The following is a 59,527-nucleotide window of genomic DNA, read 5'->3' as shown; positions in this document are numbered from 1 at the left end:
CCAGGAAGTTCTGCGAATGAACAGGGAGCTCTCGGACCAGGCAAGATGGAGGGAAGTTAAACACTGTTCATTTGCATACTACTGATTTGATTTTGTAATGATACAAAGCTGGTTGAAAATCAGCAAAGTAGCCCTTTAAGGTTAGGGTTATGGTTTGGGTCGGGGTTAAACCAGATAATATAGTATAATATATCATATAGATTGGTTATATGGACATACAAACTTCACCAGTGTTTCGACTTTTGACTGACACGAGGGAGACAACATTCTCATTTTGGGGTGAAATATTCCTTTGAGTTTGTAAGGTAGTTTGCTAATTCAATCCTTAATCATAACCTTGTCTCTCTCAGTCTGACTCAGCTCTGTCATCAAAGTCTTCATTTAGTTTCTCATTTTAGATTGTGGCTCTCTGGTGACAGTGTTTTCCTGGTGTGTGTGTGTGTGTGTGTGTGTGTGTGTGTGTGTGTGTGTGTGTGTGTGTGTGTGTGTGTGTGTGTGTGTGTGTGTGTGTGTGTGTGTGTGTGTGTGTGTGTGTGTGTGTGTGTGTGTGTGTGTGTGTGTGTGTGTGTGTGTGTGTGTGTGTGTGTGTGTGTGTGTGTGTGTGTGTGTGTGTGTGTGTGTGTGTGTGTGTGTGTGTGTGTGTGTGTGTGTGTGTGTGTGTGTGTGTGTGTGTGTGTGTGTGTGTGTGTGTGTGTGTGTGTGTGTGTGTGTGTGTGTGTGTGTGTGTGTGTGTGTGTGTGTGTGTGTGTGTGTGTGTGTGTGTGTGTTTTTTTCTGGTGACAGTGTTTTCCAAGCTACAGAATCATCAATTCTAATCATAGTTGTTCTTTACTAGCTCTCCTCCCACTGCCTGGAGGGCTGACCTTCCACCCACCATGCAGGCCTACCACGTGCCAGAATTGATGGGGATGGTCTCTCTGAAAAAGGGAGGGCCATATATTCACTGACCTTGTCCTCCAAAATTGGCATGGATGTCAAAGCGAAATACAATCCATATTTTCATGCCCTCAGTGAGAAGGAGAGTGAGTGAAAAAAATAATCCCCAAAATCCCCTCACTGGACACCCAACGGCTTGTTTTGGAGGATTGCGGTACTCACAAAATTCCTTTGGTAACAGAAACCCATAGTGAATGATGGACATTGTCTATTATTAGCAACAGCAGAATCTTCCCAACCTTTGCTGCTACAAATATCACATTGCTGATGTATTCCATAATAAATGACTACGTTTTAACTGAGCGGGGGCATAGAGTGTCTGTTATCACAACCATAATGTGGAAGATTAGCACACACATCATGGCCACCTGTTGCCCAGCTCTGTTTTATGAAGGACACAGCTGTGATACTGAAACCAGTCTTTTTAAAGGCTCTTGAACGCTCACCGGGGTCGGTGACATTCAAGAGCCTTTCAAGAGGAAAACGGAGCTGATGATTAAGCTTTAAATCCAATTGCAATGCAAGTTATGCAACAATTTAACGAACCCCCCACAGAATACTGAAACTACCCAACTGCTGCAACTGTGTTTTTCCAACCTTAAAGGAACACTCCGCTGATTTTCAACCAGCTTTGTATCATTACAACATCAGTAGTATATCAGAAAACTGTAAACCGTTTTGATGTCATACATTTAGTTTGACAGTTATTGAGAGTTGATTCGATTTAAGGTGTGGACCAGTGATGTTTGTGCATGAATGACATCACTGGTCCACAATTGAACTAAAATCAACTCTATAACTGTCAAACTAAATGAATGACTGCAAAACTGTTTAGTTTTCCGATACTACTGATGTGGTAATGATACAAGCTGGTTGAAAATTGGCGGAGTGTTCCTTAAGTAAACTTCAGTGATAGTTAACCTAGCTAGCTGGACTCTACACAGTTATGTTGGCATTAGCTAAAGCTAAATTAGTGTTTGCAAAGTGCAGGGTGATGTTTTGCTCCTGGTTTTCAAGGCACTCCGTTAAAGCCACTTCAAGAGGAAAATCATCATTTTCATACATGGGAATGACTCTTATCCCGTTTTTATAGTTATGTATTCACATAACAATGAGTCACACGAGGCTGGTGCCAGAGGTCCAATGCTTTTTACAGCTCTTTACAGTCAGACGCTGACTGTCGGTTCTGTGTTCCAGCCGTCGTCGCGCAGCAGAAACACCATGTTGGACCGTTCCCGCTTATTGTCGGCCAATCTGCCGGGCTTTTTCCCCTGAAAGAAAACGATCCCATTTCCCCTCAGACTCGCGTCAAATTAAGCTAATTTACAGCTCGCCACTTAAGGACGTCTCCGTTTGCCAAGAAAGCAGCAGCAGCAGCGCGCGGGCCTCACCGCTCACTCGCCAGTGAGTGCTGCTGCAACTGTGGCCATTCAAGTGGAAGGAGAATGACTCTGGCTTGTGAGAGAGCATCGGGCTATTAGATTTTTTTTGCTCCGAGCGCTCTCCTTTTGGAAAAGACTTATAGAGTGATGAAACACTCCCCCCCACTCCACTCTGGAGACCTCTGCTCCCATTTTTAAGCAAACTACTTGAAGGGTAATGGCCGCGTGGCCACGTGCCAGGCGGGCTCAACCGCTCGACGCGCTCGTTTCTGGTTGCCGTCCCGCGCTACTAGTTGTTTGTTCTGTTGGCAAAGTGGTGTTTAACACTGCGAATGAGTAATCTAGGGCGATGGGCAAACTTCAGGCAAAGTCAAACAAATAGAGAACACAATGTTTGGTATTTCTCGGTAAACATTTATGTAACGGCGTTGACAGGCGGCTCGTTTTTCAAAAGCTGTTTAAAGGGTCTCCACGCTAATCTTTCCGTTGGATTCTGTTTGTGTTTGTGCGACGACAACAGTGTGTTTACCAAATAAAATCTCTCCCGTGCAACATAACACCGCCCCACACACACACACACCCCCCTTTGGAAATATGTTCACTTCAAATGGAGCCAGCGAATCCATGCAACTCAACACAAGGAGCAGGTGACATTCTGAACATAGAGCGTTATTATAACATTTTAGTTATGTTGAAAAGCTTCTTCCCCCATCTCCATATAAAAAGCGCCAAGTGTTAAGTGCCCAGTGTTTTGTCCCTTCCTACGGGACCCTTCCTCCCAGTGCATTAAAATAATTAACATGCTTTCCAGGGAACAGTAACGTTCATATTCATAGACTGCTGAAGTATTTCATGCGTCTCATGGAGAGCTGTTGTATTGATTGACCTACTGTATGACACATCACTAATGATAAAATACCACTAAATGTCATATGGTGTATTATTATGATCATGTTTCCTTACTCTTTGCCCACCCACTATGTTTAGCAGGTTGGTATAAGGAAACATATTTAAATACAGGGGATTCATTTAGAGTATTTAAAAAAAAAATCTATGTGGTACATAGACAGCCTGCAGCTACGAAAGACTTATCAGCGTCTTCAGGGACCTTAGCTCAACTTTTGCTCTGTTTGAACTAGCCAGGATTTTATCCAGTTATTCTGGTTTTTGAGGTGAATAACACACCGTTGTTTGTTTTTATGAGCAGAATGTTCCAGCAAAAGTGTGAGAAAGAATGTTTTGTTATCTTTGCCTCAACAGAAAAAAAGAAAAAAGAAAAGAAATCTGTTGAAAGGCAAAGATTTTGAGATCCACCTCCCTCCAAAGAATGTAAGGTGTGTTTACGGAAAAAAGCAGAGAAAATGTGACCCAGCCGGATACATACACAGGTGTGGCACCGCAGAAAGGAAGAATAATCTGATTCAAAAGCAGGGAGCGTGGAGTGGTTAGGGAGCGTGGAGTGGTCGGGGAGCGTATAGTGGTTCCCTGCCTCGTGAAGCATAGAATCCTTAAAAGATAATTACACATTAATGGGTGAAATCATAGAGGCGGGTGAAGTCAATATCCGTTGACCAGCGGTTGCTATGTTGAAAAGCTGAAAAACATCCTCGTTCTCTTGGTGTGGTTACATTTAAATGTGGAAAATATAAAAGGGCTGGAAATGTCTTTTTTCTGCTGATCTTTGTAGAGCAGCTTTTGTGTTTGAAGTTTGAAATTATCTCATCTTGCGAGTCCTCAGACTTTCCTATGGATGAATTTAATAGTGATTCTTCCATGGACGCAGAAATTCATGTAGCTATTCGGGTTGCTGTTAAGTACATAAAGTACCCCCCCCCCCAGTTTATTCTTAACAGGTTAAATTATGACATTTTCATGTAGTTGGAGAACCTCATACAATTCCCTATTTGAATAATAACAGTTTTTTTATTTTGTGAAATGACTATCCTGAGCACCTTGCCTGGAACTGTATAAGACTTGGGATCTTCCACTGAACATTGCACTCTCACCTCCGATCACAAATGCCGAGACGACCACAAACCCCGATGTTGAAGAAGAAGAATAGCAGCATAAACAGCAGCACATGAGGCAAAGCTGCATGCTCCTATGGCCCTGCATCCAATAAGGGCTTGTTAATGGTAAATTGGCTGAATGTGTGTCCAATTCTCCATTTCCTCAGGGGTGTCTCAGCAGCAACAGCTGCTACCAATGGCAAAGCAGCCTTTTTCACACAGCCCCCTTTTCTGCCGTGTGACGAGGGTCTTTCCAAAATAAGCCCATACGCATGCAGAAATAGATAAATGAACGTCTATTGCAAAGGGCAATGGATTTAAAGAGAGGTCTAACGGGGGGGGGGGGGGGGGGGGGAGTGCTGAAAGAGAAGAGGGAAGTATCTCATCCAAAAATGTGAACCATAAATGGGCCATCGGAGCGCTAGAATGACTGGTGCGGCTAGCTGGTGACTGGTGCGTACATGATCTATGAAATATGCCTGGGGTGCATATTAACAACAAGCTGGACTGGTTCGACAGCACTGAGATTATGGTTCAAGAGGGGACAGGGTAGACTGTCTCTTCAGGGGTCAACCAGGTCATTCAGTGTATGGCAACAGGCTACTTCTTTCAATCAGTGCATTCTTTTTTCTGGTGATGATCTGGGCGTCCTGAATTATTTAAAAAGTCATTAACATTTATAATTTTTATTTATATTTAGATTAGACCAGAGTTCCTTCTTTGCATTCAGCTTTGCCCGTTAGCTAACTTGCACTCAATCCGCCTCGTGTCGTGTGCAACTCTGCCTCCAAGAAGTGTTTATATCTCTAAAGCTCCCAATCCACGCGTGGCGGGCAGGAGGCAGCAGCAGCACAGCAGGGAGACAGGCTGAGCCTGGAGTGGAGTGGACACACTGGAGGAGGAGCAGAGGGGAGGATCAGGACTCAACTCAACTCCATTTGAGACAACCACTCCCACCCCATCTATGGTGAGCTGATACAGCTACAGTGCCTCCAGCCCCTGTCCCACTCCCATCTCCCCCCCAAAGGTACAGCCAGGGCACTTCTGTGCTCTTCTGTGTCACAATGCCTCCTTGTGTGTGTGTGTGTGTGTGTGTCCCATTATTATATCACTGATTACATCATCAGTGTGTGTGTGTGTGTGTGCCCCCCTATGACATCACTGATCAGTCTTGTCACAATGCCTCCTTGTGTGTGTGACATCACTGATCAGTCTTGTCACAATGCCTCCTTGTGTGTGTGTGTGTGTGTGTGTGCGCGCGTGCGCACGCGTGCCCTTATGACATCACTTTTGACATCATTGTTGATGACATCATCACTGATGACATCACATCATTAGTTTATTAGCCTAATTAGAAAATCCAGTGCCACACAGGTACACACCCTGAAGGTTTCAGCCCGATCGCACGTATAACGACATAGCTGTGGCCGGACACAGAACTTGAAACAAACACACTCCACATACTCAATTTTATATATATATATTTTTTTTTAGTAAATATATTTTGAAGGTCTTTAGTTTTTCCACAATGCACATACACGTGTGGCCCTCTGTAGAGTAGACCCAGTAATGTGAATAAGTATATTTTTGGAGATATTCTTTATAATTTTCAAATATATTTTCTTCCTATTCTCATATTTCTCTCTATTTGTTGTTGGTTTTTGTCATTTTCACTTATTGCATGTCACATTTTTTTGTCTCACTCAGTTCTACTGCTGCCATTTTGCACACCGTCTTCATGCTATGTGATCCATACTTGTTTCCCACGGCGCTGGGCCAGCAGGCCCTGCCGGGGTCAGATGATGGCAAAGTCAGGACATTCAGCCACTGACGATTAGTGAGGCTATAGGGGCCATAGCTAGAGATAGGAAGGTTGTAGAGACTTGGGATTGGAGGGGTGGCTAGGGGGAGTTGGGTGGTGGTGGTGGTACTAGGGACAAGGGAACGTAGTTAAGGTTAGGAAGGTGATAGTGGGGATTTGAGGGATGAGAAGCTGAATGACCACACTGTGCCATGGGCTTAAAGGTTTGCACTTATCATTATTTCATCCATACTTTTCAAGTAAAAATCTTGATATTGTCAGTTGAGTATATTCACAAAACCCCCATTCTTATTACAATATTTGTTCCTGTGTATCCTTTTACTATATGCAGTTGCAGTGGCCCAATTTTCCCACAGCGATGATAATCTCATCTTATTATGATCAGTGTCTCTGCCTATCTTTCATGGCCGGAACATTTTTCTCCGTGAGCTTTTCCAGTACTCCTCTCTATGGCTGCATTACTGCAGGATTCAGGGAACAGGCAGGGGGGGCGGCGAGTCCGGGCCAGGCAAATCTCCATAAATCCTTCCACAGTGGCGACCCTCTTCAGACTCCAGCGTACAATATCTATCTTCATCTCCGAGTGCACAGACCCAGCCACCTGCTTCTCCTCCTCTGTTCAGCCCCCCACCCCCCCCTCCACCTGCTTCTGCTCTCCTCTGCTCAGCCCCCCCCCCTCCCTCCACCTGCTTCTGCTCAGCCCCCTCCCTCCACCTGCTTCTGCTCAGCCCCCTCCCTCCACGCTTTGTGAACTTAATAAAAGCTGCCATTAAGCAGCGCTTCATCTGTTTGGGGCCTAATCTGCCTTATAGGCATCATGTGACCACATATGCAGTGCACACCTGTCGTGTGTTCCTAGACCTGATTGTTCCCTCTCTCTGCACTGCCCCCCCCCCCCAACTCAACCTGTTCTTGGCACATCAACCCAGCACACGTCAGAGGTGGCCAGCATGCGTTGCATATCCATCACACACACACACACACACACACACGCACAGTTGGTGCACATATCGTAGCCTACTTGATGGTGTGAGAAGATAGAGAGGTGTACGTGTACTTGTGTGTGCTGAAAGATGACTCACACTCTTCTCGATATTTACGAGACATCAACACTGACGCAGTGAAGCAGCAGGCCTACATTTTGTTCAGTATATTTTTATTTCATTGAGTGAAAAGCTCAATCTTTGCATAAGACATGCAGAAACAAAAGGAATAACATAAATATATAATAGCACAATGAGGATGAACAGCACTGTATGTATCCGAGTGGAAATCAGCATTATGAAGAGTATGAACAGCAGTGCTGAGGGCAGCAAATTCAAGTAGTAGAGAGACTTTCTTTCCAATTGCTTCATTGTCGACTTCTCATATAAAACGTCTCATTTGCCTACCGGTAATGGTTATGAATCTAGCCAAATTGACTGCGAACTGGAGATGGCTTTTAGTCCAAAAGTGCAATATATCTTACAAAGGCTAAAATGTTGCTCTGTAGCCACTACGCTGCAGTAGTAGACGGCGTTCATATTACACTTTTCCAGCAGAGGAGATATATCTCCGTTTATTTCCCCTCTACTTTTTTATACCATCTTTTTTCCCTCCGTTAATTAAAACAGTAAAACGATCTGTCGTTTCGGCAGCAGCCTATGCAGGATTTGGAGGTCGTTTCCGTCTGGTTTTTGTGTAATATAATTTTCATGTTTATTCTTTTTTTTTTCTGGTAGATTATATACAGGATGCCAGCTGGCTGACAGATGGTGATGCCTTTACCCGTTTTTTTTATTTAAAAAAAAACATCACAAGGAAGAGAGAAGGAGGAAGGACAGGAACAGCTGTAGACGGGGGACAGACAGAACCAGCACACTGGCCACTGAGTGACACTGAAGGAGTGGGAGGAGAACCCAGCACATAGCTCAAGGCAAAAAGAGAGAGAGAAAAAAAAGAAGAAAAAACTAAAAAAATGTGCCCCGTTACCATTGAACAAGACACAGAGAGCCATCTTGTTAGCAGTAGCAGGCCTCTAAATCTGCCTAATGGTCCCGGCTCTCATCTTGTTCTCACCAGAACGTCAAGCTCGAACAAACGGGCGACCCCATCAACAAATATTGTTGATTCCTCTACCTGCAAAAATGCAGATGTTTTTGATTTTCCAAATTCTGGGACACACTTTCCTCAATTCAATGTCTAGTGGAACAAACGCAGGGGAAGATGAATAAGAAAATTCATGAAATATGAATGGAAGCTTCAGGACAGTTCCACAGGTCTGTGTTCCTGCTGTGTGTCGTTCTCGGGGGAAGAGAACCAGACTCACACACACACACACACACCGTTCAGTAGTATAACAGAGAGAGAGGCCACCGCTGTGACCTCTTGCCCTGCAGCTACTCTGGGTTAGTCAGTACAAACCCCCTGAGGCCCTCGGGGGCCCCGGGGTCGTCCAGCAGCACCTTTCCCCTCCGCACGTCACCCCAAATGTCCTCAGGCTAAAGCACTATCAAGCAGTACATAATGTATTGTCATCATAATTATACTTTCTTTATTTTCAACTTTTTACAAATCCTGCTATTTTACACACGCACGCACACACACACACACGCACACACACACATAAACTGTATTTCAAGTGCACAATGTCTCCCAGCCCGATAGCTATCTCTCAACATGATCAGAAAACAAAAACATGGTGACGCACTGCCTTGCTATTGAGTCCAGGGAGACAATTCAATCTGTGAACGAGGCATGCCCACAGCAAAGTCAATATAATAAACCAAGAATTTCAATTAATGGAGAGGAAGAAAAAAAACACACAAAAATGACAATGGATAAATCAAGTTAAATAAAACAGACAAATCCATGAATAAATTCAAATCAGTGTATTTTAGTATGAGCTTTTGACATTGTTTTGGGGGGGAAAAGGAGAAAAGAAATCCTGCAAAAGTGATGCAAAAATATCAAAGTAAAAAACGGAATCTCCATTGCCGTCAATGAACGTATGAACAGAACAGTGCCCTAACGTGTGAACTTTTTCCATAAATCTAGAGCGAAGGTAGAATTATGATTTAAAAAAAGATCACGCACACAAGCAAACTATGGTGAGGCTATTTGAATTTTTTTTTACTTTTTATTAACCATTTCTCCTTTTTACGGTTTTCTTTTTAAAGGAAGCTGTTCATCAAAGAGCATTTTTGTTCATATATAGTTATTTTTACAGAGGAAAATACTGTACAACCTTTTTTCTTCTCAAAACAATATCTGGAGGAATATCATCTACACACATTATTCCCTATATTATGATCATTTCTTTCCAATGCCAAGCTCAGGAGAAAATTCCCGATCACAATATCCACTCCTCGGTCTTACACATTCGGTCAATACAAACCAGTGTGGCTTTGACAGGTTTGTAATTTAGTACTACAGTAAGTGAGCATCGTCATGATCTTCTTAAGAATTAATTTAAATCACAGTTCGTATTAGTGTTTCTTATAGGGCGCCATATTTCTGGCACGCCCATTTTCAATTTTCTTAAACCGTCCAATCACAGAAGCAAATAAAACCAGTCTTTAAATAAATCACAGAACAACAGTTCTTTGTCACACTAACATCTATTTGTGCATCAAAGCAAAGTGAACTAAAACATCTTAAAGCAAATTCCCTGTTAAAAGATATATATACTTTTTTTTTTCAGACGGTAAAAATGAACCTAAAAAGTGCAATAACACCCTAAAAATGTCTCATTGGAAGGTCACATAAATATTAAATAAAAACCGTTACAACAGGAGCTCAACCACAGCCATAGTGAATGGAAAACAAAATGGCGTCGAAACGTCATTTTCTGTCTGTACATTTTCAAACATAAAACACTCCCTGACGCCGCCTCCGAGTGACTCGTCGTCTCCGCCGGTCAGCCTGACCTCCGGCTAGCCACCGTGACCCCCGCCTGCCTACATATCGATATGCTTCTGTCTAACAACACAACATAGAACGAAATCGTAATGCAATGACGCAAATGGTAACAAAAATATTTTTAAATATATGTTCATGAGTATCTATCATCGTCATCGTCATCGTCAGCTAATATAAAAGTGCACTATCCACACACACAAACTTGATTCCTCAACAGGAGCGGGAGGGGAGGGGAGGGGGAGGGGTTAAAATTACAAGGGCGGAGCTTGGTTTCGGTGCTAGTTGAGCGACTAGCAGAATGTCAGAGAGAACTGTTTTGACGGACAGCTGGCAAGTCTGCAGCTGAGACTGACCATGCAGTCACTGGTCTATTCCACAAGTCATAGAGAACAAAAGAGAACACCTTGCAACTGGTGGAGAGAGCTGGGCACAAGTCAAAGCAATATGTCAGCCCTCGCGCTCAATGTAGAATAATACCGAAAAAAAAGGATCAAATGTTTTGAACACATTCTGTTTCAGAATTCCCCCTTAGTGATTCACTTCCCTTTTTATACGTAATCCAGGGCCCTGCAGTTCATGTCGACTGTGGCAGCCATTTCCTTTGTATATCAACGTTCACACACACTTGACATATATAGTTATTATATAGAGAGATTTGTTTTTGTTTTTCTTATATTTTTCCACACACAAAAAAGTGAAAACAAAACAAAAAATAAATTAAAGTCAAACATGCACGCACACACAAAAAGACTGATGTGTAGTAAAATGCTTTACATTGCCGCCCCGTGTGGTAAAAGAGGGCCTAAATTCTGTGTGTCTCCGTTCATTTTTTTAATGCATAATTGAATTAATAACGTTGGTCATCTTGTAAACATCATAATAAATCATTTTGGGCCGTCATTTCTGCATGTTGTTGTTTTTTTTTGTCATCTGAAGTGTCTCTAAACATGATAAATGAGGCCACTTTAATTTGCGTTTTGTTCATAGTACACAGGGTTTTTCTTCAGTTCCTACAGTCGTCCTTTTTCATGGGCCAGCCTCTTGGTTTTCCAGTTGGGAAGTGTCAGTGTGGTTAACGGAAGCATTGAAACTCTCGCCATTGTCCTTTTCGCCCTCAGGCTCTGGCATAGAATCTTCATAAGAGTCAGTGTTGAGATCCTCCTCGTCTTCCTCCTCCTCCTCCTCCTCTGCGTTGGGCCCCTCCTCCGCGGACAGGTCGTCTTCGGCCTCTCCGGATGTCCCCGTGGTGTCGTCCTGAGGTGCTGGTAGACCGAGCGGGAGGGGCGCTGGCTCGGGCGCGGGCGCCATCGCCGCCGCCACCGAGTTGTGGTGCATCTTCTTGCTGAGGTCCAGCGAGTCGTTCAGGCCCAGCCCGGCGGCGTTCTTCAGGAAGAACAGCGAGCTGCTGGCGTCTGTGCCCAGGTTGAGGGAGCTATCCAGGCTGATGGAGGAAGGCGGGTACGGGTGGTGGGTGTACTCCATCATGCTGCCTGACGCGTACAGCATGGACGGGGCACTGCTGTTGTGGTGGTGGTGGTGGTGGTGGTGGGACATGGAGTGGAGGCCGCCGGGCGAGGGCGAGGGAAGACGAATCGAAGTTGGCGGGACCGTGGACACGCCTCCGACGAGATGGTGCGCCCCCTCCCGTTTGGGCGACACGGACGGCAGCTCGCCCCGCTCCTGCTTCTCGTGCTTCCGCTTGTGGGAGTCCATCTGGGACATGCCCACCACGGTGTGCTTGCACTCGGGGAAGGTGCAGTGGAAGTGCGAGCACTTGAGCTTGTACTTGCAGTCGGCGACCTCGCAGTCGACGCTGGAGCTGAACTGGCAGAACCCGGCGGCGGTGATCACGTCTTGCTTGCCGTGGTGCTTGCGGTGGGCCGTCACCTTGGTGCTGTCGGTGCAGCGGAAGCCGCAGCGCAGACAGTGGAAGTGGGTGCTGTTGCCGGAGAACTGGCAGTCGGGGAAGTTGCAGCTGAGCGACGACTTGAAGCGCTTGAAGTCGTCCAGCACCAGGTTGTCCACGCGGTCGTGGTGCTGCGCGTGCTTGTACATGTGGGTGCGGCCGCAGAACTTGTAGCCGCAGTTCTCGCGCGTGCAGTGGTAGTGGGTCACCTTCAGGGAGAACTGGCAGCCCAGGTCCTTGCAGTTCTCGTACAGGTCGTAGCGACGGAAGCCCTCCAGCATCATCCCCTCGTCCAGCATCTTGCGCGACGAGGCCGTCTTGCGCCGCTTGCCGAAGGGCGACATGTCCTCGATGATCCAGAAGCGCTTCTTGGCGCCGGTGGCCGTGGGGATGGAGATGGTGTTGCCTAAAGTCGCAAACAAGGAGGGAAGAGATCTCATTAAAGCATCGTCAGTCAGTCGATGCACAATGCAAAACCCACCCGCAACAAGCAATTCACATGGCGAGATCAACTTGGTTGAAACTCTTAATAGGCCTCCTTACTCAGCCAGAAGAGCTTCACAGCTGAGTAAGCAAACAGAGCCCCAGTTTGTTTTATTCTTAATTCCCTCCATGATTAAAGGAGGGGGGGGGGGGGGGGGAGATGATAGATTGACTTTGCTGCTAAAAGGAACATGACACTTTTACAGGGTGTCCACAGCCTCCAAACAGAGGCGGAGTTGTGGGTCTTAAGCGCGCCTCTCTTATCTGCGTGTTGTTTTACGAGGGGTGCCCACCTTGCGCAGCACCCCGGGGTCACTGCTAATGATGTGATCCCTGTTCGGCGACACGGCGAGCGCCGCGCCGCGCCTCGATAAAACTCGCGGGCTGTGATTAAAATAAGAGGCCGCCGATGCAGAGTCGTGTTAATGGAGGCTAAACAAGGCAAAGGCTTCGCACTCCAGGTGCCAAATTTACTGCTCCTCCGCTAAATCCTAGTAAACACCAAAGTGGAGCTACTACAGTGCAACGTGCACCCAACGTTTAAAGGTGTAAATGATGTCATCAAATACATTTAGTGTGTGCGAGATGTTCTGCGTCACTGAATTAAGACCCAGGCCTAGGGCCCGGGCAATATAGCGATATTATATCGAGATCGTGATATGAGACTAGATATCGTCTTAGACTTTTGGAGATCGTAATATCGTGATATGGTATAAATGTTGTCTTAAAGTTGTCAAAAAGCGAGACCATATCACGCCTGTCCTGGCCTCTCTCCACTGGCTCCCCGTCCGTCAATGCATTGATTTTAAATAGCTGCTGATTGTTTTTAAAGCACTAAACGGGCTAGCCCCTTCTTATCTTGCCGAGCTCCTGGTCCACCACGCCCCATCCAGAGCCCTAAGGTCCGCTGACCAACTGCTGCTGGAGGTGCCCAGGACAAAGTTAAAGTCCAGAGGAGACAGAGGCTTCACAGCTGCTGCCCCTAGGCTCTAGAACAGCCTCCCCTTCGCTATCCGATCAGCCCAGAGTCTAGCTTCTTTTAAGTCCCTGCTAAAGACCCACCTCTTCTCCCTGGCTTTTAACTCCAGTTGAGCTGTTTTTTCCCCTGCGCTTTTCCTTTATTCATTTTATTATTTTTATTATTTTTATTGTCTCTCAACTTTTATCCATCTTTATTACTTGTTTTATTGCACTTTGTACTGCACCTTGCTTCTGATTAGTGCATTTGTACCTGCTTTATGTTTGTGTTTTTACCTGTAAAGCACTTTGATCGGCCTGTGTCGTTGTAAATGTGCTCTATAAATAAAGTTGACTTGACTTGACTTGACTTAAAGGCTGCATTACAGTGAAGTGATGTAATTTTCTGAGCTTACCAGAATGTTCTAGCTGTTCTATTATTTGCCTTTACACATTGAGTCATTGTATCCACATTAAAAGTGCTTGTGATATCTCACATGTAGCTTTGACTTACAACTGAACATTTAGTTCACTTTGTACGAAATACCAAGATAATTATGTATCACCATTCAGCCTAAAAATACAGAGATATGATTTTTGGTGCATATCACTCGGCCTTAATTGTACTGTTCAGCAACTTGCAAAATAGTCTTTAACCAATATGATTTATTTTAAATTTTTGCCTATATGGCCCACCCCTAGCTCAGGACCCATCCCTCTCTCCTGCGCCCTCCTCTCCCCTGACTCACAGAACAGACAGACGGGTCAACACAAGCATGCACTTTTCATAGCTTCTATGGAAATTCTCACTTTTTTGCATGCTGGGAAAAGCCCTTTTTATTGGACTCTTGCCACAACAATACTGCAGCGTAACTCTGGATCAGATCACACAGTGTAAACGCTGCAGCGTAACTCTGGATCAGATCACACAGTGTAAACGCTGCGGCGTAACTCTGGATCAGATCACACAGTGTAAACGCTGCAGCGTAACTCTGGATCAGATCACACAGTGTAAACGCTGCAGCGTAACTCTGGATCAGATCACACAGTGTAAACGCTGCGGCGTAACTCTGGATCAGATCACACAGTGTAAATGCTGCAGCGTAACTCTGGATCAGATCACACAGTGTAAACGCTGCAGCGTAACTCTGGATCAGATCACACAGTGTAAACACTGCAGCGTAACTCTGGATCAGATCACACAGTGTAAACGCTGCAGCGTAACTCTGGATCAGATCACACAGTGTAAACGCTGCAGCGTAACTCTGGATCAGATCACACAGTGCAAATGCTGCACACGACTCAAGTGAGAGTGACAGCTGCAGTGTTGGTTTGCTTTGCGGGGATAAGTACCTGCAGCATCCTGCACTATAGGGACGTCATTTTTAACCGGAGACGGAGTGGCAATGATGGGGCTGAAAGCTGGTGTGTTGGTTGGCATGACAACACTCCGAGTGGCTCCCAGAGAGGCGCTGAGCAGAGAGTATGACAGACAGGATGGAGAGAGGAGGTATGGGAGTGAGGGGAGAGGAGGGCGGAGGAGAGCGGGAGAGAGGGACGGGGCGTGGAGGCCGGGCTGAGGAGGGGGAGGTGGTGGAGGAGGAGTGGGAGGTGCGTGGTGGTGGTGGTGAGGAGCGCTAGTGTCAGCGGGGGTGGGAGGAGCAGAAGTGGTGGCGTGGTAGCCTTGTCCTGGAGAGACAGGTTGACCAGAGAAGGTGGAGAGGACAGACACGGAGGGAGAGACAGACAGACGGGTCAACACAAAAAAACAAGAAGCCAATCACACACACACACACACACACACACACACACACACACACACACACACACACACACACACACACACACACACACACACACACACACACACACACACACACACACACACACACACAGGGATGGGAGGTAAAAAGGGAAAGATAAGAGAATGATACAAAAATGAGGCCCGTTCAAGACAAGTAACCCAAACACCAGCCAAAGCAACAATGATGAGTCGTGGATCATATTGGCAACAAATGGAGAAAATGTGAAAATCATACAAATGAAGGCAAGCTCAGATTTTGAAAAAAAAAAAAAGCACAGGAGAACGTGTTTCTTCAGTACGTTTCTGGGAAAAGAGGCTTTTAGCTCTTTAGTTTTTCTACTACAATTCAACAAGCTAAAGTGCTTAAGTCGACATAAAGCTGGAATTGCCACAGCGATGACTCTCAGGTCAAAGGAAAATGTAATATGCTTCATATAGTGCAGTAACTCAAACTGCTGATGTACAAAATGAATGTTTTATGAGGATGACCAAGCAAATCTGAAAGGATCTTGTAATTTCTAGACGGAGAACATAAGAAAATGGCATTGTCATGTTCCTCATATATGATTGATGCCTCCTTACGCTATTGATTGTCCGTTTGTACGTCAATTAACGACTAAATCAAGAAATACATGAGTGAAGAATATATGAAATGAAAAACGGATGATTTTCTGGGCCATGGTAGACAATTGCTGCGTACTCTATGAAGTATGATGCAGAGTACAAAATCAGTACTGTACTATTTATTCCAGCTGCTGTTACTCAGACACATGTAAATTACAGGTGCGTATGGTAATCCATACTGGTGCCCAATCTGTCTTGGTGAACTCACCTGCCGGGGAGCCTTCGTTGCCCACGGGGGTGCTGGTGCAGCTCCGGTCCTGGTTGGAGGACTCGGAGGACAGGCCCAAGGGGCTGCACCCTCCTCCGTAAGAGCTGCCCCCGCCTCCCATGTAGTCCATGTAGTCGTCCGTCTCGTCCATCATGCTGGAGAAGCCGTGCCCCGACATGTGGTGCATCTCATCTGATCTCTGGCCAAGAGGCATCGCCTGGGAGACATGGCACACAACGCAGGCCATGTAATACCATACATCTGCCTATGTCTTCACCGTGATCGGATATTTCTAGGGAAGCACCATATATCAGCAATCATATCAGTATTGGCCGATATTAGCCGGAGGCGGAGCTTGCCATCTTCGGCTGTTCTGAATCTTCTGTGCTCCTCCCTACGGCTGTGCAGCAATCTCTGACACAGACTGTTGCAAAGAGACTTATTCTGAAGGAGTGGAAGTCCCACTCTCCACCTTCTTTTCAACTGTGGCTGGTGGACATGATTTTGGTTGTTTGTATGGAGAGACTCAGGGTCCTGAGGACCAACTCACTTAGGAAGTTCTCAACTATTTGGGACCCGTTCCTGGCCTAATTTGACGAGGTTAGATATGACGAATAACTGGCCCAGCTGATTTCTCATGGACTCCTTGCACGGGATTTTATGTACAGCATTTCTTACAAGCATTTAAGCACCTTATGCGGCTGGTAGCACCATATTGTAATGTTGGTATGTTTTTTTGTTTTAGTTTTTTGTGTGTCTGAGTTTGTTTTGCTTTTGTTCTGAAAATTGAAAATAAAATATTGAAAGTATTGGCCGATATTAGTAATTTTTTAATATATCAGTATGAGACTGATGAGCAAAATAACAGCAATGTTAATATTGGTTATGGGCCAAATTTTCATATTCAGAGGAAACAATGTGGTAGTTCTATGATTTATGGGCTTTTCCGCATGTTTTGGAAATAAAGAAAGACTTTACTTTTTACTCAAATTCACAGTTTACATGTGTTTTTCAGTATGTACACAATTTGATTATCATACAGTAGAAACTAGTTTTTATAGAACTCCTATTATAAATCATATCGACATTGGTAAGTATTGGCCATAACAGCAATGTTAATATCGGTTGTCGTCGGTATCGTACAAAACGTTCATCCCTAGATATTTCAAACAAACATGCAATTAAAATAATTTAGGTGTTGCCACCTGGCGCACGGCCAACATTTCTCACGACAAAAGAGCACAAACATTTCCCGGGGATTTCACCTCAGACTGAGATCATGTCTTCTTTGAGAGCTGGAATGTGGAAAAAAAAACAAGAATAGAACGAGAATTTCCACATGCATACTGTACTTCTACATACTCTACTTCTACATAGTGTACTCCTACATACTGTACTTCTACATAGTGTACATACCGCACAGGTTAAGTCGAGACGTTGAGTAAACACTCCAGCATCCAAAATTTACTCAAAGGAATTTCATGTGTCATTCGTCATCGATTGGTATGACAGGATATGTGTGGTATTGTCGTTTTACAAAACAACAGCCAAGGCCTTCATCACTCTTTTCCATGCAAGCGACTCACAGAACAGGAAGCCGGGTCAGAAATGACAAAACCCGAAACTACATGGCAAGCCGGCATGGCTAAATAAGTAGGTCACGATGTGTCTAATGTGCACAGAGAAAAGGATCCGATTATCTGAATCAATATAATGTACTTAGGCGTGACTGCGTTTTCCTATTTAATCAAGCATTGTTGTAGCATTTCTCAAAAGGGCGTGTGAGGACTTTGTGTGGCTTTGTTTGAGTATCTGACTGAAATATTACTAATCAGATCCATTAAGGTTGCACTGAAGTTTCCAACTCATATTATTAGGTCACTGCCCCTTTAAGAACAACATAATGCCACACTGTATGAAGCAAGGTGGCGGCAGTACCTGGGACTGTATGAAGCAAGGTGGTGGCAGTACCTGGGATGTATACTGTATGAAGCAAGGTGGTGGCAGTACCTGGGACTGTATGAAGCAAGGTGGTGGCAGTACCTGGGACTGTATGAAGCAAGGTGGTGGCAGTACCTGGGACTGTATGAAGCAAGGTGGTGGCAGTACCTGGGATGGGACTCTGTCAAAGTTCTTCCCCAGCATCCGTCTCATGTGCTTGCGTGCATGTGATGTCATCTGGTGCTTGAGCAGGAAGGAGAACTGGCAACCGTCGCGGATGCAGTGGAAGTGGCTGTTCACCTGGTTATACTTGCAACCTGAAAAAACACACCAGACACAATAGTAAACTCTCATGGGCGGTAGATTCCCTGCCTACCAACAGGAGGGTTCGCAGGTTCGAACCCCCGTGTTTCCTCTGGCTTGGTCGGGGCATCCATCCATACAGGCCCAATTGGCCGTGTCTGCGGGTGGGAAGCCAGATTAAGGGTATGTGTCCTGGTCACTGCGCTAAGCGCCTCCTCTGGTCGGTTGGAGCGACTGTTTGCGGGGGGGTGGGGAACTTGTCGGAATATTGTGATCATCCCACATGCTACGTCCTGCCGGTGGTACTCCTCGCTGTCAGGTGGAAAGAAGCATCTGGCATGTATCGGTGGAAGCATGTGCTAGTTTCTACAACTCTCCCCAGATCAGCAGAGGGGGTGGAGCAACGACCGGGACAGCATGGGGAATTGGCCAAGTACAATTGGGGAGAAAACGCTTTAAAAAAAAGATGATATACTGTAGTCATTTAACATCTGAAAACAGCTACTGTGCTAAATGATCATGAGATCAAATCCAAAGTGAAATGCTTTGAGATCTTTCTTTTTGATTCGGCGTGGATCACTTGGACTTGTTGACATGGCCGGAACAAAAGAGCGATGGTGTTTCAAAGTGTTTCAGAGTGTACATGTAGGAGGAATATTAGATCAGTGCAGTGTCACACTGAGCAAGTCGAGGCTTCTGTGGACTAAACCTGTGGAGCTCTTTTATTACACTGACATGCTTTATTCAATTAGGAATTTACATAAATAAATTCTCATTTTCCGTGAGCCAATAATGCACACACCCCTGCAACCCAAAGTAAATATACAATTATTCCCATATTAAATTCATTTTTCAAAACATCTCCATTGTCATCTTTCCTTTTGTTCCGTAGTGAAGTGCTGTCTGCTTCATGTTCTTCTGCTCTTTTCTCCTGTTTTAACCGCTCTGCCTCTAATTGCTTTATGATTTCAAATTAAATGAATGTTCCTTTTGGTGCCCGTTAATCAAATACCATGATATAAAAGCAGGCGGAAATAATTGAAAGAGTAACATGCTGGGCAGGTGCTAGCATGTCAGTAACCATGGCAGCCGGGGTAAGGGCACAACATGTCTGTGTCATCAAATAGCTTTTGTACACACACACACTGTTTGAAACACACGCAAAGTTGAGCAAATAACAGTAACCCCCGCGACACGGAGGGCCTTTTGTGCGAGACGGGAGGCCAGGTAACATCATCGACGGTGTTCAGTTTAATGTTGCTGCCATGGATACTGGCAACCCATCAATTCTTTATGACTGTGCTCGCCGAGGTAATCCTTTCTGTTTTCCACCCAGCACAAACAATACAGCTGGCAGATCAGGCCGGGGACAAAAAACAGCTGTTTCGGGGGCCGTTTTTGTTTGCTTTGTGTGCGTGTTCTGAAAAGCCTGTGTGGAAAAAAACACACAGATCACTTTTAATTCATTTCTATGCGATGATGGTGGCGGTGGCTGTGAGGCGCAGCTTCACAACACAAACAGGCTCAACCAGACAAGCCGGATAATTAACAAACACAACGCTAATTGCTCAATACTGACAGGGGCAAAAGGAAGAAGAAAACAACGCGGGGATATGATTGCCCTCCTTTTGCGTTATTGCTCACATAGTGCAGGCAGGAGTACCCCGGGGACCGGAGGTGCCATGGTGCGTATGCAAAACACCACAACAAAAGCGAGGAGCCACACTTGTTTCATGCTACTTGAACTGCTCTGATAGCGTGACACGCTGTTTGCCAACAAGCGCTCTCTCTCCCTTCGTAAACAAGCCGGAGAAGATCCTCTCGCAGCCGCCAAAAATCAATCGACATCTCTCTTGATTTCACACCCCCCCGAACCCGTATGTCTCCCCCCCCCCTGTATGTCTCCCCCCCCCCCCCCCTGTATGTCTCCCCCCCCCCGTATGTCTCCTCCCCCCCCTGGCAGAATATGATCAAAAGCTGGAGAGAGGAGAATGTGGGGGGGGGTGATGCAGTGGAGAGATTAAGAGGAGAGTGGGGTGGAGACACACTAGAGGTAGTCAGAGAGGTAACTCACCCATCCTCCCACACTCCTCCCTCTTGGTGAAGTATTTGAAGCCGTTGGCGGCGCGGCGCTCGGCCTTCTCGTGCTTCTTGACGTGCCACGGCAGCTTGGTGGTGATGTTGGTGACGAAGAAGCAGCCGGGCCGCAGACAGTGGTAGTGCCCCCTCATCCTGAACTCGCAGTGCTGCGGAGCGGAGGAGGAGGAGGAGGAGAGGAGGAGAGGAGGAGAGGAGGAGGAGAGGAGGAGAGGAGGAGGAGAGGAGGAGGAGAGGAGGAGGAGAGGAGGAGAGGAGGAGAGGAGGAGGAGAGGAGGAGAGGAGGAGGAGAGGAGGAGGAGGAGGAGGAGGAGGAGAGGAGGAGGAGGAGGAGAGGAGGAGGAGGAGGAGAGGAGGAGGAGAGGAGGAGGAGGAGGAGGAGGAGGAGGAGGAGGAGAGGAGGAGGAGAGGAGGAGGAGGAGAGGAGGAGAGGAGAGGAGGAGGAAGAGGAGGAGAGGAGAGGAGGAGGAGAGGAGAGGAGGAGGAGGAGGAGGAGGAGGAGAGGAGTCATTTCCAAGTCAAATGTGTTGTTGAATGCTTGATAACAAAGTGGAGTTGAGGAATATGATGATCTTTCTCTGTGTTACATTTTTGAAAATGAAATGCGACACTCGGGTCTCCTCCAAACAGGCCGACTCTTTTTTTTGTGGGTCCAGACTCGGTTCTTTTTCCCAGCCACCCCCCCCTCCCCCCGCCTCTCTAACATGTCTGTACACCACCATCTGTCTGTGAGCCCCACATCCCCAAAGGACCGAGCCAAATAAGATCTGCTCGGTTCAGGAGACGGAGGAGGAGGCGAGGGCGGAGGAGAGAGAGGGGAGGAGGGGGCGGGTACTTTTGGTGAGAGGGGTGATTTTCAACACATTAATGAATTCATTTAAACCGTTTTCCAAACACGGGCTGGTGAGAGCAGGCAGGGGGCTGCCATTTAGCTTTCATTTGCCAAGCATTCCCCTGATTTTTGCCCTATTCCAGACAGCCTTGTTTACTGTGCGAGTGACAATGATTTATTGGGTAATATCAGCTAAATTGGCCTTTTCTGAGCGGAGAATGCGGCAGTCAAAATGACATCATTGACATATAAACAGGCATTACTGGGGTGAGTCGACTGTCTCTCTCGGCAGAGACGGAAGACGGCGAGGAGCGATTGTGAAAGCCTTGAGTCAAATAACCTCAAATACAGGTCTAATAGATAGCATACTTCATGCTTAGAAAACTCTGGGATATGACAGTTGGCGATTCAGCTCCGGGGCCCGGTTATCAAAGCTGCAGCACCCACCTGGTTGGGACACAGACACTGGAGAGAGTAGTAGGCGAACTGGTCGCGGACGTTCAGCAGGTTGTTGCTCGGGTTGATGTGGTCCAAACAGTGGGACTCGGCCTTGCCGGAGGTCTTGCACACGTACTTGCAGTTCCCAAACAAACAGTGGAAGTGGAACTTGTTGGAGTATTTGCAGTCAGTCGCCAGACAGGGATCACTGGGTAGACAACAATGGAAGACGTGGTTTAGTCAACGTATAGAGGAGCAACAGCAACGGTCAACGCCATGCAATCGAACATGGATGCCTTGGCATACTTTTCCTGGAACTGCAGGAAGCCAGGTTTGACTTGTGGCTTGGCGTTCTCCAGAGAGGTGGTGGCCAGGGGCGAGTTGACCGGCAGGTTGGGCATGGAGGCGGGCATCTGAGGGATGCTGCCCGTCAGCTGTTTCCAGGCCAGCAGGGCGGGAGGAGGCGAGCCGTACCCGCCAGAGGAGCTGAGGTTGGCCACGTCCATGGAGGGGTTGTTGGCCATGGAGACGGCGGCGGCGGGCTGCAGAGAGACTCCTTCACTTGACTCCTTGGCCTCGTGGAAAGGAGGCTCAGACTTCACTTTCAGGCTCGCTCGCAGGTGGAAGCTGAGACGACAACGAGGCGTTCAGCTCAACTTTCATTGTGACTAATAAAGCCAAAACTGCCATATAAGGCTATATATATGATATGATATATGATATATATAAGGTTCTAGTTAGCGTTTGCTGGTGATGAACGTATAAGACACTCACTTTGCATGCTTGATGGCTCCATCCATGGTGCTGAAGAGAGCCCCACAGTCCTCCACCACACAATGGAAGTGCACTTTCTGTAGGAAGTCACACTGAGACTCACAGAAGTCATCTGTGTCAAACCTGAACACAGACACAACAAAACATGGACATCCTTTCAATATATGACTTTCTCAAAGAAATAATATTGAATTAATATTGAGAGAACAACTGGTTGAAATAAGTACAGGTCACTAGCAACTCCTGCAGCACAAGGCCAGGTTCTTCTCCGTTCCAGGGCGATTTCAGTGATATGTGATGTGAGTGGTCTTCACTGAGAAAGACCTTCTCTCGAGCTGTTCAGTTACCTGCGGAGATAGGTCCTCCAGAGCTCAGTGGGCTTGTCTGGCTGGGGCCTCTTCATGATTCTGCTCAGATACTGTGCAGCCTCCGAGGTGTCTGCTCCATGGCCCGTCTCCAGCTCCGTCTTCAGGTTCATGGCGCTGAAGAGGGCAGGGTTCACCTGTGACATCTGCAAAACACACAGCGCATAAACCCGGGTTAACCAAGCGGTGGTAAGCTAGAGCTCGCACGCACACACACACACACACACACACACACACACACACACACACACACACACACACACACACACACAGACAGACACAAACGATTTGGCAAAGCAGAGCCAGATTTACACACATGCGGGCGTTTGCTTGAGTGCAGGCCAAGCGTGTGTGCCAGGCATCCTCTGGGAGCGATTGGTTGGGCCCTTTTATGTGATGTGGTGGCTTGGAACAAACCCACCAAAAGGCTGACATGACGCGAGGAGCTGTAGGACAACGGTCTCTTCAAGCTCCTCTGCTGTCAGGGTTCAACGACTGCTTTGTGGAGAGCAAGTCATGAATTTAACTTCTCCCAGGCAAAGGGGGGGAGGGGGGGGGGTTTGGCCAGTTAGCCAGACGGGGGGATGGAGGCTGATCTGTCATTAAATCATCAACGTAATGGAACCCACCCGGCACATTTGTATGTATGATTAAAACAATGTCGACTTTAATCTTCCAAAAAAACACACACACACACACACACACACACCTTTAAATATCCTTACGCTAACATTCAGCCTTGGTATATATAAAAAGAAAATGAGGGTGATGGCTTCTCCATTTTTTTCCTCCCCGGACTTTTTAATCAAATAATTCACAAACTCCATAAATAAATACAGAGCGAGGGGAGAGGAGGGGAAAGAAAAAGTGTGACGGAGGAGGGGGAAAATGGACGGCGAGTTCAAAACAGCTCATCAAAAAACAAACATGTCTATATATCTGGCATGGCAGCCAGCTACTGCTTCATTATATTAATTTGTGAGAGGTGCGGTGAAAATTACACCGTATGAAAAATGGCTGGAAAATTTAAATGATACAAAGTCATCTTATTAGCGGTGAAACATTAAAAAACAAACAGGCCCCTCCGTGTCCCGCTAATTTGTCTTGGTATGAAAAGCGTTTGATGGATGGATCTTACCTTATTCATAAGCGAGGATAAAAGAGATGTATTCCCCGGTACAGGGTGTCCGTTTGATTCATTACTGGAACAAGGAAAATGAACAATGTTTAGTCAGGATTTGCATGAGAACAGTAAATATTACTATTTATCACGCAAGGTGTGCATGTATAATGAAGGAGGAAAATGCTGGCTTCTCCACAAATGAGATCTACTGTAAGTTGGAGGCAGAATTGGAGTTGAAGGTTTATGTAAACATCCTCCCTCCCCACAAAAATGGAGAAATATGTTAAGGATTATAAATTGGTATGCAAATGTAGATAGGTGTAATATTTTTGATAAATCAATGCTGATATAAGCCCAGCTGCCAAAAATGTTTTTTAATCTAGACATCATCTATCAATCCAAGGGTTCTTAATGCCTTTCTTGTTATACTTTGTTGAGTAGATTAGGTGCACGTACGACAAAAAATATACACACATTTTCCATTTGGCAGCTAAGCCAAATTCCCTATGTGGTTTTTCACCTGTGGTCTTTCTTGCTCAGGTCCAGGCTGTGCTCCTGCATGGAGTCTGTGGAGGCCCCGGAGGTGGGATCTACTGGCTCCTGCTTCACTTGGACCAGATTGAAGCGGCTCGCCGAAGCGTGGTGGTGGTGGTGGCCGCTCCCTGAAGACCACGCCACAGACGCAGAGGAGAGGAGAGGAGAGGAGAGGAGAGAAGAGGAGAGGAGTAGAGGAGAGGAGAGGAGAGACAAGACAACAAAGTTATTGTTGGTCAGCATTATTAGCCCATGACGAGATCCAATCTGACTTGTGTCCTGGCCTGAAAAGAATACTCGGAGTGATCATCATTGCAAAATGATGTCGGGGCCGTCGAAGGCTTTTAAATGGTGATTGAGAGGAGGGAGATATGAGGGGAAAAGACTCCTTTTTCTGCAGCACTTGTCACAACTCATTTGCCCGGCCGCCTCTTAACTGGTCATTAAGTGAGATGCTAATGCTGAGGGAAAGTGGCAGTCTCAGATTGGCCACCCCTCCCCCCCCCCCCCGTCCCTTCCCACCTTCCCAGGCTCCTCGTTGGCCTGACAACGCACCGCAGCCAATGTACCCACGAGGAACAGGGGGGGGGGGGGGGGGGTTTATGTCGGTCAGATTGGAGCTGACAGCCAATCAGATCGGTTCAAATAGCGTGACCTCTCGATCACATTCTCCTCCAAATAGGTATTCCGTGGACGCTGTGAGCGAGGACAGGAGCACTGCAATGAAATAAATAAAGTAGGGGGGGGGGGGGGGGGGGGTAGGGTAAAGAAAAAACATGCTGACAGGAAGGTGAATCCTGCCCCCCCCCCCCCCCCCCCCCCCACCACCACCACCAATCCCCAAGTGATTGAAATATTAATTTGTCCCGGGGCTCTACGGAGAAAGCTGGGCTTTTGGTAGACAGTAAGTGGTGTTTTATTAAAAAAAGAAAAAAAGGGAAAAATGAGAAGGCGGGGCTTGAGGGAGGGGGGGGGGGAGTGCATCAGTGGCTGTGAGTGTTTGGTGAGGAGGATCTGTTGTTTAGGAGTTGGGGGGGGGGGGGGGGGGGCTGGCGATGAGGGATTGTGACAGGCAAGGTCATGGGCAACCAAGTGTGGCGCCCGTGGCCCTCAGCCTGGTGGAGCCCCTCTCCTCCTCTCCTTGCTTGGGAGAAGAAGAAGAAGACGACCAGCCTCTACGTGGTGGTGGCAAAGCAGCCTGATCCGAGATGACCCAGAGACATATCAGGCCCGATAGGAGTGGAAAAGCCGCGCTCGGGCCTTGTCAGCTGAGAGCGAGGAGATGATGCGTCCGTGTCAGTGTTGGTTTAGTCTGACAGTGCTGAGGTTGGGGAGGGGGAGGGGGGGGGGGGGCGGTGCCGGGGGTGGAGTCGAAGAAAACGGTGGTCAAACAATTCTGTGTCCGCTTTGAGGTCATTGAATACTTACAAAGTCTCAGAGCAGCGACTCACTATTATGATCTAGGCATGATCAGCAGGCACAATAAAAACAGGCCGGTGCTATTTCAGAGAGTGAGTTGAGTGTTGTGAAGGCGGGAGCGTCAAAGTCTCTTGCTCTGTGTTGTACACCATCATCATCATGACGGTTTGTTTTTCCACCCACACTTCCCAAAGAGGGAGAAGAAATGAGTTTTTGCGTCTTTCTGGAAATTATCCAGGAATAATGTAGCAGCATGTAATTACTGCGGATAAGATACAGAGCTTGTGAAAGATCATTTGTACTGTGTGTCTAATTAGTAAACCCTTCAGATGCTCGGATCTCCGGGAGAAACACTTCGGGGTAAATTAGAGTGGAACACTAATAAAAAAAAATACGCTCGTAAAATACTGAAAGCAGAAACAGGGAAAAAAAAACAAAAAAAAAACATAATTCACCACGATTAGAGGCGAAGTTTCACAACCGCCTTCAAAAAAAACGACACCATGTGAAAATAGCCACTAACGCTGAGAATTTTCTCACACCTTTTTGACAGAGAAGCACAAACCACTTCCTCTTCAGTTTAGCCCCAAATGTCCTGTTCACACAATCTACCGAGCAAATATATGAGAAACACAACTTCAAACACCCCTCTGTCCTCCATCTGAACTACAATAATGTGACTGAGGCACCAGACGACCCGAGCAGCAGCGGGGAGGACAGCTTTGTTATCCAGCAGCAGCACGGAGCTCCCCGTCTCCACTGCTGAGGCAAAGAGAGGGGAGGTGGTGGCACCATCTGTGGAGACCCCACCCTCAGCGGGTGCCCTTCCCAGTTTGCAGCCTACCTGCTGGAAGCCCCAGAGGTGGAGCTCAGCCTCGACAGCCTGGGCTGGAGCCGGGCTCCCCGGAGCAGCTGCCCCCGCGCTCTCCCAGGGCCTGTCCTGCTACAGGAACCACCAGGAACGCTAATCCGCCCCAGTCCCAGCATCCGGAGATGCTCCCCCCTCCCCTTTCCCCTCAATTTACAATCCACACCCCACCTGCTCAGGCTCAGCACAGGAGGCCCCACAGCTACGCATTCTGCAAAGCATTATCAATTGAATGCCTTAAGTTCATTCTCATTTTTTCCCCGTTGCTTTTGTTTAGAGCAATATGATAGAACATAGACAAGGCAATTACCTCTGCTATTTATGTGAATTGTGTTTATGCTAAATGGAAATTGACACGTTCTTCTAAGAACAAAAACGGTTTCAAGAAATTAAAAAGTGTCTTTGCAAAAGCATACAAGTGTGTCTTCTGTGTGTGCGTTCTTGTTTCAGTGAGAGAAAAAAAGCCTCCTCAGCTCTGGTGCTTTGAGTCATTTCTGTTTTTTTTTATCAGTTTGCAAAGAGGGGAAGGAAAAAAACATTTTTTTTTTTTTTTTTTTGCTTCTCGCAATTTTGGAACTTAATTTCATTCCACCTCCATTTGCTTGGAACGGGCGCAGACACAGATAAGAGACCAATGATGAGGAAACATGTTCGACACAAAGCCCCAGGAGCCCCCCGGCCCCCCACTCTCAACATCATAAGAGACTTTTACAGGCTCCACTCTCCCCTGTCAGCGCATTTATCTCCAAATGGATGGTGGGTATCTGACAAACGATCAACACAATAACAAGCCCAGAACAGAGCACCATGAGGTGGACCAGAGGACCATGCCTCCAGTACGTCCCTCCAAGCCCAGAGCAGAGGACCATGCCTCCAGTACAGAGGACCATGCCTCCAGTACAGAGGACCATGCCTCCAGTACGTCCCTCCAGAGCAGAGGACCATGCCTCCAGAGCAGAGGACCATGACTCCAGAACAGAGGACCATGCCTCCAGAACAGAGGACCATGCCTCCAGTACAGAGGACCATGCCTCCAGAACAGAGGACCATGCCTCCAGTACAGAGGACCATGCCTCCAGTACAGAGGGCCATGCCTCCAGAGCAGAGGACCATGCCTCCAGTACAGAGGACCATGCCTCCAGTACAGAGGACCATGCCTCCAGTACAGAGGACCATGCCTCCAGAGCAGAGGACCATGCCTCCAGTACAGATGACCATGCCTCCAGAGCAGAGGACCATGCCTCCAGTACAGATGACCATGCCTCCAGTACAGAGGACCATGCCTCCAGTACAGAGGACCATGCCTCCAGTACAGAGGACCATGCCTCCAGTACAGAGGACCATGCCTCCAGTACAAAGGACCATGCCTCCAGTACAGAGGACCATGGCTCCAGAGCAGAGGACCATGCCTCCAGTACAGAGGACCATGCCTCCAGTACAGAGGATCATGCCTCCAGTACAGAGGACCATGCCTCCAGTACAGAGGACCATGCCTCCAGTACAAAGGACCATGCCTCCAGTACAGAGGACCATGCCTCCAGAACAGAGGACCATGGCTCCAGAACAGAGGACCATGGCTCCAGAACAGAGGACCATGCCTCCAGTACGTCCCTCCAAGCCTGGAAGCGTCACTTTTCCTGCGTTTCTCTCCACTGTGGGACCTCTGTGTGCACTCTCTCTCTCTGCACTCTGACTGGAGTCTCTGTGTGTGTGTGTGTGTGCACTCTCTCTCTCTCTGCACTCTGACTGGAGTCCCTGTGTGTGTGTGTGTGTGTGTGTGTGTGTGTGTGTGTGTGTGTGTGTGTGTGTGTGTGTGTGTGTGTGTGTGTACTCTCTCTCTGGACGGTGATAAAAGTGACCTCTGCGCAGCACTCTCTGCACTCTCTGGTTGGAGTCGAGCAAGTCCCCGCACACACGAAGGAGGATGTGGCTTTTAGAAAACACAATTTGCATTCTCTGGGTAAGATGACATAGCTCAGTGATGGTTGTTTTTGCCATATCTTTTCATACTTTTTCGATAAGCCTCTACTCTAGATAGGGTAAGCACGCACATTAAAAAAAAAAGTACAATTAACAGAATTTAACTTCTTGATACGACAAATGATCAGTTAGCAACTGCAAATGAGCGAGTTGAGCTGGTTCAATCCAGTTGAAAGAGAGTAATTATTGTTCAGCTAAAGTAATCGCCACACCAATCACTGTTGAAAAGACTAACCTGTGTCTGGGTTGCTGGAGGGCCTGAGGGCAGCAGCCGCCAGTCTGGCCATCATGGGTGATATCAGGCCCTTGCTTGCCGAGATCTTCTCCATGATGGAGGAGGCTGCAAAGGAGGTGGGGGTAGACGCCATGGCTCCGTCCGCCCCTGCTGTGGAGCAGGCTTGGGTCAGCGAGTCGGTGGGCATGGAGTGGGCGCCGGAAGACACAGCTGATATGAGGCTGGCGGCCGAGGGGGTCAGCTGGAGAGGCAGCCTGGGCATGAGGGGGAAGAACGGGTGGGAGGCGGCCAGGGCGCTGTTGGAAAGAGCCAGGGCCACCGGCATGTTGCTGGGCAGGGCCTGGGACAGCAGGCTGGACATGCGCTGGGCCGCGCTGGTTAGCGAGGGCATGGACTTGAGGCTGTGGTGGCCAGAGGAGGAGGAGGAGGAGATGGTGGTGGTCGGTGTGGCCAGCAGGTGCGGTACACTGGTGGGCTGCTGGGTGGTGGGCGAGGCACTCAGGCTGGAGTTCTTGCTGCTGATGGTGGAGAAGTCCATCAGGTCGTCGTTGCTCGATTCCTCCTGCTCGTCCTTGGGTACCAGGTAGCTGGTGGAGAGGCCCATGACGCCGGAGGAGCGGATGTGTCGGCGCTCGTGCTTGCGCTTGTGGGAGGTCATCTGGCTGGTGGAGGTGAAGGTGAAGCCGCAGCCCGAGCGGATGCAGTGGAAGTGGTTGGTGGCCTTGCTGTACACGCAGCCCTCGTACTTGCACTCCTCGTACTTGTAGAACTTCTTGAATCCATCCTTGGCATAGGCGTCGTCCTTGATGTGGTAGCTCTTGTGCTTCTCAATGTCACACTTGTTCTTGAAGGTGAATGTGCAGCCTGGGCGCCTGAGGAGAGCAAGAGGAGAAATCAGGAAAATATGATCAGGTAAAGACGCTTAGTTACAAAGATTCCTCAGTAGCATGCTGCAGTTTGGAGTGATGGAGTGGGGCCACATGATTCAAATAGTTGACAATGGAGGAATGATAGCCGAGATGGTTAGGTGACACACTAGCTCGTTGACACGTCACCACCACGATCCACCTCCGCCAGAGGGATGCATTAAATCAAGCAAATCTCTGTGAACATTGATAATAATTTCTTAGCTCATGCACTTCAATAAAACAACTGGATGCAAACATGTTCTTTCCACGTTTAGCCCGGGTGTAGGTTTCCTGAATGTAATGAAGCAATGCACAAACTAAGCATTACTGATAGGGAACATCTGCTATTGAGATGCACCTGCAGTGGAAGTGCGTGGTCTTTTGCCCGTAGAACTGACACTCCACGGTGCCACAGTCCTCGGTGGCGCGGAACCTCTGGAAGCCGTCGTTGATCAGCTGGGCGTTCTTCTTGTGGAAGTTCTCATGGGTCATGACGTCCGAGGTGCTGGTGTACACCTTGTTGCAGGCCACCTGCACGGCAGAGACCAAACATCAGACCAAAGATCAGACCTCAAGAGCAGAAAGAAATGACAGTTTCAAGTTGCAAGAATGGTTTTGGAAGAGCCATCTTCTTCTAAAACACAGCGCTTTCTAAGAGATCTAACATACGCGCTGTTGAGAAATGAGCTCAGTGTGGTTAAGAAGATGCTATAGTGGCCTAGAAATGGCTGGCAATCGGCCATTTTCTCACGCATAATTTGTGGTGAGATGCACTAGAGCTGTACTGTACGAGTTTCGAATCGAACCCGTGGAAAGCTGTTTGTCACGGTGACTAGAGGAAAAAGGAAAAACTTCAGTGAAAGAGGAGGTGGTCACAGCAGGTACGCTGTGGTTGAAACTACAATATATGTTCCACGCAGGGCTGCCTATTAGACAATGCAACTCATATTTGGAGTGTCTGGTGTCGTTCTGGTGTCTACAATGTAGACACCACAACCTTACTGTAACGCAGAGGACAACTTTCAGGGGTGGAGAGGGGTGGGCAGAGAGAGGGGGAGCAGAGCAAGATGACAGTCCTGTTCTTTAGTTTAAAAATGTTCTGGTACTCAGGAGCCCTCAGAGCCAGCGGAGGAGGGGAAAAAATAGCTAATGTTTGAATTAAAAGCAGCAATTGTATATCATCCCTGGCACTTTTCATCCTCACAAACCGGGCAACTTCTCCATATTGAGTCATACAATGAAGAAAATGTGACTCTGTTCTCTCTCCCCCCCCCTCTAGATCAAGAGTGCCGATGCCAACATCTGCAGGTTCTCAGGGACTGTTAAAACAAGGGCTGAAACGTCTTAATAACAATTAGGCCGTTAGAGCGGTTTAAAGAAGAATATATCTCCTGCTGCCCTGCTGGTGAGAAAGCTCTCTGCGCAGTGACACCTTGAAAATAAGCAGATGTAAAAAAAAATTAAACAAATCCAGAGAGGGGGGAATAATCTCCAACTGGCCGCTTGGTACTAAAAGATGAAAAATGTGTAGTTTATATAAACACCTAACCGAATTTTATCCATGCCAATTAAGGAGCGAGAGAGAGAGAGCGGAGAGAGGTGGGGACAGGCACACGCAGCCTCACACGTGCCTCCATCCTTTTTCAAATGTCTTTTATTTACTTAAGAAGACATTTCGCCAAACTCCTCTTTAAATACAGCGTGGTATTAATGGAAAAGGTGGCGGGAAACTGTGATGGCGTTTTATAGATGAAGTTCACCCGCGTGCCTCTCCAAGCGTCTCTTGAGGAGCTCGTGCGTCTTGTCGTGCCTGAGTGGCCTGCTTTCTCCCCCCGGAGCCTGGCATCAGCTATGTGATGATGCTCTCCCAACTGCTTCCCCCCCTCCTGCCTTACTCTGTGCCATCTTGAATTGCCCCTAAATGGTGACATTGGTGCGAACCATAACTCAACTCGGTTGTATTTAGGCTCTTAATGGACACAGAAGCAGGCTTTAAGCTCTATATGGACACACAACCTGAGCTCGGGCGGTATATTGCCTGAGATGACAATACGCTGTATTTCAAAGTAGAAAGCCCAATGGAAAATGAGTGGTTTTACTGTACGTCTAGTGTTGTGGCGTGGGGGCGTGGCCCTGGAACGTACGTACTGTACGTCCAGTGTTGTGGCGTGGGGGCGTGGCCCTGGAACGTACGTAATGTACGTCTAGTGTTGTGGGCGTGGCCCTGGAACGTATGTACTGTACGTCTAGTGTTGTGGCGTGGGGGCGTGGCCCTGGAACGTACGTACTGTACGTCCAGTGTTGTGGCGTGGGGGCGTGGCCCTGGAACGTACGTACTGTACGTCTAGTGTTGTGGGCGTGGCCCTGGAACGTATGTACTGTACGTCTAGTGTTGTGGGTGTGGCCCTGGAACGTATGTACTGTACGTCTAGTGTTGTGGCGTGGCCCTGGAACGTATGTACTGTACGTCTAGTGTTGTGGGTGTGGCCCTGGAACGTATGTACTGTACGTCTAGTGTTGTGGGCGTGGCCCTGGAACGTACGTACTGTACGTCTAGTGTTGTGGGCGTGGCCCTGGAACGTATGTACTGTACGTCTAGTGTTGTGGGCGTGGCCCTGGAACGTATGTACTGTACGTCTAGTGTTGTGGGCGTGGCCCTGGAACGTACGTACTGTACGTCTAGTGTTGTGGGCGTGGCCCTGGAACTTACGTACTGTACGTCCAGTGTTGTGGCGTGGGGGCGTGGCCCTGGAACGTAGGTTTATTAATTATTCTCTAATAAATCTCTGCATTTCCATTTTCCATTCCCATTCCATTCCACAAGGATCCTTAGATCTGCATAAGTGATAATGACTTATGGGGTATGCGATGCTTTAGGATGATTGGCCATATGTTTGCAGATTATGTGTGTGTGTGTGTGTGTGTGTGTGTGTGTGTGTGTGTGTGTGTGTGTGTGTGTGCGTCTGTGTGTGAAGACAGGGCTTCTGTGTGTGTGACTGTGAGGACGTCTACCTGCATGCAGTGGTAATGGGTGCTCTTCCCGTTCAGGTGGCAGCCATGGTAGTAGACGCTGCAGTCGTCCAGGGGACTGAAGCGCATGAAGCCGTGCTGCAGGGAGTTGTCCCTCTTCTTGTGCATGTTGTAGTGCCTGATGACGTCCTGCTTGCTGGTGAACCTCTGCAGGAGGAGGAGGGGGGGAGGAACCGGGGGGGAGGGGCGGGGGGTGGGGGGTGGGTGGAGGGGGTAAATGTACGGCAACAGGTTGGTGTTTATTTAAACCAATCACAGAATCAGCAGCAAGTCACTTTATCTGTGTGGAAGCAGCAGCTGCAGCATGCAGGAGCCAGTTGGCAGTGGGGGGGCGGGGGGGGGGGGGGGGGGGGGGGCTCTACACTGCAATAGAGAGGACCGGGATCTCTTTAAAGCTGACATGTTTGGTGGTTATTGATTTACTTTATGTCTCCCAAAAAAAGCTGTGACCTATGCAAATGCACTGGGAGTAAGACTTTTTGAGCGCAGGAGGCGCCTCCACACTGAACATGAAGAACGTTCCCCATATTTTCCACCGGATTTTTTTCCATTTCCAACCCCATACTTTATTATTTTGTTTAATTAAGACGGATCAATTGACATGCAAGATCACAGGTCTGCTGTTTCTGGCGTTGGAAAAACGATGTTCCGTGCAGATGGTTTTTCAGACGTGCACAGGGGGGGAAAATAGAAGACAACAGAAACAAACAAACAAACAAACAAGCCAACCAAAAAACCGTTTTCCCCTTTCAATTCCCTCGCCGAGATATGATTCCATTTTTTAATTAAAGCATTAACGCTCGCTTTTGGTGCCGGCTTCGCCCTGTAATGATGAGTGAATATGCGAAGATATACCCTGCCTCTCAAATGAAAAAGAAATCCCTCCCACACCCAGGAGTCAGGAAGGAGAAGCAGAAAAATGTCTCCGCAGAGACGAGACCCACAGCAACCAAATCTGCTGTAATTAGGCTTAAGCTGATGTTACAGAAAGTGTAACAGGAGAAGCGCAAATCAATGAGACAGTTTCTGTCTTCAATCCATACTTCTCTCCGGTTGAGGGGAAAAAATATCAGAAAGAACCGTTCTAAAACGCAACTAATTGCTGTACAAAGTAGGGTAATTGCCTTGCGTCATGTGTTCCACTAGTGCAGCGCAAAAAAGCGAGGATCTCACACAGCTGTTCATTCCCCAGTTCTTGGCCTATGTCCCGCCACATTTTTTCTAAGAGGTCTAAAACTCCCGTAAGAGCAAACAATTCACTGGGATTTTTTAAAATCTAATCGAACTCAGATTCGGCACTTTCTGAATCATTTTTTCCCCCAAAAAAACTTGAGATGGGGTTTTAGGCTTTGGGTCTTCTGAGAGAGTCTCGTGGTGGATAAGTTGAACTGCGGTCATCGTACATTCGATCCATCAAGCCGTCCAAAATAGGCCACGGAGACGAGAGAGCTGACTGGGGTAAAGATCTCATTTTCAGTTGAGTGGCGATGAAGGTTGGGAGCCACTTGCTACATTTATTTTAGGATTCCCACTAGTGTGGCAAGATGCACACTCTCCTCTCTCACGTACAAGCCCATGAAAGGAGAATGTCCGGACTCAGCCAATCGCCCCGTAGGCTGGCAGCGGGATAATATTCCAGGAGTGTGTGTCATGTAACATTTCATGAGTTATTATCGTTTCCAAAGGGGCTCCTCATCACAGCCTGCCTGTGTTTTTTCTGTTCGCAGGGCATATTGACATCCAGAGAGCCGGTTTCCACGCAACACAAAGCTACTGAGAAATGTGGACCTGAGCCGTGGAAATTGCCGTGATAACCTGAACTAACACCCTAAATAATGACATGCGATGATTTTCCTTTGTATTCCTCCTCAAGAATGTGCTCTCATCAAAGTGTGAAGCGGGACTCATGCAGAAAATGAACCGCCCTGCAGATCTGTAACGCTCCGCACCACATCAACAACATTTATCCAGCGGTAATCTCTCTTGATCAGGAGCAGACAAAGAAGATTAGACTTGAAGATGGCTTCATTCAGAGAATTGTGAAGAAAGGAAGAAAAACACGCACAACAAGCTCCGAGTTGTGCGAGGATTTTTGCCGTCTTTTGACAAATCTAAGCGTGTTTGTCTAATTCCTTGAGACCATATGCTGTAGCAAACACGAGGTCTGTATTATGATCTGCTTTGTGTTGTCTCCCCTTCCTGTGCCACACATGACAACTCTTGGGACCAGGACCAGATTAATCACGTGAAAGAGGATTAAAAGCAGGCCCCTAGCAGTGGCAGATGTCTTCAGAAAAAAAGAGCGCATAGGAAAAAGGAGCCATATTTCAAGCATATTTACTATTAAAAGGCCAGTTGTCAAAGGCCAACTGTGCCCAGAAGAAGCTTGGGGGGGGGAAACAAGACTTTGCTTTAAAACAGAATGAATGCCAACAGACCCAACGCCAACACAGTTTCCATCTGCATAAACCCTTTCTGGGTGTGACTAGTGGTGTCTGTATTCACTGGATGGGGGGGGGGGGGGCACACCTATCTAAAGCCTCACCTGACATATTTTATTTACTTTACGTAACATTACTAAAATTCCGAAATTGCATCGTTGTATCGAAATTGTAACGTTCTTCATATCTTGGGCTAAATTGTAAGGATTAGCCAAATTTCACCAAAATGTTGCAAATTCATGTTTTGACTGCACATTGCAATTAACCCCTAGATGGCAGTGTTGCACATAGTGTTGCAGTTTTATCGTGACTGTATCTATATGCAGGGTTTACTCTCAATTTTGCACAATCCAACATTAGTCTAACAGTACATCACTATTTATGGATACAATCCCATATTTGCTCCAAGACTGATTGGATCATCGTATTACCGCTTTAATTAGCATGATTTCATGATGTGAGTCAATTATAAAGTCAGTTTTCTAAATGGATGCATCATGGTGAGACTTGCTGTGTACGGCGTTACACGTTTACATTATGGCAGCAACAACAGCTTTAGCTTCGTCTGAAGGAAAACCAGGAATACAATTACAGTATTTTAGCTTTATGAACTTTGTTCATCTTCTAATCACCTCAACTCTGTTGGCCTGTTCATCTGAGGCTGATCTTCCTGCCTCCATTTGGGTCTGTTAGAATAAAGCAGTACATAAGTCACAGGATTTATGGCTGTTCTATAGGCAACTCTATTCAAATTAAAACTCAAAGAGAATATACGATACACCACTGCAACATATTTAGCTAACGTTACAGTCAAACGATGAATTGCTATGTATTCCTTCATTCTCCCCCTGCCATGCTACTGTAGCTAGCCAGCAAACAGACATTGTTAATATTTGTTTATCCTACAGTAGTTTGTCATGTCCTGCAAGCGCAGTAGAGGCTTCGCTTGGGAATCATCCCTAACCTAACCTTGGTATTTGGGAATAGCACTTCTAGTATTCTAGCTGGTTTTCATCAGTGGGGGGAGGAGTGGGCGTCCATTTACCAGCGATGGACCTTGGCTGTTAAGGCTACATTACCTTATCATGAGGTATCTCATTTTTCACTGTGACAAGTAACAAGGCCAAGAGAATGTAAACTGAAAGGCGTTGACCTTATAGACTGAAGGTTGCAGGATGCAGGAACACGTTTAAATGTGTATTTGGGGGTAAAAACGCTCAAATAAAAAAGGGTGAAAGTACAACACGCTCACCTGGTAGTTGCACTCGGGGTCCATGCAGTGGTAATGCTCTCGATACTGGTAGGCACAGTGCACGTGTCCACAGTGTTGACTTCCAGAGAACCTGGAAAGCAAGTGACACTGTTACACATGGAACAAACACTGAATGGTGTTGTGACATCAGGACTGCTTCTAAGCCTGGGAACACGTCAACGCTTATCACAGTGGGGAACTGTCACTGGGATATTTTTCTTCTTCTTATCAATGATAAAACAGCTGAAAAAGATGATTTTGCGATTCCAAACTGGTCAACAAGTGAACACCGTAGTAGTAGGTTTATCCTCTCTGGAATGTAAGTTGAGTCATTATAAAAGCTCACCAGTGGGGGAGCCATGATTTAAAATAGGTAGAATACCTTTTCAAAAAGAAGATACAGGTGAACGAGTTACAAAAAGTGAGGGGAAAAAAAGGCCTTTTGCTCATCTCACCTTCAAAGCAACCTTCAGCACCTTCAAGCTGACTTTCCACACCGCCGCAACAATTTCCCCGCTGTCACACCAATTTCAGCCAAATTAGATCCATTTATTTCCAAAGCAGCCGGTAGAGACACTTAATACAGTGTAACGCTTCTTAGCCCCCCCCCCCCACACACACACACGCACGCACGCACGCACACACACACACACACACACACACACACACAAACACACACACGCACCATTGTCAGGAATAAAGTGCCCCATGATTCCTTGGTTTATTTTTTCGACACTTTCAACCTCTTGTCAAATCGATGGACAGGTTAACCACAGTGCTTGGCTAAGAGAAAAAGGTTGTGGGTCTACAGAGATGTTGGAGAGGGTCTGTCTACGTTCACCTCAGATCTACAGAGAGGTGTTGGAGAGGGTCTGTCTAGATGTTGGAGAGGGTCTGTCTACGTTCACCTCAGATCCCATCACTCTCCCAGGCGGGAGTCGGAAAAAAACAGATTCCAGCTTGGCATTAGTTAAAAAGGACCAGTGCTTTGCTTGCTACAGCGCGGCCATGTTTACGGCTGTGATTAGAAGCCTGACGATGATGACTGTTAAAATCCTCCAATTACCACTTAAAACACACAAATAAACATTTGCACCGCCGCTGCCAAGAGCTCCATCTGCTTGAAGTGCAGATGAGATGAGAGGGGGAAAAGGAGGGCTATGTCATATTTTCTCCATCTCGCTTTCGCTTTTTTCCCCCTTGTTAGGATTATCCCAGAGCTGCATTTACACATCACTTTGCTGAGTTCATTAAGCTAATTGAACGGTAAATCCACTACTTTTTATAAGTTGTGTGTGTGTGTGTGTGTGTGTGCGTGTGTGTGTGTGTGTGTGTGTGTGTGTGTGTGTGTGTGCGTGCGTGTGTGTGTGCGTGTGTGTGTGCGTGCGTGCGTGCGTGTGTGTGTGTGTGTGTGTGTGTGTGTGTGTGTTTGTGTTCAGAACATGGTGATGCAAGCAGAGGGGGGCTTTGGGCAGATTTGATGACTCTTTTAGTAAAGACGAAACAGGAAGAATAGTTCATTTGCAAAAGCAGATATCTCCATTTGTATTTGTATCCTTTTTTATGATACATTTATCTATTATATTTTTTATATCTATTTTTTGTTCAATATAAATCAAAAATTATTTTCACCAAAATCACCGAAATCTTTTTGTCTGTGTGTGCACTCCAGGGAATATCAAACCGGTTTATTCATTTTAAGAATGGGTTTTATCTGTTTTTTGCACGGTTCCAAGTCGAACAACCTGTGTGCACACAAAAAATACAACATATGTCCATTGTCCACACCATTAGTGTTTTCCTCAATTCCATTTACCACCCCCCCCCACACACACACACACTCACTCACACACACACACACACACACACACACACACACACACACACACACACACACACACACACACACACACCACATACAGTACACGTATACACACAAAGCCCCCCCTATGGGAGTGTGCCCCCCCCCCCCCCCCCCCCGCAGCACAGTGCCCAGCTGTATCACTTTGCCTCTGGACAATTCCCACTTGCCGCGTCAGGGGGCCTAATGGGCCGCTGCTATTCGGCAGCAGATTAAATATTAATATGGCCGCCGCCACGATACAGAGATTGCAGCGCATCTCCAGTTACAATAGAGACACACAGATCAAAGTGCCCGGGCAATGGTGGGTGCAGGAAAGCATTTAAAGAGAGGAGAGAACTGCGACTAAACACGACCAGGGAAGAAGAAGAAGAAGAAGCTCTTTAAAACATCAGACTGTAGTAGTGCGCTGAGGAGAGATAAATAACTTTTGGCCTTTTTTCACGAGGAGGTTTGAACACGTTTTACTGCCTTTTTCAACAGGAGGAGGGGTTTGAACACGTTTGAGGAGGGAGCGGGGGGGGGGGGGGTTGAACAGGTTTGAGGAGGGGGGGGTTTGAACACGTTTACTGTACAAAGCTGCTTTTTACCATTAGCGTGCTCTCATTAGCTGTCGCTCCAGAGCTGACCCCCGATGCCCCCCCCCCCCCCCCCACACACACACACTTCTAGCTCCCCCTCCAGCAGCCCACATGGAGCGGTTACTCTTGCCCTTTTTACGAGCACCTCCTTTCCTCTTTTTTTCCCTGCCTCCTCTTCTTCCCTTTCTCTTTTTTTCTCCCGCAGCCCAACACGGAAATTGAAAGTGTATCTGGGCTTATCTGCAGCCTCCCCGTGCATCAACTGCCGAGATGTTTAGACAAATTTGATGCATAATGCAGCGCAAATATCAAAACAGTTCTTGGCAGTGCCAGCAGAAGCCTCATTAAAAATTCCTTAATTAAATCTTCTTGCAAAATGTAATCAGTCCAAGGAAGGGGTTTCTGTGTGCGCGTGCGTGCGTGTGTGTGTGTGTGTGTGTGTGTGTGTGTGTGTGTGTGTGCGTGCGCTCGCGTGTATGTGTGTGTGTGCGTGCGTCTGTCAGTGCCAAGGCTTTGATTTGTGCCCTTCATGTTATGGCTTGGAGAAGTAATCATTAACGCCAAAGCCACTTTGCCTTTTTCAAATGGTGTTTTTCTTTATTTTCAAACCCAATAAACAAACGAGTGATAATCACCTTTGTAGCGTCGGGGCTCAAAATGTCTCCAGAATGGCGGACTTTGTTCTGTGTCCTGCTGAAACACAGGAGGACCTCCCCTCCCCCTGGTGGTGGTGTATCTATGCTGGTGTGGAGTGGCTGTCTTTCAGATCAGCTGTCTCCTCTCGTGTTGAGTGATAAACAGGAGATCGCGAGGGGAAAAAACTCTAAGGCCTAAGATCATTTTCCTCTCCGCGTCAGTCACCGCTAACAGAGTATTACTGTATGTTCTCCGCTGATGAATCAACGTTTTACTGCTATGCTCACTGCATTATTTCAACATTTTACAGTATGCTACCATCAAACCATTACTCTTTCATTACCTCCCATCCATCTCCTTCCTCTCAGCACATAAACTGGAGTCTCTTCTTAATTCATTTACTGCGCGCAAATACTACCTATCCAGTTACATCACTGAATAAAACACACCGTCAATGAATGAGAAGGTCTGTCTCAGTGTTGGGTATGTTTTTCCATCGGTAGCAGCACGTCGTTGAGGGATTTGCATACCTGGCTATATATTTCTGGTAGAGGTTGACGTCCTCGCTGGGGGGTTTCTCCGGTGGCAGGCCATTCCTAACAGCAACAGCCGACACAAAAGAGACAGGATTAATGGTGAGGTTGGGGCTGCCTGTTGTTGTTAATAAAAACAAACTGACACAATATTTACTTACAAGCCGCTTCCAAACTTTGGACTATCAATATACATTTTGCTGTGGCGTAACGGCGTCTTCATGCGGCCGTATGAATCAGGGATGGAAGGAGCACACTTTGATGCATGGTCTCCCAACCAATGGAAGGCAAAATGCAGGAGCGGAGGGACATTAATCTTTGATGGGGGTATTTTGGTGAGTGCTGCTCATATATGCAAAACTGTATAATGGGGCGTGCGGAAGAAAAGCTCTGAAAAGGTCTTTTCTGATCATCCCTGAAAGGCTCTTAACGCTGATGTCAGGTTGTCTCCAATCAGTCTGGACCCAGCTCCAACAAAGAGCTAAGACAACACTGCAGCTTCACATGGAGATGATCAGACTAGTCCCACTTTGGGCTGGTTTCTATGGAGGTGATCAGGCTAGTCCACTTTGGACTGGTTTCTATGGAGGTGATGATCAGGCTAGTCCACTTTGGACTGGATTCTATGGAGGTGATCAGGTTAGTCCACTTTGGACTGGTTTCTATGGAGGTGATCAGGTTAGTCCACTTTGGACTGGTTTCTAGTCAATCAGATGAAGTCAAGATGGATTTGTGCAAACTGATTGTTGTAGTAACAGGGGCATGCTGGGAAATGCAGTTGACTTTGTGTCACCTGCCATGTGATTTCTTCATGGAGATGCTAGCAGTCCTGCCTGCTGAACAACAGCGTCACAACACAGTGTTGGTTGTGCTCGCTGCCTCTCAGCATTGGCATTTAGCTCCACATGAGCAGCTCCACACTGGGGATAACCGGAGGTTAATCTGGCCCAGAGGGGAGGTTGCACTAGCAGACATTTTCCCCAGGATGCACCCCCCCCCCACACACACACACACACACAAGCATCTCGGATCCACCTCTCCTTCCCCACGCACAAGCACCAGACTGGGCCAGTTAGGCCAGCTTGCAGCTCCAGTGAGACCCAGGCAGACAAAGGCCAAAGCCTGAGGGAGAGGTGCCTGAGGGCTCTTGAACAGGGACTTTGATAGGCCTTGACTAACTAGAGCCAAGGTCAAAAACCAATCAAACAGACTCGGGGAGCTGTTTCCTACTGGTGGAGCACAAGACTCTAAGGCGGGGCTCCCCAAACCCCTCGTTCGCTCCCTTTAAAGTGCACACTCGTCAGTGTCGGTGTCGAGTCGGCCCCTGTGACTCGCCGGGAGGTTAGTCATGGCTCCAAAGTAATTAAAGGGAGAGTTGTTACACCCGGAGCCCGACGAAGGAAGTCAGTCACTTTGCGATGACTGTGCTAAATCAGTCTCCGCGGAGTGCTACGGCGAGTAAACACTTCATGTGCCTTTCGCAACTCATCATGTCGCGGATCTATCGGGCGCCATGCGCTATTTCACACTACATTCCCGTTGGCTGCTGCTGCTGCTGCTGCGGAGGTAGCAATTACCTTTGCGTTAGGCTAACTGACTCACAGTAGCAGTTAAGTGTATGTGAGATGCACATTAGCTCCGAGGTGTTCCACTGAGAGACTATCAATGAGAGGTAGACAGACCTCTGAGCTTGGAAGCTTTTTCAATGCACCAGCAAACTGTAAACTGTGAATTATAACGATGGCTTATGTGATTTAATAATTCATTGTTAGGGGGTACGCGTTGTTTTGGTGTAAATACCCAATGTGTCACACAACGGTCCAATAAGTTCACATCATTTCTGTAAATAAGCGCACATTTGTCACAACTGCCAACAAAAGCAGTGAGTGGAGATGGTTAAAGAAAGTCCGGATATCTGCCTTCATCACCATGTTCTGTTCTATAGTCTAAGAACTGATTTCATGCAGATGTTTGAACAAACTTACTTCACAGAGGACACGGTGCCCGTGGTGATGGAGTCAGTCTTGGAGAAGCTGGACTTTAAGTAGTCAGATGCGTTGAATGGGCCCATGTGGCCCGTCTGGTCCATTGCGAGCCCCGGGGCAACGCTGGCTCCAGCTGTGCCTGCGGCGGGGACACCGGACGCTCCTGGGGTCCCTGGTGTCGCGGCGTGGACGTTGGGCATCAGCGAGGCCTCGGGCTTCATTGGCATCACCGGCTTCTGAATGTTCCTGACGTCGTACTTGGAAGGGCGGCCCACCTTGCCAGTCTTGAAGGCGATGGCACCGCCCATGTCGGGGTCGCCCTCGCCGGGCTTGAACAGGTGCAGGAACTTGACATTCTCCAGGTCGTACTTGGAGGGTCGCTTGTATGCGTTGCCGTTCTGCTGCCGCAGACTCTCGCCCATCTTCAGCTTCTGGATAAAGAAGTCGTACTTGGAGGCTCGGGAGGCGAGGCTCTGGATGTGATGAGAGGGGTTGGGTGGCTGAGGGGCGCTCAACCGGGGTCCTCCATGCTGTTTATGGTCCAAGCTGGAGGGGTAGATCTGGGCCTCGGCCCCTGGGAGGCACCCGGGGATCTGGAGCATGGGGGCGCTCTTGTCCTGGGCCAGTTTGGAGTTGAGGTCTTCTGGTTTGGGGGGAGAAGCATGCATGGGCCAGGGCAGGGCTTCGCCCGCCTTCAGCTTGCGGATGTACTCTTCGTACTTGGAGAAGCGGGCACGCCGCGAGGCCTCCTCGCTGCTCAGGGACGAGGAGTCTGAGGTCACGTTGGCGGCTTTGAGCTTCTCAAAGTTGATCTTCTTGGTCAGCTCATCCCTCACCTGCTGGTCATCATATCCGAACATTCCCAAGAACTCAGTCATGGTGTTCGCTGCATAGTCTCGCAGGGCATGTGTTTCTCCTGTGTAAAGAAAAAGAGTAGAGAACTCCTATGTGAGATGTGTGATTCTTATAATTGTTCTGAAACGTTTTCTTGTTAAGCCTTGGTCATTATAGTAAGAATTCTATACAGCAATTGAAAAACTAAAGATATATACATTTTACATGCAACTTTGCAGAAATGAAGCAAAACCATCAGTGGATTTCCCCATCTAGTTGAACACAGTGACTGATGATAATTGATATGAAAACAATAAGAGCAAACTAAAACCACCTACTCATTCATTTCAGAGAAATTACAGCAGATTCATGTTGAGAAGAATTCCCAAAACTCACATTGAAAATCCCTCGATGCGATAAGAGCAAGATCATTCAGAATAACCCACTGCAATAACCGTGTCACCTTCAAGAAAAACTGAAAGACTGAAACTTTATCATTTCCACCATCTCTAGAGGTTTTCACACGTTTGTGAGCTGAAACATCACTTTTTATTTTAAGAGTCCATTAAATTGGACAACCTCCCCAAGGACATGGGCGAAATGTAGTAAATGTATGGTTTAATTGCATTATGTGGAGATTAATTCTGGCCCATTAACTTTCATCCAGGTTAGCGCAAGGGGTCAGGGAGTGGGGAAAGGGAGAAAAAAAAAATGATTTTGCCTGAAAGCACTGTAGAGAGACAAAGCTCTGCATAGCTTTCCCTGATTAAGAAGAAGGGAATGGAGAGACGGAGAGAGAGAGAAAGTGAGAGAGAGAGAGAGAGAGAGAGAGAGAGAGAGAAAGTGAGAGAGAGAGAGAGAGAGAGAGAGAAAGTGAGAGAGAGGGTGAGAAACCTGTGGTGTAGCCTTTCCCTTAACAGTTGTGTTTGCTGCTCAAAATCTGTTCCAAAAATGTCACCTTGTGTCTGTTTGCGTGTCAGGCCAGATCTGAGAGAACAGAGACGGCAGTAACGCACCAGATGACAACTTCACTTGCGCGCGGGGGGTCATGTAAAACTTTTGGCCTCCTTACTTCACACTTGGCACAGTGACAGGAGCAGAGTCCAGGAGCCTTTATGATTTCTTCATTGATTTGATTGCTTTTTTCCTGGTCAGAGCACACATGAGCCGGCCAGAGGTAATAGCAGCTGCCATCCGGGTAATTAAGACCAAAATATTTCAGCGCTTGTCTCCGATTTCTATGTTATTGCTAAATCAGTCGCTCTCTCCTCCCTGCTTTTCACATCTCCTGCGCGGGGGCATGTAAAATAATCCCTAAATTTCCATCCAGTAGCGTTGGGGTCGCTCCTCTCCGTGGCACATCGGGTATGAAAGAGGATCCGCCGGATCGAAAGGGCATGAAAAATTGAAGAGAAATGGATCAGGTATTTGAGAGGAAATACCTGCATGTTTGCCCCCGGATCATTTGCTCAAATCTACCATGTTTTCACATGCGCACAAACCACAGAGTGACACATACTGTAGTGTATACAGTTATACTTCCTACAAGTATAACTGTCTGAGTGTTTACCATATGCTATGCCTCTTTGGTACGTGCGATGTTTAGATTTAGTTGTTGTGGCATAAAATATCTACAGAAACAAATCCTAATGTGTAGAGAAAAATTACCATTTGAAAGGTTAACATTTAACTAATTTGTAACTTATTAATTTGTAGCCTGTTTTTACTGCTACTGTGGTCTGTTTATTTCAGGTCATATCATCTCATATAGCTCTGAAATTAGGGCACTTCCCTACAAAACAGAAAATGGAACTTCACTGAGCTAGATATGATAAGAAACAGGTAGAACAAACACCTTTGGATGGACATTGCGTTTCCAGCTTTCCAAATGCAAAATTAACAAAAAAATAATCTGGATATTCATCGTTTACTGTCAAAGTTATGCTGATTCTGTGTTTATTGTTTTGAATTGTTTCATGCACATTGTGTCTTTGGACTAGCAGTAGGCTAACAGTGTCACAATAAAGAAAACATTTATGATCTCTGTGGTAGAGTTAAGGTTGGGACGATATAAGATATTATCATCTATCACGATAAAAACACTCAAGATTATTTTATCGGGGTGAATTTCCATTAATCGTATAATCGTGAATCTCCTCACATGAACGTGAAGATCCTCACGAGTCACGACTTCCTATTGATTTGCTGATTTATTTTGAATTGCCATTTGCCACAAAGAGGAGCTCACATCTTTCCAGTCAATCGTCACCAACCAGCGAACATAACATGAGTAAAGAGGGCATCTTTGATTACGGCTTGTGCAGAAGTGAATAATCAAATAAATAAAATAACAAATTTGAATACGAAGAAGAATAGCAGCCAATGGGTGATGTCGCGGTGGCTACATTCATTATTTTTTATAGTCTATGGCCTTATGATGCAATAAAAATGTTTCTTAACTAAATGTAAGATGAAGTGATTCCACTGACTTTAGTATGTTTCAGTGCCGCTTTTCTACTTTATGCCGTTTCTACAGTTTCATGATTCTATCTATATATATATATATATATCTATATATATATATATATATATATATATATATATATATATATATATATATATACTGTATATATATATGTGTGTGTGTGTGTGTGTGTGTGTGTGTGTGTGTGTGTGTGTGTGTGTGTGTGTGTGTGTGTGTGTGTGTGAATAAATAAATAAATATTTATATATAAATATATACGGTATATAAATATATAAGTAAATAAATAAATAAATTAGTTGCAAAGAAACAAAAAAACAAAAAATAACAATGGGGGGTGGGGGGAAATAAAATTTTCTATCCCCCCCCCCCCCGTTTTTATTTTTTGTTTTATGGTCACTCACGATACAGTAGGTCATGGGTTGGCTTTGTTCCAGCCTTAAAACTCATTATATCAGGATTTTTCTGAACTCACTTTCGGGGGCAGGAAACGTCACGGAAAAGTCACGTGACTATTGAGCTCTATTTCCATAGTTCCCCCCCCACCCCCTCCATGGTTTTTAGGTATGGGAGCATCAACATGGATTCTGTCATAACCCATTCCATTTGCTTCGTGTATTATTATCGTCATCGCTTCTCAAAAAAGTAGAAGAAAAAAAAACGAGCCGAGTCAGTTGATTCAGCGGCGGAGGAGCCATGTGACATGCTATCAATGGCAGGCAAATGATTGGACTTGAGCTGAAAGGATTATGACTGGTGCCCCGACAGGAGATAACCTTTCTAAAACACCATGTAAATGAGTTTTCTTCTCCAGCCTTATCTGGCTGCCTCTTAATGATGTCATGTGAACGCCAGGTGGGGGACCGCACCGCGCTCACGGGTTAAGGTGCGATTGGTCGCCCCATTAATGCTACTCTCTCTCTCCCTCTCTTTCGCTCTCTCTTGTTCGCCCACTCATCTACCCCGCCCCCCCCACCCGCTCCGCCCCCCCCCCCCCCCCCCCACTCTCTCTGGTGTCACTGGAAAATCTACAAAGAAGTGGGTCCCTAATCTTGACACTTCATGCCGGCAAATTCCAACACACGACATGGACTCAAAGCCTTGTCTATGTTTGAGGCAATTAGCCGGCATTTTCCCTCCCAGATATGATAACAAAAGGGGCATTATATCTCCTTTTGGCCGGACCAAACATGGCCATCAGTGGTGGCACGGCTTCTCCTGCTCGCAGCACTGAGAGGCAGGCAGGCAGAGGTGTCGCTGATGATAAAGGTGCATGCTTGGTGGCTATATATGGACTAATCTAGAGTTTTGAATAACCTCTGAAGGGCCGCGGGTTTTCGGAAGCACGCATGTACAACGTCAGCCGTTTGGTACAAAAGAAGACAGAAGTGGATCCAGTGGTTCAGCTGTTTGCCGTCGAGTCAGAAGAAAGTTAGAATGATGAGATGTCTTTTTTACGACGCCATAAAGGAAGCTCTAAAAAGGCGCTTTTGTTTAGATTAGCACACATGTGCGTTTTGTTTAAGCACATGTGCGTTTTGTTTTAGCACACGTGCGTTTTGTTTAACGGACAGTTGGTATCGTAATAAACGGCTGGGTTGGAACGAACGGGACATTTTGTGCATTTCGTTTGAACTAATTTGAAATGACACTGCAAACAAAACCGTACGCAGCCTCAAACCTCCTCACTGTTTGCGTGGTTAATTAACAGGCGAGGGCTTTGAGACGTCTTGAGATGAACAATAACCTTTTACAGTGAACTCCCAAATGCAATTGGAAGTCATGGACAGGCCCGTCTGATCCACACCCCTGTGTGCATCACTGTCATCGCTTTCATCTGTTTTTTCATAGTCTTCTTCTTCTTCTTCTTCCATTGACTGGCTTACGAGAGGGCTCTTATAATGTGACATCTAAATTATCTAGGAAAAGTATTCTGGGCTTTTGGCACCGATAGGAAATCCGCACGATGCCTCAATGTGAAGGAGTTAAATGTTTTGAAGGTCGCAGTTTCTCTCATTGATCTTGCAATGTTTGTTAATTACATTGTCACTGATGTTGTGAGAGATAATTAAGCCACTATGTTTATATGCATAATTATGCGCACTCCGCACCAGCCTTTGAAAGACAGCGGAGAGAGAGAGGGAGAGAGAGAGAGAAAAATGTTTTAATTGTGAGCCGAGCAGAAACATGGCAATATAGATGCCCTACTTACAATCAACAAAGAGTAACTCTGACAAAAAAAAAAAAAAAAAAAACACTCCAAAGAGCAGATTTGCGAGTGATACAGTCTGTGATGCAGTCTGCTCCCCCCGCAGTCTTCAAACGCTCGGGTCTTTTTGTTGTGAGATGTAAAAAGTGCTACAGGAGCCAGTGTGGAGGCAGAGGTGTATTGTCTGCTACACAAACACTGATACATATTTACAGACACAGACAAGCCTTTTTATGGCGATGAAATAACGCACAAAATGACTAATTAAAACCACAAGGCCTTTTTCAGTTGCCTCTGTTCATGACATTTCTTTCTCGTTCTGAGAAGCCCCTGCTCCCGATTCTGTGCAAGCGGCCGAAGCTCAACTGCTGCTTTTGCACGGTGTCTGTCTCGGGCTAAACAAAAAAGACATGAAGAAGCCCAAGAGAAAATAGAGCACATATGCACATGACTAAGTGTCTACCTCAGACACCTAAACCCAGATGAAAGACGGAAAAAAACCTGCAAAACTGAGGTGAGCAAGCACAAAACAAAACCTGTTTTTGTACCGCAAACAACCAGGGCCTCAACTGCAAATTGCTGTTGTGTTTTTTCCCCCCTCTTGGTGTCTGTGAAATACACTTTATCTATTCCTATTGACTGCTCTGTGTTTTAAGTTCTACTTGACTTTATACAGGCCAGGCTCAGATACACTGGGTCTGCTTCCAGTCTCAAGGTTCAACAAGTGTACGCCTGTAAAGGCTGTATGCTTGTTTGTGCTGTTAACCCATTGATACCTGATGCAGCATTTGTGTGTATATCCCTCATTTGTGTGCGTATCCCTTTAAGACCGCGAACCGCGTTAACGCGGTTCGCGTTTTGTGTTAGTTGCCTGAGTTTTGGAGATATCCGCCCTAGAGATTTCTGCCTTCTCTCAAATACAATGGAACTGGATGGCACTCGGCTTGTGGTGGTCGAAGTGACAAAAACATACATTTGAAAAACTCAAGAGCACTGTCTCTTTCCAGAAATCATGACCCAGTTATTCAAGATAATCCACAAACCTTGTTAGGAACTATTTTCTTTAGACCGAACTACACCCGCTAGCTATTAGTTAGTTCCTGCATGAAACTGCTCACAACTAGGTCCGTGTTATCTTGGGTAACCGGGTTATTATTTCTGGAAAGAGACATTGCCGTTGAGTTTTCCAAATGTATGTTTTGGCCGTTTTGAGCACCACAAGCCGAGTGCCATCCAGTTCCATTGTATTGGAGAAAAGGCAGAAAAATCTCTACGCCTGCCCGATACTCAGCAACTCACGCCAAAACGACGTAGATGGATAAATAGCACTACGTGTCAGAGGAAAAACATGTAATTTTGGATTTTAGGGTGCGCTGTCCCTTTAACACACAGAGTCTCGCCACTTCAGGGTGACTGTTGAAAGTGTGTGCCACCTTTTATCTGTTTGATAATCAGTGAGTGATACCAAAGGAACATCATGTCATAATTAAATAGGGGGTAATACTGTGAGTGGCTCACAACAACACATGCGAGGAACGAATGCATTCAAAACATGCTGATGTTTATGAACATAGACAGAGCTGTGCTACTGTTTTGGGAGGAGCTAATAATATAATAACGCACTCTTCTTAAAGCGTGATTCCACGGTGAGAACGGCCACTGTCGTAAAAACGTCCCCCCCCCCCCCCCCGATTCTATTTCTATTCGACAACTGATCTCTCCGATTTGAGAGCTGTGAGAAAATCGTTGCCAGAAACCAACCTGAACTCCTCCACGGCGGACGGACTGACTACAGCGTGTAGTCGAGGGGGGGCTTGAAGCAGCGGCTAAGTTTAGTGAGCTTAGGGAAAATCAAAGACTCAATATGTAATCCTGGGTGTAATATGAAGCTTAGGCCTGGCCCGGCCATGCGCTCTGGGCCCCACAGCTGCTGGGTAGAGTGCATAGACGGCCCTCCCAGTGTAAGCCTACTCCATATATGCATTTCTTGATACAGTTAACCACACACACTGACAACTTCCTGTTTTTCCCCCTGGCCCAGCCGCTTGACTCTGTCTTTAGGTTGATACTGTCACCGGCTATTCATATTGTAACTCTAGAGCGTCTCTTTCCAATAACAGGCACACTTAAGCTTATGTGGATGTGGCAATGTCACCCGCCCTCTGTCTAAGCCTTTGCCCCTTAACGCTATGGAGGGGAATGTTTTCAAGGGCAAAGGTAGTGTTGCTTTGAGCCAAACCGGTATAAATCAGCATGACAAGGACAAGTGATTTGATTGGAGGGATAGTAGGGGAATGAAAAAGTCTAACCTGTAGCAGAGGAGAAAGGTGCTTGGCGACTTGGGGCCTCCACCGGCGGCATGTAGACCTCCTCTTTCGGGGGCCCGTCTTCGGAGTCTTTGTCGTCGTGGAAGCTGCCATCTCGAGAGGCCGGCGTGGCCTCGGGCTCGTCGGCGTTGTCCTCGTCGTCGCTGCAGCCTTTGGGCTGTACCATGTACACGCCCTCAGGGGGGCCCTTGGGCTGTACCGCGTACGCGCCCTCGGCGGGGGCGCCGTCTTCGCCGTGGCCGACTTTGAGTCCGTGCTCGTGTTCGTGCGGCGGCGGCTCGTCGGCGTACTCGCCGTTGACCCACTTCTCGATGGCCTCGCGTCTCTTCTGGTCCTCCTCGAGGCTCAGGCTCTCGGGGAGGCCGGTCTCGTTGTCGTCGTAGTGGGAGCTGCCGCGCTCGCTGTTCTCCGCCACGCTCTGGTCGCCCTCCGCGCCGGTCGGGGAGCCGCTGTCGAACACCACCTGGCGGCTCAGCTTGGCACAGATAGCGTTGAGTTTTAGGCCACCTTTCCTTTTGGCGGCCATCTTGGATTTTCCTGAGGTCTTTTCAGTGCATAAACTCCTTTCAGCTGATGGGAAAAAAAGAGTGGGGCGGGGGGGAGGAGATAAAGTTAGTCAAAGTTGTGTCATATCACAAGCGATCTGTGTGACGGTTTAGAGGAATGTACCTTTTCCGTCAATAAGCAGGTTTTCACATGAGGGTTGGGCGACGCCTTCATTGTCAACACACCATCAACAGACACAAAATTTTGAATCAGCCCTTTTTCAATGACATTCACTTGTGTGTGTGCCGATTTGAAACTTCGCCATGGAAACACAAACTGACACAGGACAATGGCTACTGCTGCTATTAATACCAGCCAAAAGCACTTAACAATAACGACACAAGACTGCGAGGACAGAGAGAGAGAGAGAGAGAGAGAGAGAGAGAGATACTCAACATATTTGTGTAAGTCACACCTTCTCCACGGGGTTAGTTCAGAGTTGAACCTCAGTAGTGGGAGAGAGAGAAAAAAGGAGAAAACAGCTCCGGGCAGCTGAAACCACAAGGCAGATTGGTATCAGACCCCCCTACGGTACGACAAGCGGCAACTACACGGCTAACATAATCCTTCACATGACAGGACGCAATAGAGACACCCTGAAATGTTATCTTCTCTCTCACCTCAAGAGGCTGTGGTCCTGCCACTGAGTGGGGGGGCTGCGCAGCGTTAAAGCTGTCAGGATGTTGGAGTGGAAATGCGGAGCACTTTAGGGCTTTTCGGGAGACGTGTTCTCATTGCCGGCTCTATTCTGTGGGATCGGCCCTCAGACAGACACGCGAGCGAGCGCGTGTCCTATACAGGGTTGTACTGTAGCGTTCAACACCATGAACCCTGTCCCCCCCTGTCCCCTCTCTCTACTGCCTTTTACTAGCCAAGACACTTCAGTGCCGGTGACATTGTTGCCAGTGAACGTGAGTAAATAACACCAAAATGTTGTAGTTACCATCTCTTTACAAGTCTTCGCCGAGGGAGATATACGGCCCAGTCCACACATTTTTTCCAGCGCAGCCCCCCCCCCAGTGAACAATAGGCATGATCGAGTGTTGCTTTGGGGCAGGAATGGGTGGCATTATTTCAAACCCAAGCGGTGGCTATCTTTATAACATGTCCTGTGATGAGGCCGGAGCAGCTGCCTCTGGCATTCCACACGCAGACATCCTTTTTAGGGCAGAAAGTTGCACTCTGTTACCTTTCACTTGATTTGCGGAGCCACCAAAGTTCACCTTCCCGACCGACCGCGTTCTCCAGGCTCAAAAAAATCAAGGCCAGATCTCTATCAAGTTGTAAATAACTTATAGCAGCAGGCAAAGGAAAGGGGAGGTTTTCATGATGAGTAATGTAAGTGTTTATGATATCAAAAACTATTTTTCCAGCTATAAAAAATAAAGACCACCTGGGATGAGAACAAACGTGGCAACTTTGTATTTGTTTCTTTTTTGCGATTGTCACAAAGTAACGCTTTGCCAATTGGAGCTCGATGAAATACTGCCAACCACTGCGCCACAGTGATATTTCTCAGCTTGTAAAGTTGTACTGAATCTATAGAGAGGCAAAGTGACCGCCTGCTTCCTGCTTCAGCACTGTGCCAGAGATTTTCATCCGCCATTTATTTTCCCATAGACATTTCGTAAAATGCTTATAAAAAGAGTTTTACTTGGTCAAACAAAATGATTCAGATATATTTAGAAACAAGAGAGCCCGCATAACATTTCACTCGGACCAAAACGTAAAAAAAAAAAAGCGGATTTGAAGAAAATATTTTCTCAACGTCGTTTTTTTAAATTTTGGTCTGAGTGAAATGTTCTAAGGCAGGGGCACTCAATTAAAATTCAAAGAGGTCCAGTTAGAGAAAATTTCCTCAAGCAAAGGTCCGGAACATTGTAACGTAGCTTACGCTATGATTCAGTGGCATTGAACTCAATGATTGAAGTAGCCTAACGGTACAATGTCTGTATGTAGTCAACAACTGACTGTTAAATCAAAATAAACATCAACAATGCTTATTTACAGTTTTCATATTTAACTGGATTAATTATACATAACTAGCCTACTATAATAAATAAATTCTCTTTTCTCATTTCAAGTAAAATAATGCATTTAAAAATAACATACAACAGAGTGCTTTGGAAAAATGTGCATCTTAAAATGAAGTGCTTAAATTTAAGAGAAATAAGTTTCCCCTTTTCTTCACTCCATTTCACATTTAACACTCTCAGCCAACAAACAACCTTTTCTCTTGAGAGAAGTGAGCTCCCTATATCTATCTATCTATCTATCTATCTATCTATCTATCTATCTATCTATCTATCTATCTATCTGTCTGTCTGTCTGTCTGTCTGTCTGTCTGTCTGTCTGTCTGTCTGTCTGTCTGTCGATCAACCTCGCATGCTGTTGCGTTGGGCAGTGAGTGTGCCCTGGTGTGTGTATGTGTGTTTGCTCATGTGTGGCGCTTCCATAGACCGGTCAGGATCGCACCGCACTTCACACGAGACATACTGGTTTTAATCTGCCCGTAAGAACAATGAATGGACATGTAAGAGTGGTTTCTTTTGAGCACACCATGTGAAATTACTATCTCAGTATCTCTCGCCTCGCGTCGCCTCCCCTCCGTCCGTGTGTCTCGCAGCACCACTCGAAGCAACAGAGAGAAACGATTCGCTTATTTGATTGGCCGAGTAGCATCACGTGTGATGATTTACAGCGCGTGCATTGGTCTGTGAGCTTCCTGGCAGATAAACCAGTAGTACCGTAAATACTATAAAAGCATGTGCCGGTTAAAATAGAAACGCTCCGTGAAAATGTAAGTTATCAATGATTTGTAGGTTATAGGGCTCGGTCCGGATAGGACGGTGTCTCGGTCCGGATGCGGACCGGAGTCCGGACTTTGAGGATCGCCGTTCTAAGGTCTCTCCCGATTCAAAATATAGCTGAACCGTTTGGTTTGACCAAGTAAAACTCTTTTTATAAGCATTTTACGGTATGTCTATGGGAAAATAAATGGCGGAAGAGAATCTCTGGTACGGTGCTGAAGCAGGAAGTGACGTTCCACTTTGCCTCTCTAAACACGACCCTGTGCTTTGGGGCACCTACAGTAGTACACACATTTCAGTCGAGAAAAATGTGTGATATCAGAGGTAACAAAGTTCTCTCTTAAAAGACTCAATTCACTTTCTATAACAATGGCTGCTACGGGCCTCTTCATTCCCCCCCCCCCACCGCCATAAAGCCACGCACAATCATGTGTGAGCCATCGCCCGCATTATGTCAATGGCGGCGGCGCAACATCAAATCCTGTTTTCATTTTCTTTCGCAAAGCTGTGGAATCATTAGAGGATATACCATTGGGAGTTTACAGATCAGACCCGTGGTGCCAGACAATGCACCCCCCCCCTGCTCCCCACCACACACACATGCTTTCTTAGTTACTGTATTTACATTGCGGGCTTCCTGCTCAGAAACAATGACTTCAGGACTTATGTCGTTTCGACGGGGGGCCGTATATCAGCGGGCGCATTACTGTACAATTTGGCGTCAGACAATTGCAGGCAGGGGGTGAAAGGGTCACCTTGTAGAGGACAGCAATTTTGGGAGGGGAAAAAAAATCAGCTGGAAAAACTATTAAGAAGTGGAAGACATAAATTTTCAAGTATTTTTTTTTTCTCCCCCCCCCCCTCTTTCAGAAATACCCTCCCAAGGAAGATTGAGGTCATTTGGGTGTTGGAGTGGAGGTCATTCCTTCTGTTTACCGTGTTCAGTATTTCATGCTTTAACTACCGATTTCCTTTGCATTGCAATCTCCGGCTCCTTGTAGGAAGTGACCCCTACACAGTGGTTTCTTTCCATTAGCGACTATTTATGTACGATTTTCTGTTCACTATAAGGAGCGCGAGCGCGAGGGGGGGGGGGGGCGTCTATTGGCTGAGTATCTTACCAGGCTTCCAACTGAATTATCAGACATCTTATGCACGTATCGAATGTTTTTCGTAAAAAAGGTAGGGTGTGCTCTAAAAATTAACGTAGGCCCTGAGAATGAACATGCTGAGGTTCATACGGTTTATGCGAGCTGTCTCAATTGTTATTTATGCCGGGGATTTCTGTCCACAGCCACTTTTTCTTTTTTTTTGTTGCCATTGCTTACAATAGGGATCGCCATGGTAACACTAAGCTGTTTACCTCAAGTCGTTTGTGTGCATGATAGCGTACAATGAGATAAAATCTGTGGGGACCTACATGAAAGAACAACTTTCTCCTCGGGGACCGACTCCCCCACCTCCCCGGGAGTCCAGTAAGCAATTCTCCCTTATTAATGCGTATGAGGGGAGGAAAAACAACAGTGTCACACGCGGCCCACATTATTTACACTTGGTTTTTTAGCGTGGCGTGCTAATTGTCAAGGAGGAGACACCTCAGTAAGCACGGAGGAGCTGGAGGGAAGAGGCAGGCTTTGCATTTGAACACAACGGCTGAAACTAATTTTTCCAACTGCTTACGTTAACGGTGACACTATTTTTACTGGAAACAGCGCAGAGCAGCACAGGAGCGCCATATGCTGTCTGTATGAGGCCAAAACCCGAGTAAAAAGTCGAGAAAGTATTCTGACTGCATTTGTATTAGGGCAGGTTCTTCTTCATCTACCGTCGCGAGATGTACATCAAAGTTATTTTGGGCCCTGTTTCTTCTCAGAGCTGGAGGACTATTGGCGAGACATGCTTGTGTTCAAAGCTAGCTCTCCTCTGTCTGTTCCAGGGCTCTCAGCACCACACTGTCTCTATTCCAGGGCTCTCAGCACCACACTGTCTCTATTCCAGGGCTCTCAGCACCACACTGTCTCTATTCCAGGGCTCTCAGCACCACACTGTCTCTATTCCAGGTCCCTCAGCACCACACTGTCTCTATTCCAGGGCTCTCAGCACCACACTGTCTCTATTCCAGGTCCCTCAGCACCACACTGTCTCTATTCCAGGGCTCTCAGCACAACACTGTCTCTATTCCAGGGCTCTCAGCACAACACTGTCTCTATTCCAGGGCTCTCAGCACCACACTGTCTCTATTCCAGGGCTCTCAGCACAACACTGTCTCTATTCCAGGTCCCTCAGCACCACACTGTCTCTATTCCAGGGCTCTCAGCACAACACTGTCTCTATTCCAGGGCTCTCAGCACCACACTGTCTCTGTTCCAGGGCTCTCAGCCCCACACTGTCTCTATTCCAGGGCTCTCAGCACAACACTGTCTCTATTCCAGGTCCCTCAGCACCACACTGTCTCTATTCCAGGGCTCTCAGCACAACACTGTCTCTATTCCAGGTCCCTCAGCCCCACACTGTCTCTGTTCCAGGGCTCTCAGCACCACACTGTCTCTATTCCAGGGCTCTTAGCACAACACTGTCTCTATTCCAGGGCTCTCAGCACCACACTGTCTCTATTCCAGGGCTCTCAGCACAACACTGTCTGGCTGGTTTTTGAAGCAGAGTCTCTGTTTGTGAGCCAGAATGATATCATGCCCAATCAAGTGGTGTTTCAAATCCTAATAACGCCGTTGGAAGTGCATTATTTGTGTGAACGTGTGCAGACTGTAATCAAGTCAACAGCTACGGGTAAAGGATGTGGGAGTTAACAATGGCTGTGATTGGCAGGGTCACGGCTTTGCTTCGCTCTCACTTTTTGACAGAGAAGGGCTTTTACAGTATATATATATATATATATATATATATATATATATATATATATATATATATATATATATATATATATATAAATATAAATATATATACCGGTATATATATTTATATATATATATATATATATATATATATATATATATATATATATAAAAATATATATAAATATATATACCGGTATATATATATATATATATATATAGATGAGTCCTTATAGAGACCAAAAGGCCTGTTCAGTCATTATGATACAGTGGATATCAAAGCCACATCATTTAAATACAGCCTAACTTCAAGCATATTATTCAGCCAAAGTGGAGTGCTGTGCTGTGCTGTGCTGTGTGCAGCGACTCCCTGCAGTGTTGTCAGTTTCTATGGAGAAGACACTGGAGGGCCTGTGTGGGAGAGCCAGCTATTACCTGTTCACCTCAAGCTTCTCTCTGCAGCTAATCTAACATGGGGACAGGGCTTGTTGTAGCTTCCCGCAGAGCTCCAACATGGTGACTGACAGGGGCACAAAACCCACCAGCAATATCTCCACGTAATTAATACAAACGATGTCTGAACAGCTCCGGATTATTTTCCAATATGTAACCGAGAGTGGTTCTGACTCGTCTTTTAAGCCCAGTTAGAACTTTGTAAACCTTTGGCAGACTCTTCGACATGGCTCAGGCCCCCCGGTGTGTAGCTCAGTCCCCCCTTTTTGTGTGTCTGCTTCTGAAGGTAGATGAGTGTGTGTGTGTGTGTGTGTGTGTGTGTGTGTGTGTGTGTGTGTGTGTGTGTGTGAGAGAGAGAGAGAGATGTGCATGTGTGAAATCAGTGAGAGACACACACACACAAACCTACACACTCAGACACCAAAAACAAATATCTTGTTTTTATTTTTGCAAATTGATGGCATGCAGGAAGAGAATGTTTCCCTCTTCCCCCCTCCTCCCTCTCTGTGCACGGCTGAGAGGCTGCGGCAGCCGCAAGGAAGCCAAGCGGAAAGCCACTGATGGACACCCAACGCCCCGACACCCGGACCCCCGCGTCTGGCCCCTCTCTCGTTTTTTTATGACACAAGAATAACAATAAGCGGGTCGCCGACCCCGCCGTGAGATTTTTGCTACAGTTTCCCCAACAGTCGGTGCCGCCGATGCCGAGAAATTTCCATTTTTCCGCATGCATATTTAATTGAGTTTTGTCCCAGTGGTGCGGAAATGATTTGTTTTTTGCTCTCTGTTCACTTGACTCCTCTTCGGAGTCGCTAACCCTGATTAAGACGTTCCCGTTAATTTCCCAGCGCACACCTTTTTTTTTTGGTGCATTAATGGTTCTGATCGTCTAATTAAAACTTCTCAGCTCGGCTGCTGATCACCGCTCGTTGTGCCTCTGACCTGAAGTTTTAATTGCCGCATCAGAAGCGATAATAATAATTTCGGGGTTCTGATGATTAAAAACAATGCCATTGCCAACTAGTTGAGAGATGGGGGAGGTGGGGGAGGAGGAGGGGGGGGAGTCAGAGGAGACGTTTATGTAGAGTGGGGATAAGGGCGGGTGTTCACTACCTGGGAGTGAGCAGGGGAGAGATCAGTAGGTGATCACTGAGGGGGAGGAGGTGGCAGAGAATATGGAATCCTCCCAGCATGCCTCTCCTCATCTCTCCTCTCTCCTCTCCTCCCCTCCCCTCCTCCCTTCCTCCTCTCTCCTCCCTTCCTCTCCTCTCTCCCTCTCCTCTCCTCTCCTCCTGAGTCTGGCTGTAGAAACAGGTTTGCCTGGGACTGGGACTGAGCTCTCACCCACCTCCAATCTAAAGCTGCCACCGACTCCTCCAGTCTGGAGCCGCGCTGCTATACTCACTTGGCAGGTTTGCCAGGTTGGCGATGGGAGAGAGAGCGAGAGCGAGAGAGAGAGAGAGAGAGAGAGAGAGAGAGAGAGAAAGAATGATAAAGGCATATAAAAGATGACTACAGTCCAATGCCCTCTGCTTATTTTCATAGAAAAGATAATAGCAGGCGCCGAACAAACGGCACATTGTTCTCATAAAGTGAGTGAATGGAAAAAAAGGAACTGTGTCTGTCATAAAGCACGATAGTGTTGATATAAACGAGATGTAGATTACTGTCACAACACAGATATGACTTGGCTGCGTGTTCCTTTAAAGCACTACTTTCACACTGTACTCTCCAGATTACGCACACGGCCGTGATGATAGGAAACGCTCTGGGCTGGCAGAGACACCGTGTGCACCCAGGAAGCTGCCAGCAGCACCCAGGAGGCTGCCAGCAGCACCCAGGAAGCTGCCCCCAGCACCCAGGATGCTGCCACCAGCACCCAGGAAGCTGCCACCAGCACCCAAGATGCTGCCACCAGCACCCAGGATGCTTCCACCAGCACCCAGGATGCTGCCACCAGCACCCAGGAAGCTGCCACCAGCACCCAGGAAGCTGCCAGCAGCACCCAGGAAGCTGCCACCAGCACCCAGGAAGCTGCCACCAGCACCCAGGATGCTGCCACCAGCACCCAGGATGCTGCCACCAGCACCCAGGATGCTGCCACCAGCACCCAGGAAGCTGCCAGCAGCACCCAGGAAGCTGCCAGCAGCACCCAGGATGCTGCCACCAGCACCCAGGATGCTGCCACCAGCACCCAGGATGCTGCCACCAGCACCCAGGATGCTGCCACCAGCACCCAGGATGCTGCCACCAGCACCCAGGATGCTGCCACCAGCACCCAGGAAGCTGCCAGCAGCACCCAGGAAGCTGCCACCAGCACCCAGGAGGCTGCCACCAGCACCCAGGAAGCTGCCAGCAGCATCCAGGAAGCTGCCACCAGCACCCAGGAGGCTGCCACCAGCACCCAGGAAGCTGCCACCAGCACCCAGGAAGCTGCCAGCAGCACCCAGGAAGCTGCCAGCAGCACCCAGGAAGCTGCCAGCAGCACCCAGGATGCTGCCACCAGCACCCAGGATGCTGCCACCAGCACCCAGGATGCTGCCACCAGCACCCAGGATGCTGCCACCAGCACCCAGGAAGCTGCCAGCAGCACCCAGGAAGCTGCCACCAGCACCCAGGAGGCTGCCACCAGCACCCAGGAAGCTGCCAGCAGCATCCAGGAAGCTGCCACCAGCACCCAGGAGGCTGCCACCAGCACCCAGGAAGCTGCCACCAGCACCCAGGAAGCTGCCAGCAGCACCCAGGAAGCTGCCAGCAGCACCCAGGAAGCTGCCAGCAGCATCCAGGAAGCTGCCAGCAGCACCCAGGAAGCTGCCAGCAGCACCCAGGATGCTGCCACCAGCACCCAGG

At 47.1% G+C, this 59,527-nt stretch overlaps 1 protein-coding gene across 1 annotated transcript; it reads right to left on the bottom strand.

Moving 5' to 3' along the window:
- Positions 1 to 7,808: 7,808 nt before the first annotated feature.
- On the bottom strand, positions 7,809 to 50,593 carry casz1 (castor zinc finger 1; the record flags this gene model as incomplete). The annotated part of the gene is made up of 17 exons (XM_083641236.1): positions 7,809 to 12,361; positions 16,032 to 16,248; positions 18,141 to 18,289; positions 20,350 to 20,521; positions 21,652 to 21,850; positions 21,949 to 22,269; positions 22,417 to 22,539; positions 22,764 to 22,927; positions 23,920 to 23,983; positions 24,425 to 24,566; positions 28,941 to 29,812; positions 30,207 to 30,379; positions 32,861 to 33,025; positions 36,572 to 36,662; positions 40,180 to 40,245; positions 42,168 to 43,083; positions 50,002 to 50,593. Coding segments are annotated over 17 exons (5,712 nt in total), but the record flags the coding sequence as incomplete, so codon positions are not given.
- Positions 50,594 to 59,527: the final 8,934 nt, after the last annotated feature.

Source organism: Poromitra crassiceps (genome assembly GCF_964638095.1).
Source record: "Poromitra crassiceps genome assembly, chromosome: 8".
Lineage (NCBI taxonomy): Eukaryota > Metazoa > Chordata > Actinopteri > Beryciformes > Melamphaidae > Poromitra > Poromitra crassiceps.
This window is presented reverse-complemented; position numbering and strand designations above follow the sequence as displayed.